The sequence below is a fragment of the Melanerpes formicivorus genome, unplaced genomic scaffold (assembly GCF_026170545.1).
Source record: "Melanerpes formicivorus ecotype bairdi unplaced genomic scaffold, bMelFor1.0.p_v2 SCAF_8, whole genome shotgun sequence".
In the NCBI taxonomy this organism is placed as follows: domain Eukaryota; kingdom Metazoa; phylum Chordata; class Aves; order Piciformes; family Picidae; genus Melanerpes; species Melanerpes formicivorus.
Window position 1 is genome coordinate 28,036,747 of NW_027142360.1, and position 66,927 is coordinate 28,103,673.

The following is a 66,927-nucleotide window of genomic DNA, read 5'->3' on the forward strand; positions in this document are numbered from 1 at the left end:
GGTGCTCAAGGCCAGGCTGGATGAGGCCCTGAGCAGCCTGGGCTGGTGGGAGGGGTCCCTGCCCATGGCAGGGGGCTGGAGCTGGCTGAGCTTTGAGGTCCTTTCCATCCCAACCTATTCTGTGACTGTCTGAAGCTTTTGCTCCTCCTAGACCTGTGCTGGAGCAGCCTTTCTGCTCTGAAAAGGTTGGTAGCAAATCCTCCTGTCTGAGTGCCAGCCAAGAACATCTCTGTACACTGCTGCATGATCCAGACCTCTTCTAGGCTCATTTCTCCTTCTATCCATTCCATTGCCCTTGGCTGAAGGGAGCTGTTTGTTAGCCAGGACTTGCTGGAGCCTTGGAGCATCCTCTGAGAAGGGAGAGGGCAGCCGGGAAGGCAGGGCAGGGATGGGTGCAGCGAGGAGCCTGGGCTGCGCTGCTCCCAGCGCACGCACTCAGCACCGGCGGCAGCCCGGAGCCCGGCGGCAGCCCGGAGCCCAGCGGCACCGCGCCCGCGGAGCTGCCCCGGCCGGGGCAGGGCTCTCAGTCGCGCTGCCGCTGTCGTGCGCCGCACCGCAGCCGGGTGCCGAGCGGCCGTGGGCAGCGCCCTAGGCAAGTGAGTCTCTGCCTTTGCTGCCAGCTCTGCTTCATGCTGATCACTGTCTGTTTCTGCCTCTTTGTACAGGGCTGCTCTCTCATCTTCCCTGGGCATCTACCTCCCTGAGAGGCTTGCTGCCTTTTCCATCACCTTTCCTTTCCTTTCCTTTCTCTCCACCTCTGGCAGTGGGCACTGGCAGCCCAGCTCAGCTGCCACCGGCCTCCTGGGCTGCCAGAGCCCCTTGCTGGCTCCTGCCCAGCTTCTGACTGATACCTCCCAGCTCTTCCCCAGGCCTAGTGCTAGCACTGAGCTCCTTCCTCTGGTTTTGCAGTGTTTGCACTGTCCCCCTGCTGCCTCCCTGCCAGTGACACTCTCAGTCCTGATCCCACTCTGTCTCTTTTCCCCCTCCTCCGAGTGCCTGTCTGCAGCAGCTCATCGTTAGCTCTGTTCTAATCATTCCCACAGGAGCAGCATCTCCTCTGTGGTTTCATGGAGCAGCACTGTAGGGAGCAGGATCACATCCTTGGCCTCCTCAGGACTGAAACAGAACTTCAGGTTTGAGCTCTTTCAACCAATACAGCAAACAAATGCCCAGGCCCAGGGGTCTCAGAGGTCCTTTCCAGCCCAAACCACTCTGTGATTCTTCACACCCTGAGCTCTTTCTCTGCCACAGATCCTCCTCATGCACGCAGGCAAGGACTTGAGGAGAGAACCAGGCTGTGTCTGATTGGGGGGAAAGGATGACAGTGGTGATTCTTTCCAGGGCTGAGGGCATGCAGCTCCCTCCCCCAGCTCCAGCTGCTTTTCCTGCTGACAAGGCAGCCTTCTGCTGCCCTTGCCCTCACTCCTGCTCTGCTCCTTCTGGACAGCAAATGCTCTGCAAACCTGAGCAGGCTGAGCAGTGCTGCCTCTTCCTCCCCTTCTATCTCTCTACCTTCTAGCTGTGGCTTCCCATCCATCTGCTACTCCACAAGGTCACTCCTGCTGCCTTAACGACCTGGCTCTCCTGAAGAGCTCCTTCTCATCCCATTTATTACACATTCATTCCCCTCTAACTGCCTCTTCCTTCACCTCCATCTTTCAAGCTACAGATCTGCTGTGTGGTGTCAGCAAATGGCTCCAATTTGTCCCTTTCTGGGACACATTCTAATCCCATTTACTAATTCAACCTTCATGGGCAGTTGCCTGCAAGTCTCACACATTTCATCTTGCTGTGCCTCCCCCTCCACAGCTTCACAGCTGCACTGGGCTGGAAGGGAGCCTCCAAGGTCCCCTTGCCCAACCCCTGCAGGCAGCAGGGACAGCTCCAGCCAGAGCAGGCTGCCCAGGGACACAGCCAGGCTGATCCTGAATGTCCCCAGGGATGGAGCCTCAGCCACCTCCCTGGGCAGCCTGTGCCAGTGTCTCCCCAGCCTCCCTGTGCAGAGCTTCCTCCTGATGTCCAACCTCACTCTGCCCTGCTCCACTTCCCAACCACTGCCCCTGGGCCTATCCCCACAGCCCCTTCTGAGCAGTCCCTCCCCAGCTGCCTGCAGCTCCCCTGCAGATATTGAAGTGCAGCTCTGAGCTCTCCCTGGAGCCTTCTCCTCTCCATGCTGAACAGCCCCAGCTCTCAGCCTGTCCCCACAGCAGAGGTTCTCCATCCCTCTGATCATCCTGGTGGCCTCCTCTGGACCCTCTCCATCAGGTCCCTGTCCCTCTTGTGTTGGGGTCTCACTGCAGGTGAGGTCTCCCCAGAGCAGAGCAGAGGGGCAGGCTCCCCTCTCTCCATCCCTGGCAATGGGCACTGGCAGCCCAGAAGGCCAAGGGCAGCCCCAGGCTGCCAGTGCCCATTGCTGGCTCCTGTCCAGCTTCTCCCCCCCCCAGCACCCCCAAGTCCTTCTCTGCAGGGTTGGAGCTGGATGAGCCTTGAGGTCCCTTCCAACCCAGCCCATTCTGTGGCTCTATGGAGCTGAGCTTTCTGAGTCCTCTGCTCTTCCAGCAGGGACCAGAGGAGCATTTCTGTTTGCCTCAGCCTCTCCAACCCTGCCTCACTTCCACCTTCACTCTGAGAGCTCAGAGGGATCCTCTGTCTCTCCCTTTCCCTGTCTGCCCTTTCCCCTTGCTCAGTTCCTTTCAGCACTGCGTGTGACAGCCAAGCACAACAAAACAAAGCAGGGTGTTAGCAGCCTGTCCTCTCCCTTCCACAGGAGCTTTGATGCCAGGGTAATTACAACTTGATTTCTTTTTAGGACATGTAGTTGGGGAGAAAAATCTACGACGTGTTCTGATGTGTGGGAGTGGGGAGCAGGAGCCAGAGCTGCCTGCCCACAATTTACATGCTCCAGGACACTGTCCCCATTCATTTTCTCCTGTAATTAGGTGATAAATTTCAAGAGGGAAGGTTGCTTGGCATAAATCTCCCCAGGATCCAGCACCAGGGGCTGTGGTAGAATGTCTGCCACAGAAGGAATGAGGCTTGAGGATTTATTTATACTGATTGCCTTCCATTTGTCTCCCAGCATTTCCCTAACACAGCCCAGCCCCACACTTGCTGAGATGGAATAAATTTCTTCCCTCTCCTTACTCCTTGCATGATCTAAATTAGCAGGTGATCCATGGCTGCCCTGCTGCAGGTGCCTGCCTGCTGGAGAGGCTACAGAGGAGGCCACAGAGATGATCAGAGGGCTGCAGAACCTCCCCTGTGGGGACAGGATGGGGGAGTTGGGTTGGAGCTGGATGAGCTTTGAGGTCCCTCCCAACCCATTCTACAAACCTGTGAACACAGAGACCTGCAGGGGCGTGCAGGGGCATGCAGGGGCATGCAGGGGCATGCAGGGGCGTGCAGGGGCATGCAGGGGCGTGCAGGGGCGTGCAGGGACATGCAGGGGTGTGCAGGGGCATGCAGGGGCATGCAGGGGCGTGCAGGGACATGCAGGGGCGTGCAGGGGCATGCAGGGGCATGCAGGGGCGTGCAGGGATATGCAGGGGTGTGCAGGGGTGTGCAGGGACATGCAGGGGTGTGCAGGGACATGCAGGGGTGTGCAGAGGCATGCAGGGGCATGCAGGGATATGCAAGGGCATGCAGGGACATGCAGGGGCATGCAGGGGTGTGCAGGGGTGTGCAGGGATATGCAACGGCATGCAGGGGTGTGCAGGGATATGCAGGGGCATGCAGGGGCATGCAGGGACATGCAAGGGATGTGCAGGGACGTGCAGGGGCGTACAGGGGCATGCAGGGATATTCAGGGGCATGCAAGGGACGTGCAGGGGTGTGCAGGGACATGCAGGGATATTCAGGGGCATGCAGGGGTGTGCAGGGACATGCAGGGATATGCAGGGGCATGCAGGGACGTGCAGGGGTGTGCAGGGGCATGCAGGGGTGTGCAGGGATATGCAGGGACATGCAAGGGACGTGCAGGGGTGTGCAGGGACGTGCAGGGGCGTACAGGGGCATGCAGGGATATGCAGGGGCATGCAGGGGTGTGCAGGGACATGCAAGGGATGTGCAGGGGTGTGCAGGTGCATGCAGGGGCATGCAGGGGCGTGCAGGGGCATGCAGGGGTGTGCAGGGGCATGCAGGGGCATGCAAGGGTGTGCAGGGGTGTGCAGGGGCATGCAGGGGCATGCAGGGACGTGCAGGGATGTGCAGGGGCATGCAGAGACGTGCAGGGATATGCAGGGGCATGCAGGGGCATGCAGGGACACGCAGGGACGTGCAGGGGCGTGCAGGGGGCTGAAGCCTGGGTTTGGGGGATGTGCTTTGCTGCTTGACTGTTTTCTTTTCAAGCAGAGTGAAGCTGCAGTGAGCCAGCCCTGCCTTTAGTGCCTTGGGGTGCTGGGGGGGCACCCTGGGGAGGAAGCACCTGCAGAGTTTGCAGCTGGAATGCAAGAGCCATGGTTATGCCACTCTGCACGGGGAGGCTGGCAGCTAGGAGCTGGCCTTCAGGTCCTGTTGGCACAGTTTAATGAATGGGTAGCAATCAGAGCACTGAGAATGAGGAGGGAGGCAGCAGTGCAGTGTTAATGAGGCCATGCTCTGGGCAGGGAGGCTGCAGGGTTGATGTTGTTTCTGTTTAGCTTGGAAGTGCAGCTGGTGGAGCAAGGAAGAGGTGGTGCCACAGGGCTGAGGGGCACCAGGGGCTTGGCAGCACAGATGACTGAGGTCTAATGAAGACCAGGAGCCTTCTGGCCGTGGACACAGAGCACAGCCTGGAGGGCAACTGGCACCGATGCTGTTGCCAGGCAACCCCCTGCCCTTCCCAGGGCTGCCTGAGCACGGGGAGAGCAGAGGTGGGGCCGGGCGGCCGCGGGCGCCCCTGGCCCTGCAGAGCAGGGTGCCCAGGAGAGCCACCCCTGCCGATGGTCCTCCTGCGCTGCAGATCCTCGTTCCTGGCTGCAGGAAGCCTGCACGGAGAGCAAGGGGAAAGGCACAGCCCTTCCCTGCTGCCTTGGAACCAAGGCAGCTGTAGCATTCCAGGGAATGCTGCTGCTGCCCCCAGGGACTGCTGCTGGCGGCTGGGCAGTCGGGGCAGTGCCAGGCACCTGGAAGGGATGAAGTCCTGCTCTGTCTCTGTCAGCTCCAGCAGGAGCAGGAAAGGATTCTGCTTCACCACCAGCTGTTCTGCATGCAGCCAGAGCCCCTGAGCAGCCTGGGCTGCTGGGAGCTGTCCCTGCCCCTGGCAGGGGGTTGGGGCTGGTCCCTTCCAGCCCAACTCGTGCTCTGATGGTCTCATTCTAGGGTGGCTTGCTGATAGGCAGAGGTCTCTCTCACCACATGAAGACATTGGAGTTGCTGGCTGTGATCCCCAGAGCTTCTGCACCCCACAGGGGCCCTAGAGCAGGAGGGGAAATGGTTTGCAGAAGCTGCTGCTCTGCACAGCTTTGTGCTCCAGCTGTGTCTGTAAGTGTCAGGAATCTCTGCCAGGGGCTGAGCCCTGCCTGGAGCCACCACTCAGGCAGGCAGGGACTGATTGCATCTGCCCACTGCTAACCAGCAGCACTTACCCTGCTCCATGTGCTGAAAAGCAAAGACCCCAAAGGTGACCTTTGCCATGCAGCTGGTGCCATGGAGCCTGCATTGCCCAGCAGCTCTGAGGGCCTGGACAATTCAGCTGGAAACCCACAGGAGGAGAGCTGGGCAGTTAATGAGGGGCTGGCTCAGCACCTCTGGGGCAGGAGGCTCAGAGAATAGAATAGAATAGAATAGAATAGAATAGAATAGAATAGAATAGAATAGACCAGACCAGACCAGACCAGACCAGACCAGGTTGGAGGAGACCTTTGAGATCACCAAGTCCAACCTATTACCCAGCACCATCTGATCAACTAAACCATGGCACCAAGTGCTTCAGCCAGGCTCTTCCTAACCACCTCCAGGGATGGGGACTCCACCACCTCCCTGGGCAGCACATCCCCATGGCCAATCTCTCTCTGTGAAGAACTTCTTCCCAACCTCCAGCCTGGACCTCCCCTGGCTTGGCCCCACAGGTAAAACCTGGTCCATGGATTCCACAGTGGACTTCAGCTGAATTCACTTTCTGCTGACATCTGCTTGGAGCCAAGCAGGGAGGAGCTGGCAGATGATGGCAGCTTTTCAATTCCATGAGGGAGGACCAAGAGGGTTCAAAGTGAAGGAAGGTTAGGGAAGAGCATCCATCTATCCCTAACATGTTTGGACAGGGAGAGCTGGAGCATGAAGAATGTGTGGGCTCCTCAGAGTGATGAGTGGCTGCCATGGCAGGGAGGGGGAAAGGAGCAAAGGAAAGCTTCAGAAGCTTTTTGTGGCCATGCAGCTCAATCTCTGGCAGCCTGGACTCAGCAGGCTTCACTTGCTGAGAGAAGCTGCAAGGGGATGGAAGAGCAAACCAAAAAGGAGCTTAAAGAAGACCAAAACACTCCCAACCCAACAGTGAGAGAGAGCCCTGCCTGGGCCAGGCTCATGGCAAGGAGCCAAAGGCACCTTTGCTCTTCCAGTCAGCTCTGGGTCTGATGGCTCTTAAAGCTGCTGAAGAAAGTCTGTGGGCTCAGGGGGGGTCCCTGCTGTGCTCCTCTTGAGCACCTCCAAACCCAGCTGCTCAAAGAGCACCAAACCCAGCAGTGCATTAAAGCACCACCTGGTCCTTGCACAGACCTGAGTGCAGGAGCCCTGAGGATTTACCTTTCCCCCCTCAGGAGCTGGATTTGATCTGGGATTCAATTCACCTCCCTGGAGGTGCTCAAGGACCATGTGGCCTTTTCCCACCTGGGGCCAGGGCTCAGAGGCCATGGAGGGGTTGGGTGGCTGCTTGGGCAGCCATGCCCAGGTTCACCCCACCCACACATGGTTCCTGTTCTCCAGCTCTGGCATTTTTCCTGGCCTGTCCCTACCCCTTTCCCTTCCTACCCTCCTGCACCCACCTGATTTCCTGATGATCTCAGGTTCCTACCTCACGCTGATCCTGCCTCCTGCTGCCCTGGGAGGTCAGAGTGCTCCTCAGAGCACTTCCCTCATCCATGACTAGCACCACAGCAGCCCTGGAGTCCTAAGCAGAGTCCCTGCTTCTACCTTTCTGTTCCCTCACTATTAATAGAGAGCTCCCAGCTGCTCTTTCATTTCTCTCCTGTCAGGGCAGCTCTAAGTACATTGATTAAAGCAGTGTGCAGCTCTCAAACTACTATCAATTATCCTAATGAAGGTCAGAGGGAGTGGAACAGCACTCTGGGTGGAGAACAATGGAGGCAGGGCAAACCTCTCTGAATTTCAGGGGGTCCCTGTGGCAGCTGCTGCAGCCCCCAGGATGAATCACCTCCAGGTAGGCTCCCAGGGGCTTGGTTTGATCTTTTTTTCCCCCCATCCTAAGAACAAAAAGCACTGATGGGGGTTGGGAGTTGGACAAGGTGACCTCTGCCAGTGCCCATTGCCAGAGATGGAGAGAGGGGATCCTGCCCCCCTGCTCTGCTCACCTGCAGTGCTGTGTCCAGCTGTGGGACCCCAGCACAAGGGGGACAGGGACCTGATGGAGAGGGTCCAGAGGAGGCCACGAAGCTGGGGAGCAAGGAGTCCCAAACCCACTGCAGTGGGAGTCAGCCAGGCAAAGAGAGGAAGGGACCAGGCAAGGAGGCAGCCAGCAACAGGGCAGGAGGGGTTGGGAGCTAAGCTGTCAGCCTCTCCCATCTGCACCCAAAGCAGCCTGCTCCAGCTGGAGCTGTCCCTGCTGGGTGCTGGGCAGGAGCTTGGAGGGTCCCTTCCAGGCCAGTGCAATCTGTGACTCTGACTTTTAACTGGGGAGGCAGAAATGAGGCTCTGCTTCCCACCTTTGGTGGTGCTTGAGGACAGCTCACTGCAGGCTTTCTACCTTCCCTGCAGCTCCACAGGGGACAGGATGAGAGAGGCTTGACCCAATCCATCCATTCAGGGAATGGTTTGGGTGGGAAGAGACCTTAAAGATCACCCAGTGCCAGCCCTGCTCTCCAGCAGGGGAGCCCCGACCTGCACTGCTGCATGGTGCTGCTGCTCCCCAGGGGCAGGGCTCTACACTCCATGCTGAACAAGAGGTTTTCAGCTGCCTTTAGGACCTCCACTCCTGGACCCCAGGGGAAAGAGCAGCCCAGCACGATGGTCAGGGCTGAGTGCTGCAGGTGCCAGCCCAGGAAGCACAATCCCAGCTCTGCCCTGCTGGCAGAGCCCTCCTGCTTGGGCAGAGGGATTGCTTACACGTGAGGAGAGATCTCATTGCCTAGGTGGAATCTCTCAGTGCAGGGAGGAAAAAGCCATCAGGTTTGGGAATAAATGATTTGAAAGCTCCAGGGGTGGGTTGGCTAATCCCAGCTGCTGTGCCAGGCAGGGGAAGACCACAGAGGGAAAGCAAAGCTGAATTGCTGGGCTGAGATACAGACAGCTGAAGGGCAGGGCAGGGATGGGAAATAACAACAGCAGCAACAGAGCCACAGAAGGGCTGGGCTGGGCTCATCCAGTCCAAGCATCAACCCAGCACCACCCTGGCCACCAAACCATGGCCCCAGGTTTATGGAACCCCTCCAGGGCTGGGGACTCCACCACCCCCCTGGGCAGCCTCTGCCAGCCCCTGACCACTCCTGCACCAAAGACATTTTTCCTCCTCTCCAACCTAAGCCTCCCCTGGCACAATTTCAGACCTCACCTCCAACCCTGCCTCCAGTTCTGGTGTCCCCAGCAGGAGAAGAAATTCTTGGCAGTGAGGGAGCTGAGCCTCTGGCACAGGCTGCCCAGGGAGGCTGTGGCTGCCTCCTGCCTGGGGGTGTTGAGGGCCAGGCTGGATGAGGCCCTGAGTGTAGCTGAGAGGTGTCGCTGGGCATGGAGGGGAGGTTGGAGGAGGTGGCCTCTGAGGTCCCCTCCAGCCTGAGCCATCCTGGGACTCTGATTTTCTTCTTCTTGTATTTCTTAAGACAAACCTTTTACCCCAGCTCTGGAAGTTCATCACAGTGAGGCAGTTTTGGTTGTGTTCTGTTGTGGTTTTCACCTTCCCAGGGGAGTTCTGCACATATCAAACAGCCACAGACAAATAAAGCTGGGGAAGCTCTCCTGATAAAACTCATTTGTATGCAGCAGGGTGAGAGAGAGCCTGCTTGGAGGCCTCGTCTGGGCCGAGGTGATTCAGAGACTTTGTTCTTCCCTCTTGCCAAAGGGATCAATTCCAGCCAGGCTGCAGTGTGCACAGAGAGGAGGTGGAGCAGCTCGGGGCTCAGCCTGCACCTTGCTGAGACAAGAGAGAAGCAAGAATGGGGAAAACACAAAGAAATTTAGCTCCTGCCAACAGTTCCACACCAAATGAACACAGCAAAGCAGCCCCCAAGACATCAGCCTTGCCAAGGAGGACCCTGCCAAGCCCGGGGGGAAGTGTGCTGTTAGTTCATGGGTTTAAGGCAAAGCTTTCACATCACCTCTGGAAGTTCACAGAGGTCAGGCAGTGACAGTAAGGGGTTGCAAAGAGCTTTGGGATGGGAAGGGGGCAGTGGGATGGGAAGGGGGCAGTGGGATGGGAAGGGGCCAGTGGGTAAAAGAAGCTGCAAAGGAATGGGTTAGTGGCCATGGAGGTGCTGGGTTGATGCTTGGCCTGGGTGATCCTGGAGAGCTTGCCCAACCCCAGCAGCTCTGTGAGTCTGTGCCTGCATCTCTCCATAGATACCCAACAGGAGCTGAACTGATTTCCAGGCTCCAGTGATTGCATTGATTGGCTCTGCCTTGATTAGAAAGTGAGATCAGAAGCCCAGCTCCATGCAGACAACTGAACCTGTGAGAGTTAATCTCCCCTGGATCCCATCAGGAGCACAGCATTACCATTTTAAATCACCCAGGCAGACCTAGACCCAGAGAGGCTCAGTCCAGAGGGCTAATTGAACCCCCCCAGCCCCAGCTGCTCTTTATCTTCTGCAGGATGGTTCCACCAGGCTGTAATTACTGCAGCAGCTCCAGACCCTCAGATGTTATCATTTTAATAGACTGTGCTTAATGAAGCCGTGCTCAGAGCTGTGCCAGGTAGATAGCTGCCAGGCCCTGGGACCCTCTGCATGTGCTGCACTGAACCTTCACTCCAAAGGGTTAACCCTTCAAGAGCACAGGCTGCACCTCAGTGGCCTAACAGCCAAGGCTCTGTGAGAGCTGGCAGGATTTTGGCACAGGGCTGCAGGATCAAGGAATGGTTTGGGTTGGAAGGGACACTCAGAACTCAGCCCTCAAGGGCAGGGACCTCTCCTTGCTGCCTCCAGCTGCAGCCACTGGAGCTGTTTGAACCAGGCCACGTTCCCAAGGGAGCTGTTGAGGAAGAGGTATCAACAGTGGGCAAAACATCTGGGTTTGGGTCCTTTTAGATACTGTGTGCAGCTTTGGGCCCTCTCCAAGGACATTGAGGAGCTGGAGCAGGGCCAGAGAAGGACAACCAAGCTGGGGAAGGGTCTGGAGAGCAGGGCTGGGGAGGAGCAGCTGAGGGCCCTGGGGGTGTTCAGCCTGGAGCAGAGGAGGCTGAGGGAGACCTCCTTGCTCTCTGCAGCTCCCTGAGAGGAGTCTGCAGCCAGGGGGGGTTGGGCTCTGCTCCCCAGACTCAGGTGATAGGAGAGGAAATGGCCTGGAAATGTGCCAGGGGAGGCTTAGGTTGGAGAGGAGGAAGAAATTCTTTGGTGCCAGAGTGGCCAGGGACTGGCAGAGGCTGCCCAGGGAGGTGGTGGAGTCCCCATCCCTGGAGGGGTTCAGGGAGTGTGTGGCCATGGCACCTGGGGCCATGGGTTGGTGGCCATGGTGGGGCTGGGTTGGTGTTGGACTGGGTGATCTCAGAGGGCTTCTCCAACCCAAACACTTCCATGGGTCCCTGCCACATCTCTCACCTGCTGTATGCCACTCAGGAGCTGGCACTGACACCTGGTACCTTTCTCATGCCCGGTGAACTGGCAGCTGGCACATCCAGGAGTGGAAACCTTGAGCTGCAGTGCAGGATGCTTGCACCACATCCTGCAGGGATCAGGAGAGGTGTTCTCAGGGACCAGGACTTCAGCCTGCAGAGATTGCTCTTTGCCTCTTGGTTTGAGGACAGCTGCAGTGGTGCCTGCACATGCTGCTCCAGGATGGCCAACTGCCTTCCAGGGCCAGCTGCTGGGATGAATATTTGCTGGTTAGAAGCCTGGTTCCTTGCAGTTCTCCTATCCCTGTGCTCCTTACTCTGGCCAAAGCACAGGACACAGCAGCTGTGGCTTTCAGGAGTGCTTCTGATCTCTCTCTTTGGGCTAAAGCTGCCAACCAGAGGCAGTGTTAATTAAACAGCAAGTGGGGGGGGGGGGGGAAGCTGTGAAGTGATGCTGTGTTCTGCCTGCTGGGTGTGAAGTCATCAGGAGACTCTCCTCTTATCTTTCTCCTTTCTGGATCTTCTTGTCACTTCTAAGCTTGAAATGGCTTCTCTAGGAGTCCATAACTAAGCCATTTATCAGTCAAAGCACAAGGGTCTGACAAACAACCTCCAACCCACCGTGGGCCTAGGTGCTCAGGAGAGGGTTTGCAGGGACATGCCCACAGAGCTGCCCTCTCCTGGGTGAAATATGCCCAGAGCAGGTGGCCCAGGTTGCCAGGGTGCAGAAGCAAATCACCTTTGCAGCAGTGCTCAGCTCTGCCTGGCTTGGCCTTCAGCTCAGCCACAGGGCAATGGGAGCTCAGTGCTTGCACCCTGGGCCTCTGAACCCCTTCCTCACCTGGCTGAGCTCTGATACCCACCCAAACCTTCAGCCCTAGCCCTTCCCATATCAGTAATCCACAGGTTCAGCAAGCCTGAAGAAGCCTCTTGTGGGTTTCAATTAGTGCCTGGTGCAGAGCTCTGGTTTGTAATATAAATAATTGGTTTAACCATTAAACTGATGTGACAGAAATAATTGTCAGGCAATTAAATGCAGTCATGATTGCAGCTCCTGGGAAATGCACACTAATAAACCTGAGTTCTGCTGTGCTGGAGAAGGAAAATATCCACTCAGAGAGCCAGAGAACTGTTTGGGTGGGAAAAGCTCTCGGAGACCATCCCGTCCAACCTTCAACCCAACCCCACCATGGACCCAGGTTCCTTGAGCACCTCCAGGGCTGGGGACTCCACCACCTCCCTGGGCAGCCTCTGCCAGGCCCTGACCACTCTTGCAGCAAAGACATTTTTCCTCCTCTCCAACTTAAGCCTCCCCTGGCACAATTTCAGGCCAGTTCCTCTCCTTCTGTCTCCTGAGGCTAGGGAGAAGAGCTCAACCCCCAGCTCACCGCAGCCTCCCTGCAGGTATTCCTCAGCACCATTCCCACATCCTGTTGCTCTGTGGAAAAAGCCAAAACTCTTCTCTAGCACCTGCTGGATTTGCATCTTCTGCCCTGCAGCCCCTGGGGAGGTTTTCACCTCTGCAGACTGAGTTTCCCTTGGTCTGGAGAGCAAGGTGTCCGAGTGTTTAGTTACAGTACATTCTACACTGCACTTGGTTACTTCTCTCCCTCCAGGCAAAAGCAACCAACCACACACCAAGCCCCCAGCCAGCCCCAAATCATGAGCTGTACAAATTGTCTTACTCTGTTTGGGTGGAAAAAAAGACAAAAAGGCAAAAGCAAGGAGCCAGCTGCAGCCAGTGCAGCACTCAGGGGAAAACAAACCAAGAAACATCCTCAGAGAGGGTTTAGCTCAAGCCAGGCAACGTAAGGCCTCTACAGTCAGCCTGATGAACAGCTCTGCCATTTCCCTCTGCTTCTTTCACCAATTTACAGAGGCTCAGGAGATTAAATCCTGGGCTCTTAATCAGGAGCACTGGTGTGGGGGGGTCTGGGGGGTAACTCCTCAGTCAGGATGTACTCCAGGCTCTGGTCATTTGTTTCTGTTCAGCAAACACAGGGCTGAGTTGGAAAGGGGCAGAGAAACAAAAGTCACTGCCATGCAGGCTGACAAAACAGAACTGCAGAGCAGGGTAGGAGGGTCTGGAGAGTGGGAATGCCAGCTTTGCTCCCCTGGGACTGGTGGCAAAGGGAAGAGGCAGGAACTGCTGAGGAGATGGGAGCCACGAGGAGCAGGGTGAGGGCTGGTGTAGAAGAGGGTTACAAGAATCAGATCCACAGGTTGTGTTCTGAGTAGAGCTAGAAATGGTCCAGCCCAAACAGACACCATGCTGGCAAAACCTGACTGCATGGCTTCATCTGGCTTGAAAGGCCCTGGTTGCACCACAGCATGGAACCACAGCAGGGCAGGGGCTGGAAGGGGCCTCTGGAGATCATCCACTCCAACCCCCCTGCCAGAGCAGCTCAGCTCTGCCAGACCCCAGGGCAGGTCACACAGGAACACAGCCAGGGGGGTGTCCTGTAAAGAATTTCAGCCTCATCCCCAGTCTCAGGCTCCTCTTTTCCAGCCCCAATCCATTGTCCTTCATCCTGTCACTCCCAGCCTTTGCCAAAAGTCCCTCCCAGCTCTCCTGTAGCCCCCTCCAGGTACTGGGAGGCTGCTCTGAGGTCTCCCTGGAGCCTTCAATATCCATTTATTGAAAACTAAATCAATCAATCAATTCCTTAAGCAGTGCTTTGGCCTCATGTGCCAGCTGCTATGATTTATGATGTTGCCTGTGCTGGCAGTGCCACGGGAGTCAGGACAGCAGCGATCTGCCTGTGTGTTTCATGCCTCATTTGCTACAGAAGGTCTGGGCTGCTGCTCAGCATGCAGAGAAGTTTGGAGCTGCACTTGTGCAGCTCTTTACTTTCCCTGCTAGTCTGAAATACTTCACAAGGCACAGCCACAGCATCACAGAATGGGAGGGGTTGGAAGGGACCTAGAGTCCAACAGCCCTGCCAGAGCAGGGGCACCTAGAGCCAGGTGCCCAGTGACAGGACAAGGAACAAGCGGCACAAGGTGGAACACAGAAGGTTCCAGCTCACCATGAGGAGAAACTTCTTCAGTGTGAGGGTGCTGAGCCCTGGAGCAGGCTGCCCAGAGAGGTTGTGGAGTCTCCTGCTCTGCAGAGCTTCCAAACCCACCGGATGTGTTCCTGTGTGACCTGCCCTGGCAGGGAGCTTGGACTGGGTGGTCTCTAGAGGTGCCCCCCAAGCTCTACCATTCTGTGACTCTGTGAAAAAGAAAAGGACAAAGGAAACAAGGAGAGGATAGGGAAGGGAGGGAGGAAGAGGAAAAAATGAAAGAACGGAGGGGAAAAGGGAAAAAAGGAGGGAGAGAGAAGCGCAAGGAGCAGGCTGCGCGCATCTGCCTGGGGCTGGGAGGCGCACTGCAGAGCGCGGCTGGTAGCTGAGGGTTAAGAGATGATTCCAGGTGAGGGAAGCCAATGAGATTCCAGCCGGTTGGTGTCTGACATCATCCAGCACGGAGCCCCCAGCCCGGGCGGCAGCTCCCAGCCGGTGATGGATGCTGGGGACGGTCGCGGCTCGTCGCCGGGAGTGGATTCCCCGCTGCCTGCCCGCACCGCGCCGAGCGCCGCTTCCCTCTGCCCGGTAAGAGCCTGCTCCGGGCTCGCCTGCTCCGGCGCGGCAGGGCAGGAGCCCACCCTGCGCTGCAGAGCTCTCGCCCGCTCCAGGGGCTTGCAGTCTGCGAGGAGCGGCGGAGGCTGGCACGCAGGAGATGATGTCGGAGAGCAGGAACAGGTCTGTGGCTGCGAACTCTACTTGAGCGCACGGAAATCCATCCCCTGCATGCTGCTGCCGCTGCGCTCCGGCCGCGCTGAGGAGTGACGGGCTCGGACCCTGCACAAAGCCAGCAGCTCACACCCCTGCCTCACCTTTCTTTTCCCTCTACCCTGTGGCTTCCCTTTCTTTAACCTCTGTTTTTCCTCTCTTCCCCCTTTTTCCTTTCTTTTCTTTTCCCTGTGTTTTTCCTTTTCTTTTTTATTATTTAACCTGTGATTTTTCTTCCTTTGCCCTGATTTTCCTTCCTTTTACCCTGATTTTCCTTCCTTTGCCCTGATTGTCCTTCCTTTTACCCTGATTTTCCTTCCTTTGCCCTGATTTTCCTTCCTTTTACCCTGATTTTCCTTCCTTTTACCCTGATTTTCCTTCCTTTGCCCTGATTTTCCTTCCTTTTACCCTGATTTGTCTTCCTTTTACCCTGATTTTCCTTCCTTTTCCCCTTTGCCTGTCATTCCTTTCTTTTCCCTGTGTCTTTCCTTCCTTTGCCCTGTGTTTTCCTTCCTTTGCCCTGTGCTTTTCCTCTCACCTCTGGGCTTTGCTGCTGAAGAGGCAAATGGGGAGCTGTAAGCATTCTGGGCTTGCATTACCAACTTTAGAACAATACTTCTGGAATCTTTTGCAGCTGCAGATCACAAACCTGGGAAGATGAATCCCAGGCTCCCAAGAGTTTCCAGCTCTGGGGGTAGTTACAGTTACTTTGTTCTGCCAGTGTCTAATTTGCAGCAGTAAGAGACTGAGCCAAAGATGAGAAGGGATCCAAGGGCAATGTGCTGGGAGCAAACCTCCCTGCACAGCTCGGTTGGGTTTGTTTCTCCTCTTCACACTCCGTAGCTCATGCTAAAAGCTGCCTCAGTCTGTAGCTCGGAGTGCACACGGAGAAGGGGTTTGGCTTTCACATCATTAGCAGCTTTAGGTTTGCAGAGGAGGAGGAGGAGGAGGAGGGAGAGGGATCCTGCCTGTGCAGCTCCCAGGGTTTGCAGCAGAGCCAGTGGATTGGAAGCCTCGGAACTGGTGTGGATTTCAGAGATTAAAGTGAGAGTGGCAGTGACAAACCAGCTGCAATAAAGGATTTAATTGACTGGAGGAGCTGAGGGGCTCCTGTCTGCAGCAGCCAATACCACTTTAACGACTGTACCTAATGGCAAACAGTAACTAGCAGGCTCCAGTTAATTCAGAAGCTTGAGGACATTGGGTTTACAGTGATGGGAGGTCACTCCCAGCCGAGGTCCCTGGAGAACTCTGTTTATTTCAGATGATTACACAGCACAAGGCTGAGATGCTGCCCTGTGCAGGGAGCTTGGTGCAGCTGAGGCTTATTGGCCTTCAGCCCAGCTGTGGCCAGGTCTGCTCTGATAAGGAGCAGCAGAAGCACAGTTGAGACGTGAGGGTTTCAGCTCTGTTACACCTTGTGCCTCTTGCTGCTTCAGCCTTGTCTCTGTAGCCCCTGGCATTTACCATTCCTCACTCAGCTCTGGGTTGCGATACTCCCAAAGGATCCCAGGCTTCTATTAAACCATGGCATTGTTTTGGGTTGGAAAGACCTCTGAGATCACCCAGCCCAGCCACAGACCTAGCACCACCGTGGCCACTGAGCCAGGAGGGTGGGCTCAGACCACCACACTGTGCAGGTGAAAGCTTCCTTGTGCTGTGCTGCCTTTTTGCTGGCAAGAGGCAGATGTTCAGCTCAGAAGGAGCTGCCCATGGCCTGGAAGGGAGAGGAGTGGTTGGCATCTTAGTGCTTTACCCTTCCTGCAGGACCAAACTTAACTCAAATGTAGCTTGTGCCAGCCTTGCCCTCTTGCCTTTTTCTCTTCTCCTCTCTAAATGAAACAGGGGAAGCATTTCAGTGTCTCCCTTGGGCTGAATGCCTGCACACTGCACAGGTCCCTGTCACCACTTCTGTCCCAGGCTCCTGTCTGACCTCACACTGTTTCTGTTCCCACACTCAGCCAAAGCTCACCTGTGAGCAAACTCTGCTGTTTCTGCTCCAACAGAGGGGGTGGCTCTGCACAGGGTTAATGCTGCTGTGCCACACACTCACCTTCTCCTGGTCCCAGGCATTCCAAGGCTGTTCCCAGTATGAGTCCTTTAAGTATTGCTTTATTAGATGGTAATCACAGACCCAGGCAAGCCAAGGAAGCCTAATGAGGTGAGAATCCAAACAGACAACCACCACATCCTGCTAGGAAATGAAGCTTTCCAGGGTAAGCTTTCAAAGGGAAGAGAAATCCTTTCTGCAGGGCCAGTTCCCAGGGCAAATGGGGGTGGGGGTTGTGCTTATTTTCAATCAGAAACGAAGTTTCTCTTCCAAGCTTGAAGGAAACCACATTCCCAGGATCAATAACACACAAAAACAGCGTTGCAGCCTTTGTCCTCAGAGCACTGAGCAGCACCTGGCCCGTGCCAGCAGAGGGGCTGCAGACTGACCATTGGCCTCCCCTCCTCGTGTCCTGCCCTGTCCCAGCAGCAGGGAGCCCGCAGGGGGCAGGGGGCCCGCAGGGGGCACGGGCAGGGAGCCCGCAGGGGGCAGGGAGCCCGCAGGGGGCACGGGCAGGGGGCCCGCAGGGGGCAGGGAGCCCGCAGGGGGCACGGGCAGGGGGCCCGCAGGGGGCAGGGAGCCCGCAGGGGGCACGGGCAGGGGGCCCGCAGGGGGCAGGGGGCCGGCAGGGGGCCCACAGGGGGCAAGGAGCCCGCAGGGGGCACGGGCAGGGGGCCCGCAGGGGGCAGGGGGCCCGCAGGGGGCACGGGCAGCTCGTTTGGTTTGCCTGAGCTCTGTGAATGAGCCAAGGCTCAGGCTGCACAGCAGGGTACCAGGTAATAACCTTCCCCAGGAAGGTCTGAGTCATTCCTCCCCCAGCAGCCACTCACTGCTGCTGTCAGGTGAGTGGAGTGACACACGGGGACAGCTCACATCTGCACAGGCATCCATGTAAACTCAATGCAAGTGATACTGCTGAAGGAGGATGAAGCTCTCAGCTAAGCAGAACTACAACCGTGGCGTGGATTGCTGGAGGAGCATCCATAACACCAGGAGTCTGAAGAGAGCCAGAGGCAATTCTTCCTCTGGAGCTGGCAGAGGAAATTCATCCCTAGGAAATGCAAGCTAAAGTGCAGCTGCAAGAACTCTGCTCCTGCATCCAGTTTAGAGGAGGAGCAGGAGGCAAAGCAGCTCCTCCATGCTCCATCCCAAGGCCAAGAGTCAGTCAGGTCTCTGCTTTGTCTCCAGCAGATTGCAAGGAGACTCCTCTAGGAGCTTGGAAACCATCAAACCAGATCCAAAACCTTGTGCTGCAGCCCCCTCCCACGGGTGTCACTGAGGCTCTTTATCACAGAGTGGTTTGGACCTCCAGAGCTCACTCAGTCCAAGCCCCTGCAGCCAGCAGGGACATCCTCCACCGGATCAGGTTTGCCAGAGCCCCCTCCAGCCTCACCTGGAATATCTCCAGGCATGGAGCCTCAACCACCTCCCTGGGCAGCCTGTTGCAGTGTTCCAGCAGCCTCCTGGTGCAGAACTTGTTCCTCACATCCAATCTCAGTCTGCTCTGCTCTCATCTCAAACCATTGCCCCTGGTCCTGTCCCTGCAGCCCTTTGGGAGCAGTCTCACAGCCTCACAGTTTCACCAAGGTTGGAAGAGACCTCGAGAGTCATCGAGTCCAACCTGGCACCACAGACCTCATGACTGAACCATGGCTCCAAGTGCCACATCCAATCCCCTCCTGAACACCTCCAGGGATGGGGACTCCACCACCTCCCTGGGCAGCACATCCCAATGATGCATGACTCTCTCAGTGAAGAGCTTTCTCCTCACCTCAAGCCTAAACCTCCCCTGGTGCAGCTTGAGACTGTGTCCTCTTGTTCTGGTCCTGGGTGCCTGGGAGAAGAGACCAACCCCCACCTGGCTCCAGCCTCCCTTCAGGGAGTTGTAGAGGGCAATGAGGTCTCCCCTGAGCCTCCTCTTCTCCAGGCTAAGCAACCCCAGCTCCCTCAGCCTCTCCTCACAGGGCTGTGCTCAAGGCCTCTCCCCAGCCTTGTTGCCCTTCTCTGGACACCTTCAAGTCTCTCAATGTCCTTCTTAAACTGAGGGGCTCAGAACTGGGCACAGGACTCAAGATGTGGCCTGAGCAGTGCACAGTCAGAGGAAGGAGGAGAGCCCCAGGAGCAACCAGGCAGTGTCTGAATGATCCCCAGGAGCAGGCTGCAGCTCTTGTGGGCTTGTGTCTCCTCATTAATTAACTTCTAAAGTGATTTATACCAACACTGCTTCTTATCTCCCCCTGTGCTTGTCAAATGAAGGCATTTTTCTCCCTGCAGGACTAACAGCTTGGAGATGAGGAAGAAATTCTCTGCTGCAGGAGTGGTCAGGGGCTGGCAGAGGCTGCCCAGGGGGGTGGTGGAGTCCCCATGCCTGGAGAGGTTCCAGAAGCCTGTGGCCATGGCAGCTGGGGCCACGGTGGGGTTGGGTTGCTGGTTGGACTGGGTGATCTCAGAGAGCTTTTCCAACCTTCATGACCCTCTGGCTCTGTTCTGTGATTAAGAAGCTCTGGCTTGCACCAACTCATTAGAATCCAGGACCACTGCTGTTTGCTGCCTCTCCTTCCAGCTTCCCCCAGCAGAGCACAGGGGCAGCACTGCACTCTTTGCAGCACAGCTGCCTGAGGGCTGGGGCTCTCTGAGCACTTCCAGCTCTCTGCTTTCACCAAAACTTTCAGCAGGGAAACGTTTCAGACCCAGCAGGGGAACTGTTTCTGCCTGGTGTCTGACACAGACCTTCAGGTTGCTTCTAAATTAGAAGTAGACAAGAGAATGAGCAGCCCCAGGATCTCAGAGGGCTTGTTAGCTCCCTGCCTGTGCCAGGGAGAGCAGCTATCAGCTCCCTGCACCTGGCACTCAATTCCCCCCTGGGCCTCCCAATCCATCAGGAGTCTGAGCTCCAGGAGAGTTCCACTGCAGGAAATGGTCTGAAGGGACTCTGGAGGGAGGAGCTGGAGGCTCACAGAGGGCTGGGACAGGGTCCCTGAACCATGGCCATGAGCAATGCTCTCCTGCCCACCACAGGGGCAAGAGGAGGTACCTGACCAGGTCCCACCTGCTCCATGTCTCCAGATGCATCCAGGGACTAACAGCCTGAGTGCCTGCACCAGGCTCACACTGCCCTTCAGGACACGTGGGGCTGTCCAGGGAGACCCCAGAGCAGCCTTCCAGGACCTGGAGGGGCTGCAGGAGAGCTGGGGAGGGACTCTGGACAAGGGCTGGGAGTGACAGGATGGGAGGCAATGGCTTTGAGCAGGAAGAAGGGAGACTGAGACTGGAGATGAGGAAGAGATTGTTGAGTGAGAGTGGAGAGACTCTGGCACAGGCTGCCCAGGGAGGGCAGGGATGAGGCTGGATGAGGCCTTGGGCTGGTGGGAGGTGTCCTGCCCACGGCAGGGGGTTGGAGCTGAATGAGCTTTAAGGTCCCTCACACTTGGCCCTATTGAACACCACGAGGTCGGTTTGGGCTCACCTCTCAAGCCTGTCCAAGTCCTTCTGGGTGGTTGCCTTCCCTCAGCTTGCAGCCTGGCTGCTGCTGGCCAGGCTGGTGGAGCAGAGCCATGGCCATCACCAGGGGCAGGGCAGTGTGTGACTGCTGCCCTCAGCAGCCAGCCAGCCCAGCCTGCATCCAGGTCATCCTCTTCCCCTCAGATGAAAGCCCCTGCTACCAGCCAAGGTTATTTGCTGTCAGGAGAGTGGAGGTATTCCAGAGCCAGGGATTCTTCAAAGGAAGCTGAGCAGAGTTTTCCTGAGCAATTAAGATGATGGACTCCTGTGTTTGCACTGTGCCTAGCAATTAACACAGCAGGAGCTCAGCCTTGCAGGGGACATGGGCTGTGACAGCAGGGTAAATATTTAACCAGGTTAATTAAGTGTGAAAGGAAGGAGTCAAGAGTAAACTCCTGGTGGGAGGAGGCTGCAGCAGGGCTGGCTGCAGCAGGGCTGGGCTGAACGTGCACCAGAGGGCTATGAGGCTGCCAGAAGTGGAAGTGGCAAAGGCTGCTGGGGTGGGTGCTGGAGGTTCACCTCCCCCAGGGGCAGCGGTGTCCCTCCTGTAGCTGCTCACCAGCGACAGCCTGGCAGCAGCTCATCCCAGCGCTCCTAGCTCTGGAATCTTGCACAGCAGGGCAGAGGGTTGGCAAAATGTGACATCAAAAACGGGGCAGCCAGGGGGCCCCCAGCACAAGAAGGACCTGGAGCTGCTGGAGAGGCTCCAGAGGAGGCCACAGAGATGAGCAGAGGCTGCAGAACCTCCCCTGTGGGGACAGGCTGGGAGAGTTGGGGCTGTGCAGCCTGGAGAAGAGAAGGCTCCAGGGAGACCTCAGAGCAGCCTTGCAGGACCTGAAGGGCTCCAGGAGAGCTGGGGAGGGACTGTGGACAAGGGCTGGGAGTGCCAGGATGAGAGACAATGGCTTTGAGCTGGGAGAGGGGAGACTGAGACTGGAGGTGGGGAAGAAGTTCTTGGCAGTGAGGGTTGGGGAGACTCTGGCACAGGCTGCCCAGGGAGGCTGGGGCTGCCTCCTCCCTGGAGGTGTTCAGGGCCAGGCTGGATGAGGCCCTGAGCAGCCTGGGCTGGTGGGAGGGGTCCCTGCCATGGCAGGGGGCTGGAGCTGGCTGAGCTCTGAGACTTTCTCTGCCAGGCAGCTTTCACCAAGCTTCCCAGAGAGTTTCTAAGGGCCAGAGAGATCTTTATTGCTCCCCTTGAAATATTGTTTCACAGTGTGATGAAAGCTGTGTTTGGGGTTAGATTTGGCTTGGGGGCTCCTCTCTGAGCTCCAAAGTAAACTGGGGGGGTGGGGGGATTAGAAGACAAAGAGAAAGGAGATGGAGTTGGAAGGTGGAACATTCAGAGCAGAGCTAGAAGTGAGCCCCTGCCAGGTGCCTGTGAGGAGCTGCTGACACATCCCAGCCCCCTGGGACCCTGGGCTGGGGATCTCTGAAGCTGTGGTGGATTCACACTGTGTGAGAGGAGGGAAGAGGCTGTGGGCATGATGAATTGCACTCCCTTATCAGCAGATATTGGCCTTGACACTATCAGGCAAGAAATTCTCCAGCTAAGGAGAGGAGCAAAATGGTGAAGCATTGACCTGCAGGGCTGCATCTGGGGGGGCAGAAGATGCAGTCTGTGTCCTGAGGAGGAGGTGAGGCACAAAGGGCTCCTGGAGAGCACTAGCAGAGAGCAGGCAGCATCCCTGACTGCAGCAGCCAAATCAGCCCTGCAGGTGTTCAGGGCCAGGCTGGAGGAGGCCTTGAGCAGCCTGGGCTGGTGGGAGGGGTCCCTGCCCTGACCACTCTGGCAGCAAAGACATTTCTCCTCCTCTCCTCCCCTGGCACACTCCAGGCCATTGCCTCTCCTATCACCTGAGACTGGGGAGCAGAGCCCAACCCCCAGCTCCCTGCAGCCTCCTCTCAGGGAGCTGCAGAGAGCAATGAGGTCTCCCTCAGCCTCCTCTTCCTCACACTGAACACCCCCAGGGCCCTCAGCTGCTCCTCCCCAGCCCTGCTCTCCAGACCCTTCCCCAGCTCTGTTGCCCTTCTCTGGCCCTGCTCCAGCCCTCGGTGTCCTTCCTGCAGTGAGAGCCCCAAACGTGAGCCCATCCCTGTGGCTGCACTGTGTACCAAACTCCTCCTCCTCCAACCAGCTCACTCTGCAGAGGTATTTTTCCCCTCTAGGAATCAATGATCTCCCTTCCTGTCCCCCAAAGCAGAGTCATTCCAGCTGTGTCACTTGAGGAGCAGCCCCACAGGAGGCAGCCAGCATTGACCCCCAGCTGTGGCACCACAGAGCTTCAGCAGCAGCTCAGCTGCCCACAGCAGCCCACACTGCTGCCCCACTTGGGGGAGGTTTGGTCTCCTTTAGCCCCTGATATGTTTGGGTTCCACAACTCAGGCAATGGAAGGAAATAGTCACTGCTGAGGCACAGCTGCAGCCTGGTGCCTGGAAGGGCAGCTGGAATACCAACACATAAGGAGCTCTGGAGCCTTACAGATGGCTTCTGTCTGAGCCATGGCTTTGTCTTCAGTGCTGAGCTCTGTGGATGTGTGGCTGAGAGTCATGGAATCACAGCATGGCAGGGGAAGGAAGGGACCTCCTGAGACCACCCAGTCCAAGCCCCTGCCAGAGCAGGGCACAGAACACATCCAGGAGGGTCTGCAAAGTCTCCAGAGGAGACTCCACAACCTCTCTGGGCAGCCTGCTCCAGGGCTCTGCCACCCTCACACCAAGGAAGTTTCTCCTCACCTTGAGGTGGAGGCTGGGTTCCAGTTTGTGTCCTTTGCCCTTGTCCTGTCCCTGGGCACCACTGGAGAGAGTCTGCCCTTGCTCCTTGGCACATGGAGTTCCTGGAGAGCTCTTGGAGAGAGGCTGACAACTCCAGCAGCAGCTGCTCTGGCAGACAGGAAGCTGACTGTCTGCCAGCCTGGGGATAATGGCTAAGGATCAACAGCTGACACCTGATGGCTGATGGCTAACAGCTGATGGCTGACACCAGCCATCTACTGTGGCCCCAAGCCAGCCTCATGAAGTTCTACAAGGCCCAGTGCAAGATCCTCCAGCTGGGTCAGGGCAACCCCAGGCAGGAGGGGCTGAGAGGAGAAGGCCCTGGGGGTGCCAGGTGGTGACAAAGTGCCCAGGAGCCAGCAGTGGTCCCTGCCCAGCCCCAGCTGAGTGCTGAGCTGCAGCCAGAGCAGGGGGAGCACAGCACAGGGAGGGGATTCTGCCCCTCTGCTCTGCTCAGAGCCCACCTGCAGCCCTGGGCTGCTTTGCTCCATAGCAAATGTTACATTTCCATTAAAATTACCTTTTTTAAGCCTTCCTTAGCTATTTGTCACAGGAAAACTGACCAAGCCCAAGGGTGCCTGAAGTGCATGGGGAGAGCAGGCAGAGCCTGTTCTTCTGAACCACGTTCTGCTCTTCATTACCCCTGGACACTAATGGAGCTCTAATTTGTTGCTACACCAAAGTTTTCCACTTCATTAAATCCCTGTGCCAATAATGAGAGGCCTTATTGATTTCCTGTCTCTCTGGGCATTCCAGAGTGCTTCAGGGCTTGTCTGCCCCGGGCTGTTTTTCTCCCAGTGAGAGGCTGCTGCTCATGCCTCCCGGGAGGGGCTGGGATGTGCTCTCACCTTCTCTGCCACGGCACAGCTGGGGCTGGAGATGTGGCACACCTCGGGCAGGAGGTGGTGTGGGGATGTGGGCTCACCTGGGCAGTGTCAAGAAGGAGCTTTGCTTCCCAGAGTGCCAGGCACAGATGCTGAATGCTACCTGCACCCTCCTGGCATTGCAGCTGGTCAGCTCCTTCCCGCTGCTCTCAGCTGCTGCCCATCCCCACAGGCACCCTGCCCAGGCTGCTGAGACCTGAGCAGCCTCTTCTCCCTTCCTGTCTTTCAGCTCCTGGCTTGGGCCAGCAGCGCTGCCAGCTTCTGCTAGGAGCATTCTCACCTCTTCCCTGTGAGCTGCTGGGAGATGGCTTTGCACTGAAGTTGTCCTCCTCTGCACCTGGTGGCACCAAGGAGATGTTGTGAGTGGCTTTGTTGACGTCACAGACCTCCTGTGTAAGGTTAGGTGACAGAAGGGCACAGCCTCCAGCCTGAGACCTTCAGCTGAGACACCTGGCAAAGGAAAACCACTGGAAGGGCCATGGAGCACTGAAGGAGCTGCCCGGGGGGGCTGGGGAGTGCCTGCAGAGGTTTGCACAGGGTGCACTGCTCTGAAGGGTCCCCCAAAGGTCACTCAGGCCACCCCCAGCAGTCAGCAGGGACCAAGCCACAAGTGGCCTTCCAAAGTGTTGAGCACAGCCCCAGCCTGAGCAGCCCCTGACCTGCCTGAGCTCCACAGCATCCCTGCCAGCAGCACTTCCCTGCCAGAGCTGTGGCTTAGCAAACCAAAGGGGGTGGAGAGTCAGCTGGACACAAGGGATAACAGAAACAGAGTGGCTCAGGGTGGAAGGGAGCTCAGAGCTCATCCCCTCCAGCCTCCCCTCCATGCCCAGGGACAGCTCTCAGCTACACTCGGCTGCTCAGGGCCTCATCCAGCCTGGCCCTCAACACCCCCAGGCAGGAGGCAGCCACAGCCTCCCTGGGCAGCCTGGGCCAGAGCCTCCCCAGCCTCCTGCTGAACAACTTCTGCCTCAGCTCCACTCTGACCCTGCTCTGCCTCAGCTCCAAACCCTTGGAGCATCTCTGTGGCCTCCTCTGGACTCTCTCCACAGCTCTGTGTCCTTCCCCTGCTGGGGACCCCAGAGCTGGAGGCAGGGTTGGAGGTGAGGTCTGAGCAGAGCCCAGGGGCAGGATCCCCTCTGCTGCCCTGCTGCCCACCCTGCTCTGGCTGCAGCCCAGCACACAGCTGCCTGAGGGCTGCAGGAGGCACTGCTGGCTCCTGGGGAGCTGCTCAGCACCCAGCACCCCCAAGGCTCTTTCTCCAGGGCTGCTCCCAGCCCACTCTGCACCCAGCCTGGACTGGTGCCTGGGGTTGTCCCAGCCCAGCTGCAGGCCCTTGCATTGTGACTTGTTGAACCTCCTGCAGCTGGCCCTGGCCACTTCTGCAGCCTGTCCAGATCCTTCTGGATGGATCCCTGCCCTCAAGTGAGTGCAGCAGCACACAACTAGAAGTTGCCTGAGATCTGTTCCTGCAGCACAGGTTGCAATCACCATGGCAACTGGGGAGGTGTCTGCCTGCCTGTGGCACCAGCTAGCACATGCAGCTCTCATTTGCCTTCCCCATCCCTCTGTCCATTTGTCCTGCCCCACCTGAGGAGCAGCCTTCTGCAGGGTGCTGTGACAGCAGGGGACACAAAAGCAGATGGCACACTGGGAACAGCTCTGCCTCTGAACAGCAGAACCCTGCTGAAAAGCCACAGAGCTGTGAAATGCACTCAGGTCATGACACAGAAGCATTGGAGCCCTTTGGCTGGCCTGGAAGACTGCAAATGGTTCCCTCTGAGCACTGCACCCTGCCTGCTGTCCCACGGGAGGAGGTGAGGCTGGCAAAGCTCTGCCCAGACCAACCCCAGCCTGGGCACAGCTGCTTGCCCACACTGCCAGCAGGCTGCCCCTGGCCCTGGCTGGGCTGCCCAGGCTGAAGGTCTCCCAGCAGGGCACAGAAATGGGACTCAGCTGCAGGAGAAAGGAGCTCAGACACCAAACAGAGCAGAGATGGCTCAGCACAGGACGGAGTTTGCTGCTGTCTGAAGCATCGATCCTTCCACGGGGGGGGTTGACCAGCAGAAGCAGCAGGACCAGAGCCAAGGCTGCTGGCACTGCTGTGAAGAGAGCAGGATGAGGAATGATGTTGGTAGGAGCTTTGCTCTGCCCCAGCACTGCCCTGAGTAACATCAGTCACAGAATGGGAGCTCCCCGGCAGCATGTTTCCCTCCTGCCCTGCCAGCCAAAGCTGGGTGCTCAGTGCTGGCTGGGCTCTTTGTCTGTCCATCAGCAGTGCCAGCTCCATCCCCTGCCTCCCCAGCTGATCCAAGTGCAGCTCACTGTGTAAGGAACAACTCCTGCTGGATCCAAGGCTGTTTTAGCAGGAGTCTCACCCCGGTGCCTGTGAGCGCAGGGTCTGCTCCTGGGCTCTCTCCCATCATGAAATCAAGAGCTGAGGTGTGGGGCAGGTGCTGGGTGGGAGCAGAATGGGCCAGCAGGTGAAGTCATTGAGATGGTTGCTCTCTTCTTTAATGCCTGCACACTGCCAGCCCCACAGAGGCCCAAAGGAGAGGTTCCTGTGCTTCAGCACAAATACCAAGGGACCAACAAGCGCTGGGGGCTGCTCGTGGATGGCTCTGGTGGGAAGGGACCTCAGACCTCATCTGCTCCAGCATTTTTAGCCCAGGAAGGGCCTAGGTCCACACTTTTCTGCTGTGCTGTCTCTGTGGAGCAGAACTCCAGGGCTATGTCCTTGTCCTTTGCTTCCCTGTCTCCATGGCTTTCAAACCCCATCTTACTCCACTGCCTGCTTGATGAACTGCCCAGCAGCCAGGCAGCCACAGATGGATGAGCTGCAGCTTGGCTGTCCAAGTCAATAGGGCTTCACATCTCTTAGTCATCTCTGCCCCTGGATGGGAGCTGACTCCTCCAGAGCAGAGGAAATCCATCTCCTGGGGCTCAGGACACCACAGGCACAGCAGGGCTGGGGGCTGCCCTTTGTGTCACTCTGAGGCTGTCAGACGGAGGGAAGGGTTTGAAGCTGGAGGAGGGCAGATTGAGACTGCAGATCAGGAGGAAACTCTTTCCAGTGAGGGTGGTGAACCCTGGCAGAGGTGTGAGTGCCTCCCCCCGGTGCCACTGCTGCTTGCCTCTGGCAGGAGACACAGCCTGAAGCAGCTGGAGAAGATGAGATGCCTGCGGAAGCGCTCAGCAGTGCCCTTCCTGGGGCTCCTCATCCTCTGCCTGCTCCTCATCAACCTCTACATTGAAGATGGCCACGTGCTGGTGAGTTCCCCAGGTGGGAGGAGTGACCATGGGGCACAAAACAGGATCCAGCCCTTGTTAATCACAGGATGGTTTGGGTTGGAGAAGCTCTCCAGGATCACCCAGTCCAACCAGCAGCCCAGCACCACCATGGCCATGTCCTGAAGCACCACATCCACAGGCTCCAGGAACACCTCCAGGGCTGGGGACTCCACCACCTCCCTGGGCAGCCTCTGCCAGTCCCTGACCGCTCTGGCAGCAAGGAAATGTTTCCTCATCTCCAACCTACCCTCCCCTGGCACAACTGGGGCAGGTTTAGGTTCTGCACAGTGAGGGTGGTGAGACACTGGCACAGGCTGCCCAGGGAGGTGGCTGAGGCTCCATCCCTGCAGACATTCAGGATGAGCCTGGATCTCCTGGGCAGCCTGCTCCAGCTGGAGCTGTCCCTGCTGCCTGCAGGGGGTTGGACAGGGTGCCCTTGGAGGGTCCCTGCCAGGCCAATGCAATCTGTGAAGCTGTGGCAATGATTCAGTGCTTGCCACCTGTCTTAGACAATATGGACACAAGCTCTTCTGCCTTTCTTCCTTCTTCCTCTCTTCCTCCTTTCTTTCCCTGCTCCCACAGCCTGAAGTTTGTGGTGGATTCTCTGTAGCCAGCAGTGCCTAACACTGAGCTACTACAAGCCCTGGGTGACATCTCCATCCTCTCCCAAGGGCTGACTGTGAGGTGCTGCCTGTCTGTGTCTGCTCTCTGGCTGGCACTCACAAACGTCTCTGTGTCTCTCTCCCCCTCTCCTGCCCCTGTCCTGCTCTCTCCCAGCAGGAAGGGGACAAGCAGCTCCTGAGCGAGACAGCCACGCACCAGCTGAGCCCCGAGCGCCCCCCGCGCCCCCCGCAGCCTGCCTCCAACTTCTCAGCAGCCAGGAACATTTCCTATCTCTACCTGGCTGGCACACCTCTGCCAAAGAAAAGTAAGTAACTGCCCTCTGAATGTGCTGGAACCAGGGCACTGCACAAGGATGACCTGCACAGTGTCCCTGGGGGGCTCCAGGAGGGGCTGAGGAGCAGTGAGGGGCTCAGGGTTCCGGGGACAGCTCTCTCTTGGCGTAGGCTGCTCCTGGGCAGCTGCTGCTCCGGCCCCAGGAGTGGCTGCCCCTGAGCCTGCTCACCTCCTGACCGAATCAGGAGAAGGTGGCTGGAAAAGACCTTTAAGATCATCACACCCAACCATAACCCAGCTGCCATGGCCACTGAACTACATCCTGAAGCACCACATCTGCAGCTTCTGGAACCCCTCCAGGCATGGGCACTCCACCACCTCCCTGGGCAGCCTGTGCCAGCCCCTGACCGCTCTTGCAGCAAAGGAATGTTTCCTCACCTCCAGCCTAGAGCTCCCCTGGCCCAGTTTCAGGTGGGTGCTGCTGTGGAGGGGTCTGCAGAGGAGCAGCTTTCTCTCAGCCACCTGCACTTCTGGTGGTTGTGACCTGAGGCAGGGCTCAGGACTTCATCTGCCATCAGATCTGGCTATGCCTGGGCTCCAGACAGCTCTCCTCTGGCTTCCAAAGCAATCACTTCACACAGCTCACCGAGGCTCAGAAGCCCAAGCGCTCAGGGTGGAGCAAAACCACCTGTGAGTTGTTGAACTTGATAGAAAGCTCTAAAGCAAAGGTTGCTCCGATGAGGTGTGAGGAACTGGAGGCTCTGCAGGCAGCAGAAGCTGCTCCTGGGGCTTGTGCTTCACTCTGCAACCACACCAGGAGCAGAATTAGGCCTCACAAGAAAGTCTGAATCACTTCAGCAGTCTGTTCCTAACCCAAATGCTCTACAGCAGCTGGGGGAGGGCCAGCTGCAGCACTCCCTGGCAGTCAGAAACTCTTCGCTTCGGGGCTGCATCAAAGGGTAGGGAAAGGGAGCTGCATTAGCACCTGGAGAAACAAAATGACTTTGACTGCTGGCAAAAAAAAGCCACAGCAGTGACCCTGAATAGCAGAGAGGAAAACTCTTTCCTTGTCACTCAGGTGAATCTCTGCCTAAAAGATGGAGCAGCAGCAAACACTTCCTGCTTCAGAGCAATTCTCCTACTTGCAAATCATTCTTCCACTCCCAAATAATCCTTAAGCCACAGCTTGCAGTAGGGAGCTCCCTGTGGAAACTCATCGAGTCCATGGTGAGGAGCAGAAGAGCAGCAACAAGCCAGGGAAAATTGGACAACTTGGGTTAAAAATGAGCAGAAAGGCAGGGGGAAAATATTCCTGCAATGTCCATGAGGCTGAGAGGTCATGGAGAGGTGCAGGGACCCCAGGGGGGGCACAGAGGGACGCCCGAGGGGGACAGGGAATCATAGAATTGTTTTGTTTGGAAGAGACCTTCAAGCTCCTTCAGTCCAACCAGTCCTGCAGAGAGCTTACAGTGCCACAGCTGGCAGCTCCCCTGTCCCTTGCACTGCTGTGCTGCACTTTGTAGTTCCTTGCTCTGAAGCTCTGCTGTGGCTCCTATCTGATCCTCTCCTTCCTTTCAGCAGACCTCCCGACCTTGGCTTCACCTCTCTGCTTTCTCTGCCGGGCACAAAGCTGCTCCTTGCTTTGGCTCTTCTCCACCACGTTCCTTGCAGCCAGCACTGCTTAGTGCAGTGATCTCCATGTGGCTGCCTGCTTGCAGTAGGCTTCTTCCCTCGTGGAAAGCCAACAGCCCCCCCCTGCTGCACGCAGCCTCCCGAGCCCCCAGAGCACAGCTCTCAGCCTTCAGCTTCCCAAGGGTTTGAGGGCCCCGAGCACACCTTGGCAGGGTGGCCACAGGGTTCCTCCCGAGCCCCCAGGGCACAGCTCTCAGCCTTCAGCTTCCCAAGGGTTTGAGGGCCCCAAGCACACCTTGGCAGGGTGGCCACAGGGTTCCTCCCGAGCCCCCAGGGCACAGCTCTCAGCCTTCAGCCACCCCCCAAGCACACCTTGGCAGGGTGGCCACAGGGCTCCTCCCGAGCCCCCAGGGCACAGCTCTCAGCTGTCAGCCTCCTAAGGGCTTGGTGTCCCTGAGCACAGCTGGGCAGGGCGGCCGCAGGGTTCCCCAGCCCCACCAGGTGGTGTCTGCCCTCTCCCCTGCAGGGTACCTGACCATTGGGCTCTCCTCTGTGAAGAGGAGAAAGGGCAACTACCTGCTGGAGACCATCAAGTCCATCTTCGAGCAGTCGAGCTACGAGGAGCTGAAGGAGCTGGCGGTGGTGGTGCAGCTGGCGGACTTCGACGCGGCCTGGTGCGCCGGCATGGCGCAGGGCATCGCGCAGCGCTTCGCGCACCACATCATCGCGGGCAGGCTGCTGGTCATCCGCGTGCCCCCGGAGCACTACCCCGCCCTGGAGGGGCTGAAGAGGAACTACAACGACCCCGCCGAGAGGGTCAAGTTCCGCTCCAAGCAGAACGTGGACTACGCCTTCCTGCTCAACTTCTGCGCCAACCTCTCCGACTACTACGTGATGCTGGAGGACGACGTCCGCTGCGCCAGGAACTTCCTGACGGCCGTCAAGAAGGTGATCGCCTCGCGGGAGGGCTCCTACTGGGTGACCCTGGAGTTCTCCAAGCTGGGCTACATCGGGAAGCTCTACCACTCGCACGACCTGCCGCGCCTGGCGCGCTTCCTGCTGATGTTCTACCAGGAGATGCCCTGCGACTGGCTGCTCATCCACTTCCGCGGGCTGCTGGCGCAGAAGGAGGTGATCCGCTTCAAGCCCTCGCTCTTCCAGCACATGGGGTACTACTCCTCCTACAAGGGGGCCGAGAACAAGCTGAAGGACGACGACTTCGAGGAGGAGTCCTTCGACCTGCCCGACAACCCCCCGGCCAGGCTGCACACCAGCATCAGCGTCTTCGAGCACTACGAGGCCAGCCGGGCGTACAGCGCCGGCGACGAGTACTTCTGGGGCAAGGCTCCCGCCGCCGGGGACTTCTATGGGGTGGTGTTCGAGAAGCCCACCAGGATCAGCAGGATCAAGGTGGTCACCGGCACCGAGGACAGGCAAAACGACATCCTGCACCACGGGGCCCTGGAAGTGGGGGAGAAGCTGGTGGGGAGTAAGAAGGGGAGGCAGTGCAGCACCTACCTGAGACTGGGGGAGTTCAGCGGCGGGAGGCTTGAAGTGAGAGAGGTGGAGCACAAAGTGCTGTTCGAGGTCAGCTGCATGAGGATACTTGTCACCAAAGGCCAGAAGGAGTGGCTGATCATTAGGAGCATCAGCATCTGGACCTCTCAGGCACCCAGCCCATAGAGCCGCCTCGGAAGGTACAGTGAGCGCTCCGGCAGCTGTACCCCACCTGGTGCCCCTCCCCCCCGGCCGGCACTCCCAGCTCTGCACTGGAGCCAGGGAGGCCCTGGGGAGCTCAGAGCCAGCAGAGCAGTTCCTTTTTTACCGGCTTGGCCAGGCAAGGGCCAGGCAATGCACAAAGCCTTCTCTGGGGAGATCTTGAATTTTATAGGAAAAGCAAAGTTCTCCAAGCTCTCCTCAGACCTTGAACTCCTTTTTTAATTCTCTCTTTCTCCACAAGGGAGGTCTGCTGGGCCAAACAGAGCAAAGCAAAGCATCCTGCACTCAGCAAAAGGTGTGGAGCTCTGGCCAGGGCGGTGTGACCAGAGCCTGGGGTGCAGCTGCACAGAGATGCAGCCAGTGCTGGGCAGTGTGTGTGTGTGTGCTCTCGGTGCTGGTGTGTTGCTTCTCGAGGCAGCTGTGGCAGGGAAACCTCTCCTGGCAGTGGCAGCTTCAGGCTGGACACGGTGCTAGAGCAGTGTGGCTGAGCACTGCACCTCCTTTCCCGAGGGGGATGTCTGTAAAATGAGAAACCTGACAACTCTGTAAAGAAATAGATCATTGCATCTCTCCTTCTGTCTCAGCAGAGAGCTTTTTGTTCGTGTTCCTGGCTCCCTTTGACTGACATGAGCACTGCTTGGACGCTGTGTGACACAGGGAGCCAGTTCACTGCCCTCCTGCAAAGGAAATGCCTCACAGGGAGCAAGCATTCTGCTCCAGGACAGATGTTGTTATCAAACCCAAGCACCCCAAGGGCAAAACTGTTCTCTTAGACAGACCTCTTAGCAGAGCTCAGCATCCACAGCCTCTGCTCCTTCACAGTATGCAGAGGAATTTGCACAGAGCTGGACCCAGCAGGCTCTGCAAGCACTGCTTTGTCTTCCATGCCTACGTGCCCAGTCCACAGAGGGTACAAATGCAAAGGGTTAAGCAGTTGGAGGGGAATGGAATCACCAGAGCCCAGCAGAGTGCATGCAGCATGGAGACCCTGAGTTCAGTGACAAGCCAAGCACAGACTCAGTCACAGAATCACTGAACCAGCCGTAGAATCGATTGGGTTGGGAAAGCCCTCTGAGGTCATCCAGCCCAACCTTCAACCCAGCCCCACCATGGCCAGCAAACCATGGCCCCAGGTGCCATGGCCCCAGGGTTCTGGAACACCTCCAGAGCTGGGTACTCCACCACCTCCCTGGGCAGCCTATTCTGGTACAGGATTCAGTGAAGCATCCTCCTCTCAGAGCAAGCCTTTGCTCCTTGGCTCCTTAAAGCACAGCTAACTCCCTGCTCTTCCCACACACAGCTTCAGCCAAACAGGTCACCAGCAGCCTGTGTTCAGCCCGAGGAGGACAATCACACCACTGAAAAATGAAACCCTGCTGATCTCAAGGGGCTGTGAAGGCTCAGGGCTTGCTTTGTACCACTGAGCTGGCCTGCATAGCAAGCAATTAGCTACTCGTGAGTCATCAGCCAGCACCACTCTTGAAGTGATTTGTCGATCTTCTCTTCTTCCTGCTTTGACCCTTAACCACTGCTACCAAAGCAAGCACAGCCTAGGCTAACCTGGGACACTCCTGACTTCCATTCAGATCTCTGGAGAGGGGAAAAAGAGCAAACAATAAACCCCCTCCTAGAATCACTGCTCACTGCCAGGCAGGGCTTAGATCAAGATCAACATCTTAGATCAAGATCAACATCTTAGATCAAAACCTGTCCTTCTGTCTCCATCTGCTGAGCAAAGTGCTGGGGACTGCCTCACCAGAGCTCTGTGCTCGGTGACACTGCTCAAGCTTTGGGCTTTCCACTGAGGAAGCCAGAGGTTAAGAGGGTGACAAAGCCCTGGGCAGTGGTGTCCCTTTGGTTCCCTTGGTGAGTGTTGGCCTGGGCTCAGGTGGGGGCTAGCAGCAATCTTTTCCTGCTAAAACACTGCAGGAAGTGTGGCCAGCAGGTCAAGAGGGGATTCTGCCCCTCTGCTCTGCTCAGACCCCACCTGCAGCACTGCCTCCAGTTCTGGAGCCCCCAGACCAATAGAGACATGGAGCTGCTGGAGAGGGTCCAGAGGAGGCCACCAGGATGATCAGAAGCTGCAGAACCTCCCCTGTGGGGACAGGCTGGAAGAGTTGGGGCTGTTCAGCCTGGAGAGGAGAAGGCTCCAGGGAGACCTCAGAGCAGCCTCCCAGTACCTGAAGGGCTCCAGGAGAGCTGGGGAAGGACTTTGGACAAGGGCTGGGAGTGACAGGATGAGGGACAATGGCTTTGAGCTGGGAGAGGACAGACTGAGACTGGAGATGAGGAAGAAATTGTTGGCAGTGAGGCTGGGGAGGCTCTGGCACAGGCTGCCCAGGGAGGCTGTGGCTGCCTCCTGCCTGGAGGTGCTCAGGGCCAGGCTGGATGAGGCCCTGAGCAGCCTGGGCTGGTGGGAGGGGTCCCTGCCCATGGCAGGGGGCTGGGGCTGGCTGAGCTTTGGGGTCCTTTCCAACCCAACCCATTCTAGGACCCCGTGGCTGCATTTCCACGGCAGCAGCCTTTGTCAAGCTGTAATGAAATCAAACTCCACCTGGGCAGACCCCAGGCTGTTTCCCAGGCACATTTCTAGATGCTTACATCGTTTATGCTACTCACCACAAATTCTCCAACGCAATTCCGGTTGTAAAAAGGCTCTTAAAATCCCACAGAGAACTTGCAAGTGCTTTGAGCAGGGTAATGTGGCTAATTAAAGCCGTTGCCAGCCCGGCGCTGGGTTGTGGAGGAGTTTCACGTTTAATGAGTCAGGCTGGGGCCAGGCTCCTCCATTCAGCTCCTTAACGAGCTGCTCTCCCTCTCACGCTGCCTATTTACTCATTACGAATTTCGGGGCCGCTTTTGCCACGTCAGGAAATCCTGCCTGGCAGCCAGGGACACCTGAGGCTGTCACCTCCTGGCCTCCAAACGCTGCTTGTGCCGCAGGAGCCCTTCCTCTGTCTGCACAGCCACTGCTCCTGGAGAGGCAGCGCAGCTGCCTGCCCGGTGTCAGCAGAGGGGATCTGCTCTCTAGAGAGCACAGAAGACGCTTCCAGGAAACAAAAGCAACAAGTTAAGTCCTATGCAAAAGCTCCACTTAACTTCTTTAAAAGCAGGTTCAAAGGTGTCCTTGTGATCAGGCAACTTCGACAGAACAGGAGGCAGAGAAAGGCTAAGAATCACCACTGTGCATGCATGGTCCTGGTGCAGTGCGCTCCCACCCCTCCTGCCAGGGGCACAGCATCACAGGGCGATGGGGGGTGGAAGGGAGCTCCGCAGATCATCGACTCCGACCCCCTGCCAGGGCAGGACAGGGTGGGGTTGAGCTCCTGCCAAGGTGGTTGGTTGCCAGAGCATCCTTAAAGGTCCCACAGGGGAGCTGGGGAGGGACTTCTGACCAGGGCTTGTGGTGACAGAGTGAGGGGGAATGGACTGAAGCTGGAAGAGGGCGGATTGAGATGGGGATGAGGAAGAAATTCTTTCCAATGAGGCTGGGGAGAGCCTGGCACAGGCTGCCCAGGGAGGCTGTGGCTGCCTCCTCCCTGGAGGTGTTCAGGGGCAGGCTGGATGAGGCCTGGAGCAGCCTGGGCTGGGGGGAGGTGTCCCTGCCCATGGCAGGGGGCCTGGGACTGCATCATCTTTGTGGTCCCTTCCAGGCCAAACGGTTCCATGAACCTCTGAACCTCAGGCTCATACTGAGATGAGAAAGGAAGGAGGTCCTGTTGCAGGTTCCTGAGGTTCAACGGTTTAGGCTCTAGGGGAAGCTGCTTTAGCACTGGATTTTGTGGGAGAGAAAGGAGTTTAAGCCCCTGAGTCAAAGACCCCGTTCCCCTTCAAGGGCTTTGGAGACTGTTTCCATCATCTCCCTCTATTCAGCTACAGCATTAAGATGAAAGACACAAACTGAAGAAGGAAACCAAGAGGGCAGAGCTTGTTTGTCAGCAGGGCTGGGAGCAGATCTTTGCCTCTTGGTAACTCAGGTAAGTATCTGGCCCTCAGACTGTCCTGACACGGAGGAAGATTTGTGCTGTGCTCTGTTAAAGCAGCAGGAAGTCGTCCAAGAGCCTCTGAGCAGAGCTTGCCAGCTGGGCAAGTCCTGGGAAGGTCTGAAGCTGAGAAGCAAGGGTGGCAAAGGCTTGAAGTCCTCTTCCTGCTCCAGTTGTGTCTGCAATGCAAAATGTGAGAGGGAAGGGAAGAGCAAAGAGAAGCAGGCTGCATCCATGGGAAAAGAAGGCTGACTCCTGCTGTGTGCCTGGAGCTGACCTCAGGCCTCATCTGAGGCTCACTTACAATTAAAAGCTTTTTTTTCTCTTTTCAAACATGTAATTTTTTCCCCAAAATTCCTTTCCTGTCCCTGTGCCATTCAGACCCTGCTGGCCCAAGGTGAGACAGTGGCCAGAAGGAAGGTGGTGTGGAGAGAGGACAAGGGATCAAACAAGAAGCTGCTTTCAAGAGCCAGATGGAGGCAGCCAGCTCCCTGCCACTGCCTGGTGTGCCAATGCCCCCTGGTGTGCCAATGCCCCCCGGTGTGCCAGGGCCCTGCCTGCCACAACATCCAAAGTGCTGAGGAGAGGAGGTTTGCACAGACACTTCCCTACCTCGCTGAAACGCCTCCGGGGAGCCTGCTCCAGTGGCTGAGGATCCTCGCAGTGAAGGACGATCCCAGGTGCAGCTTGAGGCCACTGCCTCTCCTCTCCCTTGTTCCTGAGGAGCAGAGCCCAACCCCCACCCCACTGCAGCCTCCTCTCAGGGAGCTGCAGAGAGCAAGGAGCTCTCCCTCAGCCTCCTCTGCTCCAGGCTGAACACCCCCAGCTCCCTCAGCTGCTCCTCCCCAGCCCTGCTCTCCAGACCCTTTCCCAGCTTCCTTGCCCTTCTCTGGCCCTGCTCCAGCCCTCAGTGTCCTTCTGGGAGCGAGGGCTCAAAACTGAGCCCAGGATTCCAGGTGTGACCTCACCAGGAGCACAATTGCTGCTGGGGTCCTGCTGGCCACACCACTGCTGCCCCAGGCCAGGCTGCTGGTGGCCTTCTTGCCCCCCTGGGCACCCCTTGGCTCACCTTCAGCTGATGTTGACCCTCTTGCCCCCCTGGGCACCCCTTGGCTCACCTTCAGCTGATGTTGACCCTCTTGCCCACCTGGGCACCCCTTGGCTCACCTTCAGCTGCTGTTGAGCAACTCCCCAGGGCAGCTTTCCAGCTGCAGTCACAGGGACACAGCTCACAGCTGGCTCTAGAATGTTTATGCTAAAGCTGCTGAAAGCAACACATTTATTTCCTCACTTGAAACAAAGTAAAACCAAACCCAAAGCAAAGCAAAACTGTCAGGTAGGAGACCAGAACAATATTCCCAGGAGTTTGTGGTGCAGGTAACTGCATGAATTAGCCTCAGTGTGCAGGACAAGCACCACCTCCCTGGGCAGCCTGTGCCAAGCCCCAGCCTGAGCTTTGATCCAAACCTTTCAGTGCAGCACTTCACCATTTTTGCACATGTGGAACCTAGAAGCTTCTCCAGGTTGCAAATCACTGCAAGATGAAGCCAGCTGTGAACCAGCAGGGAGGTCTCAAACCATCCCCCTGCTCCTCCATCCTTTCCAGACAAGAGCCAAGGCCACTTTGTGAGGCAGCAGCTCGAGCCCCTGCCCTGGTACCCACACTGGGGGACCTGAGTCACCGCTGCCTTTGCAGGGCTAAGCGAAGGCCAAACAAAGGTGGTTTCATCTGGGGGGTCCACATGTGGGGAGGTCAGAGGGCTGATGGAGGGCTGGAAGGCATCACTGAGGAGCAGTCAGGCTGGAGGCTGTGCCTCCGTTCACAGAGGTCTCTTCAGAGGGAAGAAAGGGAAGTGAAGGAGCACTTGGAGCTGTTGTGGAGAGGCAGCAGAGCGTTCTGAGCAGAGACAGCTGGAAATGAACGAGACAAAAGCTCAGGGACCTGCTCTGGGTGAGCCACGAGCACAGAAAGGGCACCCCTGGGTGGTGAGCACCACGGCAAGAGGAGCCACGCTTCAGGAGGGAGGCCTGGGACTCCTTCCCTGCAGGGCTTTGTCACAATCCTCTGGCCAGCAGACCCCAGAAGTAATCCAAGTCTGCATGACTGAAGTCCTCATCCAGCCTGGCCTTCAACACCTCCAGGGAATGGCATCCACAACCCCCCTGGGCAGCCTGTGCCAGGCTCTTCCCACCCTCACTGGAAACAATTTCTTCCCCATCTCCACTCTCAGTCTCCCCTCTCCCAGCTCAAAGCCATTCCCCTCCTCCTGTCACTCCCAGCCCTTGTCACAAGTCCCTCCCCAGCTCTCCTGGAGCCCTTCAGGGCCTGGCTGCTTCCTTGCCCCTCATCTGATCACTGCAAAGCACTGCAGGAGCATGCAAGCACGGTGAGAAGTGGCTTACCCTGGCAGCAGCAGCGTGCTGGGCTCCACCTCAGGGGCGAGGGCACTTGGCTGCCATGAGCGCGGCGGTGAGGAACAGGACGAGTGCTGCGAAGAACAGGGTGAGCACCAGGTAGCACCAGTGTGGGTTCTGCATGCAGCTCACTGCAAAGGGACAAGGCAGAGAGCTCTCACCACAGGCAGCAGCAGCTCAGCCTTCGTCTCAGCCCTGGGAGCATGCCAGGGCAGCGTGCCCAGGCTGCAGCAGCAGTGTGCCACCCTGTGACCCTGTGGAGGACATCCCTGGTGTGCTGCAAGGGCAGCTGAGAGCTCTGGGCAGCTTCTTCAGCTGAATGTGTCTGAGGAGTATGAAACCAAACCCCAGATTCCTGTGGCTGTGAAGCTGTGTGCCCAGCACTGCAGCCATGCAGTGAAGCAGAACAAGCTCCAGGCTGCTGCTGTACTCAGCTTCAGAACTCTATTCATAGGCTCACAGACTCGTGGAGGGGGTTTGGGTTGGAAGGGACCCTCAAGATCATCCAGCTCCAACCCCCTCCCATGGGCAGGGGCAGCTCCCACCAGCCCAGGCTGCTCAGGGCTTTATCCAGCCTGGCCTAGAATGACTTTGGTTGGCAAAGCCCTTCCAGGTCACCCACTCCAACCATTCCCTAGGTCTGCCATGGGGCTAAGCCATGGCCCTCAGCACCACAGCTCTGCCTCTCTGGAACACCTCCAGGGCTGGGCAGTCTGCCACCTCCCTGGGAGTCTCTCCCAGTGAGGGATGTGAAGGGACAGAACTCATCCTCAGCTTTTCTCCCTGTGGAAGTCCTGGATTTTGATACTCCTTGAACAAAGCTCTGCAAACCTGGACCTCTGCCCAGGAGAGAAGAAAAGAGAGGAGTGGGGTGCCAGAGGCAGGCAGCAAGCATGGTGACACATCACACGGTGACACTGCTCTGCTGGCAGCACTGCTGCTGCTGCAGCCACTGCAGGCTGGCTGCCAGGCAGTCGAGGGACATTGCACTGGCATCACCAAGCTGGGTTTGTGTCTGCAGCAGCAGGGCTGAGAGCTGCCCTGGGCCCTCTCTCTTGCCTCCCCAGCAGCCGCTTCATGCAGAGCCATCGGCTGCAGCTTTCAGTTTCCTTTCCCTTGTGGCAAGGCCAACTGTCCCCCCCCGCCCTCAGGGCAGCTTGCTGCTAACCTGGCTGCTTCTAGAGGCTGAGCAGGGGCAGTGGCAGGCAGGAGTGGCTGGGCAGGGGCACAGGAAGCTGCCCATGGCTGCCCTGTACCTGCAGCTTGGGAAGGGAAATGCTCTCCTCCCTCAGGCAGCGAGGGAAGCTTCTGAAGGGCTTTGAGCTGGCCTAGATCACCGCCACATCTCTTTGGGCAGCCATCCCCAGGCAGCTCCTCCTCTGTGTGCAGGATGGTGACTGATGGTGCACAGAGGGCAGTGGGAAGGGTGCTGCAGTACCTGCGTGCCCGGCCTCGGGCGTGCCCTCAGCTCCGTCAGACTGGCACTGCAGGGCCACCTCGGCGTACCTGACAGAGTCACCTGCTGAGACACAAAGTGCTGCACTTGCAGACCCTGCCCCAGGCCAGCCCCTGCCACCCACACTGATGCCCTGCAGCATCAGAAACTGGGGAGCATCCCTCCCAGTTCCGGTGCCCCCAGCACAAGCACATGGAGCTGTTGGAGCAGGTTCAGAGGAGGCCACAACGATGGTCAAAGGGCTGCAGAACCTCCCCCCAAGGGCACAGGCTGAGGGAGCTGGGGCTGTGCAGGCTGAGGGGGCTGGGGCTGTGCAGGCTGAGGGAGCTGGGGCTGTGCAGGCTGAGGGAGCTGGGGCTGTGCAGGCTGAGGGAGCTGGGGCTGTGCAGGCTGAGGGAGCTGGGGCTGTGCAGGCTGAGGGAGCTGGGGCTCTGCAGGCTGAGGGAGCTGGGGCTCTGCAGGCTGAGGGGGCTGGGGCTCTGCAGGCTGAGGGAGCTGGGGCTCTGCAGGCTGAGGGAGCTGGGGCTCTGCAGGCTGAGGGAGCTGGGGCTCTGCAGGCTGAGGGAGCTGGGGCTCTGCAGGCTGAGGGGGCCGGGGCTCTGCAGGCTGAGGGGGCCGGGGCTCTGCAGGCTGAGGGGGCCGGGGCTCTGCAGGCTGAGGGGGCCGGGGCTCTGCAGGCTGAGGGGGCCGGGGCTCTGCAGGCTGAGGGGGCCGGGGCTGTGCAGGCTGAGGGGGCCGGGGCTGTGCAGGCTGAGGGGGCTGGGGCTGTGCAGGCTGAGGGGGCTGGGGCTGTGCAGGCTGGAGAAGGCTCCAGGAAGACCTCAGAACAGCCTTCCAGCCGTGTCCCTTACCATCACACCTCTGCCTTTCATGCAGAGCTGGCACCACCACTAACACTGCAGCAGCCCAGGCACCCTCTGCTCCCAGCCTGGAGAAGCCAAGGGCATGGAGCAGACCTTCCTCCCCCTGTGAACGTTCACACTGGGGTAGCCAGGTCTGGGAGCCACAGGGGACAACTCATCGTGGGCCTGTGAGTCCAGCAGCCCATTGACAGATGAGAACTTGGCAAGGAAACAGATCTGTGATCTGCAGAGGTGGGTGCCAAGGGTCTGGCAACGCTGCCAACGCCTTCAGCCCCTGAGGGAAGCTTTGTTCTGAGGGGGAGGGCAAGCTGTGGCTGGGCAGGGGCAGCCAGGCACAGGCAGAGCCATGTCTTACCTGGATCTGGAGCTGGGGAGGTGAAAGTCACTCTTCTCTTGGAGAAGACCTCTGCATAGACCACCTGCCCTGCCATCTCGCCCAGCTGCTCCCAGCCCTGCAGCCAACACGGACTGGCTGTGGGAGGAGGGCCTTGGCCTGAACCCTGCCTGGGCTCCCCCCGCCCCCACCCCGCCCGGGCTCCCCAGAGCCCTGCAGCCGCCCGCAGCGGAAGCAGAGCCGAGGCTGCTGGGGGTGCAAATGGACATCCTCCCCTCTGCACCCTTAGCCCCTTCCGCTCTCAGCTGCTCTGAGAGCAGCACTTTGAGTCCTGACCTTCAGCCCACGCAGAGCCTGCCTGTGGCACCCAGGCTGGCCACACGCCACGGGTGGGCACCTCCCCCTCAAACCAGCCAGACACCAAGGGGCACTTGAACATCAGACACAGACTGTGGGGAGCAGATCCCCTGCTTGTGCTCAGCAGATCCCCTGCACCACTGGGAAGAGATGAAGACCCTTGCATTGTAGTTGGCCCTCACAGAGCGGAGGGACAGGGGCCCTGGGCTCAAGTCTGGCAGCTCTGCCAGTTCAGCATCCTAGAGACATGGCACAGGTCCCCAGGTAGCCTGCCCAGAGGTCCAGCAGCACCTGGAGCCCTCAGACTGCTGGTGAATGGACACCCAGCCCCACAGCTCCAAACCTCAGCTGCAGCCACACACTGGAGCCCCCAGGGGAGCACTCACTCACAAGAGGTCACAACTCCTTCCCACAAGGTGTCTCTTCTGGAGGGGGTGATGGGGACAACCCCCTCCGTCTGTGCCAGCCCTCCGGTGCCCATCCCTGGAGGTGTTCAAGAACTCTCCCTGGGGCCATGGTTTAGTGGCCATGGTGGTGTTGGGTTGATGTTGGACTGGGTGAGCTTGGAGGCCTTTTCCAACCCAAACAATTCCACAATTCCATGATTTTGACCCTCCCTGGGCACTCCCTGGCTCATCTTCAGCTGCTGTCACCCAGCACCCCCGGGGCTTTCTCTGCTGGGCAGTTTCCAGCCACTCTGCAGCATCCATGGGGTTGTTGTCACCCAGCTGCAGGACCTGGCACTTGCCCTTGTTGGATCTCATCCCATTTTCCTCAGTCCACAGATCCAGCCTGGCCAGGTGCCCCTGCAGAGCCTTCCTGCTCTCCAGCAGACTGACACTGCCACCCAGCTTGCTGTCATCTGTCCCAGGCTTGGCCAGGATGGGGTTAATGTTGTAAGAGTCTTTAGTTATCTCTTCAGAAGCTGGGAGGGGGCACAGCCATACCCTTCCCTAAGGCAGGGCTGCAAGGCAGGGCTGGCAGGAAGGCAGCACTGAAGGCAGCATGGCCCAGCCTGGCCAGGCCATCCCACTGGGTGCTGGGTTTTGCAGGCACTGCCTGACCTGCCTGGCTGCTTGTTCCCCGTGACTGTTGTTATCTCTTGGTGCTCTTCTGAACTCTTCGTATCTCAGCCCTCTGGCACTGGACACAACACCCCAGATATGGGCTGGACAGGGCAGAATAGAGGAGGAGGAGATCCTCCTGTGACCTGCTGGCCACACTCTTAGTGCACCCCAGGAGACTTTCTTGGCCACAGTCTGCTGTCCCATGGCCAGCCTGCTGTGCCCCAGCTCTCCCAGGCCCTTCTGCATGGTGAAGCTCACCCCTCACCCTCTGCAAGAGCTGTGTCCTTCAGGAGCACCAGGAAGGATGTGCACCAGTGCACCTAGAACTGGTTCAGAGCTTTCACTAATTCCTAGAATGGTTTGGGTTGGAAGGACCTCGGAGATCATCCAGCTCCACTCACCACTCGAAATGCACACGCTGGCCTTCTCTGGCAGAGCACAGACACCAGTGCCCTACTGGGAGGCAGCTAACGTCAGCCTGAGCAGGTCCTGCCTGACCTCAGCCACAAAAAGGAGTCTGTGGGCCAGCATCAGTCAGAAGGTCACAGCTGTCTCTCTCACCATGCTCATGGCCCTGTGACTCCTCAGCACTTTGCCAGAGCTCTGCTGACACAACAGAATTCCAGGCTGGGATGCCAGAGGGGAATCTCCTGCTGCACAAACGCTCAGCTGCCTCGGGGGAGATAAACCAAAGTGTGCCCTCACCCACTCGGAAAGGGAACACCTCCCCGCGGTAGCCCAAACAGACACTCACCGAGCCGGGCTGCAGGCTCCTTAGTTAAGCAGGTGCCAGCTGAAGAGGAGAGGACCCAGCTGCCGGGCTGCCCGGGGCGTGCTCCCAGGGTGACTCCATCCACAGTCTGTCCCGGGCGGTCAATTCTCCTTTAGTCGGAGGGCTGAGTCCTCCCAGCAACACAAAAGAGCTCCTGGGCCCTGCGGCACCGGCTCAGGTCGGGTTATCCTGAGCACATTCATTGGGTCAATACCTGGGATCAGGGGAGCTGTACCATAACAATTCTTCATTTTTCTCTCCTCTGACCTCAGCTGCTTTTGCTTCGCTCAGGAGAGGCAGCCTGCATGCTTTGGCTGGCCCTCTGCCCCTTTCTCTTGTCCCTTTCGTACAGGGGGGGTAAGGGGAGAGGCAGGGAGGGAGCTTGCCCTGGTCCTTGGCCAGGGGGTCCTTGTGCTGTTTATTAATTGCAACTACCTGAAGGGAGGTTGTAGCCAGGTGGGGGTTGGTCTCTTCTCCCAGGCACCCAGCACCAGAACAAGAGGACACAGTCTCAGGCTGCACCAGGGGAAGTTTAGGCTCGAGGCGAGGAGAAAGTTCTTCACACAAAGAGATGTTGGCCGTTGGAATGTGCTGCCCAGGGAGGTGGTGGAGTCGCCGTCCCTGGAGGTGTTCAAGAGGGGATTGGACGTGGCACTTGGTGCCATGGTTTAGTCATGAGGTCTGTGGTGCCAGGTTGGACTTGGTGATCTTTGAGGTCTCTTCCAGCCTTGGTGATTCTGTGATCTGTGAATACTGTAGCTCCTGGGTATTTTGTACACATCCCTTGCATTCCACCGCCGAGTGTAGATTTTGCTTGTAAACACAGCTTCAGTTGCTTCTAACTGAGCTGGTCTGGCAAAGTTAATGCTGGGGGCGGAAACTTCAACCCACCACAGGACCGGGCCGGGGCTGTCCGGGAAACTCTCCCTGCCGATAACTCCTCCCGGTGTGCGCCGCCGTCGGGAGCTCCGGAGCGCCCTGCCGCGGAGCGGCCGAACGGCGGCGCTGGAAAGCATCGCTGCACAGCCGGGAGGGATCACCCCGGGTAAAGCTTCAGCCCTCCAGCTCTCAACCCCTCCCATTCTTCCATCGCCTTTAGCTCTTCAGCCTCCCGACCACTTTTAGCCTCACATCCCCTTTCAGCCCCCGACCTCCTTTAGGCTTTCCTGCCCGCTTTGGTCTCCTATACCCTATGGACACCCTGGCCCTCTTTGCCGTCCCATCCCCTTTCAGACTCACTCTCAGCTACCACCTCCTGCCCTCTTTCACCCTTCCACCACTGCTCCAGACTCCCACTGCCTTTCAGCCTCCCAGCCACCTTCCACCCCCAACCCACTTTCATCCTTCCAGCAACCCTTAGGCCTCCCACACACCATTGGCCTCAACCCCCTCTTCCAGCCTTCTATCATCTTTCAGCCTCCTTCCATCATCTTTCCAGGCCTCCCACTAGCTGTCTCAGGGATGGACACCAGCATTCAGAGCTGGCAGCTTCCCTGCTGGAGCAGAGCTGGGCATTTTTGACTGAATGTTGGCTGGCATGAAAGCAAACAGCACATTGTGAAGGACAGGGGTTGGATCATGGAATGCACTGGTTGGAAGGGACCCTCAAAGGTCCTCTTGTCCAGCCCCCTGCAGGCAGCAGGGACAGCTCCAGCTAGAGCAGGCTGCACAGGGACACATCCAGGCTGACCCTGAATGTCTGCAGGGATGGGCAGTCTCGGCCAGTGTCTCACCACCCTCACTATGCAGAGCTCCCTCCTGATGTCCAACCTAACTCTGCCCTGCTCCAGCTCCAAACCATTGCCCCTGGTCCTATCCCCACAGCCCCTTCCGAACAGTCCCTCCCCAGCTGCCTGCCAGGCGATGTTTACTCGGGGTTCCAGGTCACAAGAAGCCTCCATGCGCCAAGTGCTTCCCGGTCTGCAGCAGCCCAGCACCATCTACTGGTGCGGGAGACAGCTCCTGGTGATCCAGCGCCGGCTTGGAGTCGCGCCGGCAGAAGAGAGGTTAAAAACCTTCTCGGAGCCTTCTTCTCCCCTGCCTGGAGCCGATACCCAAGCCTGGAGCCGAGCAGGTGTCGCTGGTGTGCTGCCCTGCACACAGCTGTCCCCTCACACCCGGGCAGGGCTGTCCGGAGCCCTACCGAAATAAACCTGGAAATTGACTGAATCTCAGCAGGGGAATCTCGGGTGTGCTCCCAGCAGGGCAGAGCAGAGGGGCAGAAGGACCTCCCTCCACCTGCTGGCCACACTCTTCCTGATGCACCGCAGGAGACCCTTCGCCGGCTTGGCCACGAGGGCACTTCGCGGCCCCTGGGGACCTTCAGGGGTTTTCCTCAGCCTTAAATGTTTTTCCCTGCGCCGGTGCTGCCGCAGCCGATGCGGATGCTCCGGCCCGGGATTCATCGGCTCCACCAGCTAAGCAGCGACCTGCGGCGGCCGCTCCCGCTGCTGGTCTCGGAAAACCTTCGCAGCCTTGAGGGCCCCACCGGCACCGCCTCCCCCCCCCGGCACCGCCTCCCCCCGCCTGGCACCGCCTCCCCCCACCCCGGCACCGCCTCCCTTCCCCCCGGCTCCGCTTCCCCCCCCCCCGGCACCGCCTCCCTTCCCCCCGGCTCCGCTTCCCCCCCCCCGGCACCGCCTCCCCCCTCCCCTCCCGGCATCTCCTCCCCCCCCGGCTCCGCTTCCCCGGCAGCGGCAGAGGAGCTCGGAGCTCGCGCGGGGCCGGGGCGGGGCCGGGGCGGGGCTTGTGCAGGGCAGAGCCGCGCCCAGGTACGCCCCCGAGGGCGGGGCCGGGCAGAACCTCCCACGGTCCCTCCCCGCGCTGCCGAGGAAACCAATCCCCGCCTCCGGCGTGCTGCCTGCCACCAATGGCGGGCGTCCTCCCTCTCGCTGCCCCGCCCCCTTGCCGTAAAGCGCCTGCAGCCAGGTTGCGGCCGAGCGGAGCCGGTGAGACTCTGACCTTCCCCTGTTGTCCCGAGCCCGGCCGGGGAGGGGGTGCGGGGCCGGAGAAGGCATCACCGAGCGCACAGGCAGGTCCCCGCGTAGGTGAAGCAAGAGGAGACGACGGCCCCAGGCCCCGTCCTGAGCCGCGCCGAGGTTGCCGGTGGCCGGGAGTGGCGCCCGGGGAGGCCGCGCGGGGCTCCGGCTGCTGGCTCCGGCTGCTGGCTCAGGTCGTCCCTGCAGCGCTGTGCGTGCGAGCGCTGAGGCCCCTGCGCACCGGCCTGGGCGCTAAAGGCTCGGAAAAGGGTTTGTTAAAGGGAAGAGGGCGGAAGGGCGAGGCTGCCGGCGTTGCTGGCTGCGTGCCGCTGCCTGTCGGTGCGCACGGGGCTGCGCAAGGACTGGGGGGGGTGTTCCTTCATGCAGTTGCAAAACACAAACAGTAATCGCTGCGTTTCCTTGGCAGGGCACAGCTGGCAGGCTCTAGCCAGAGAAGGGGCTGCGTGCCCCTAGACATCAGCCAAGGACAGAGACAAAAAGAAGCCAAGCTCAGCACAGATAAAGCAGCATGAGAGCAGCTGAAAGGCTCCGGAGGGTTCTGGTGCTGTGTTGGAGATGAGGCGAGATGGGGGGCGGGAGAATGAACGCAGCCAGAAGCAGGAGAGGCAGAGAGTAGAAGCAGAAGAGAGCAGGAGTTGGAGCAGGCAGGCTGAGAGAGGTCCAAGCCCGGCGAGCAGCCGTGCAGGGTGAGGCAGCGAGTTCCTGACCCACCCCCCCAAGGCTCATGGCTACCTTATTCCTCAGGTCAGCACAAACAAGAGGAGAACACAGAGCTCCCAGAATGGCAAATTCTCTGAGAGCTGAAGTGCTGAATCTGTACAAAAATGTAAGTGTGCTGCAGGCTCCCTGATGCAGCCAGCCCCCGGCCCCCCCCCGGGTCCTGCACCCCCAGCGCCCCCGTTCACAATCTCTGTTCTCTTTCCTTCAAGCTGCTGTACCTTGGCAGGGAGTACCCCAAAGGAGCTGACTACTTCAGGAGCCGCTTGAAAGCAGCCTTCCTTAAAAACAAAGACGAGAGAGACCCCGAGAAAATCAAGCAGCTGATCGCCCGAGGAGAGTTTGTGATCAAGGAGCTGGAGGCTTTGTACTTCCTGAGGAAATACCGAGCGCTGAAGCAGCGCTACTACAGCGACGACGGCCGCTGACCGACAGCCGCTGACCGACGGCCGCTGACCGACGGACGGACGAGCCGCCCCTAGCCGCCGCCAGGCGCCGCCGGCGAGCCCCGGAACACAGCCAGGGAGCACCAATAAAAGCAGCTCCAAACTCTCGGCAGCCCAGTGGCAGTGCTTCCAAAGCAGGACCTTGCTTCCCCCCGAGGAGCTGCCTGAAGGCCCTGGGGGCTGTACCGCACAGGCAAGAGGCTTTTCTCGGCCTCCTGGGGGTGCCTCCCGCTGTGCAGGAGGCAGAGTCAGGGTGGCCTCCTGTGTGGGACAAGGAGTGAGGGAAGGGCTGGATTTGAGCAGCAGTGGCTCGAGCACTTCAGCCTCTGGAGAGACTTCCTGCTGGTTTCTGGTGTTGGGTACCTGCAGAGGCAGGGACACAGAACTTGAGCTCTTCCCTGCAAGAGAATCAGAACCATGGAGTGGTTGGAAAAGACCTCTAAGATCACACAGCCCAACCACTCAGGGCTGGGGCTAAGCCATGGCCCCCAGCACCACAGCTCTGCCTCTCTGAAGCACTCCAGGCACCTCCCTGGGCAGCCTGGGCCAGGCTCTGAGAACCCTCTCAGGGAAGAAGCTTCTCTTAATCTCCAACCTGAGCCTCCCCCCGTGCAACTTGAGGCCATTTCCTCCTGTCCCTTGTTCCTGGGGAGCAGAGCCTGAGCCCCACCTGGCTGCAGCCTCCTCTCAGGGAGCTGCAGAGAGCAAGGAGGTCTCCCTCACCCTCCTCTGCTCCAGGCTGAACACCCCCAGCTCCCTCAGCTGCTCCTCCCCAGCCCTGCTCTCCAGACCCTTCCCCAGCTCTGTTGCCCTTCTCTGGCCCTGCTCCAGCCCTCAGTGTCCTCCTGGGAGTGAGGGCCCAGGGCTCAAGGTGTGGCTTCACTGGTGCTGAGCCCAGGGGCACCTTCCCTGCTCTGCTCCTGGTCACCCCACTGCTGATCCAGGCCGGGGTGCTGGTGGCTGCTGGGGTGCTGGTGGCTGCCCAGCAGCTGCAGCTCCCAGGGGCTGCCCTGAGGTGGGTGTGGGGCAGAAGGCAGCTGGGGCAGCAGGTCACCATAACTGTCTTTATTACATTACAATAAATAGGAGCAGTACAGTTTGACAAGAAAAGGACAAACTCCAGCTCACCTCACAGCACCTACTCCTAGAAACATTAAAAACTGCAACACAAACAGAGGTCCTTTTTTGGCTTGGGTTTTTTGTCTTTTTTATGAACTGAATGTCTGAGTGTCACCAACACTGCTGGCTCCCAGCCAGCCCAGGGGCAGCCCTGGGGCCCCCTGCAGCTGGGCCCCAGCAGAGGAAGCACAGTGTACAAAATGTGCACAGCTGAGACCATACAAAAATAGTTAAAATACATTCCAGGTAGAGAGGGGGCAGGAGGAAGTCATCCAGGGAGAGGCTGGCACCGAGGAGGGAAAAAGCAGAAGGGTTCCCACCAGGGAGAGCAAAGACAGTGGAGTGAAGAGGGGAGAAAGGCTTTTCCCAGCTGAGGAGCTTCATGTAAACTGGAGAGGACTGACTGGGACAGAGCCTGATGGCCCTGGGGGGCAGCCAGGGGGGCAGAGGAGCAGGGGCTGTGGCCCAGGGTTGCCCCCCAAAAATCTGGGGGGTTAAGTTAGCAAGAAGTTCAGGGCCACCTCTGGGCACACTGCTGGGCAAGGTGCCCACCTGCCTTACAGCTCTGGGAGGTGCTGGCACAGGGGGTGGCTGAGGGGGGTCTCTGCAAGCATTTCCAACAAGGAGAGACAGGAAAACCCTCCCTGGAGGTGCTCAAGGCCAGGCTGGATGAGACCTGGAGCAGCCTGGGCCGGTGAAAGATGTCTCTGGTCACGGCAGGGGGTTGGAGCAGAAGATCTGAGGCCCCTCCCAACCCAGTCCCCTCTGTGGGATGGACTTGTGCAGGCTGCAGCCCACCCTGCCCCCTGCAGCAGGTAAGGATCTCTGTTCCTCTGCCAGAGGCAGAGCTCCTGCAGGTGGATTCTGAGCTGCCTCAGATGGGTGGCTGCAGCCAGAGCAGCTGCTTTAGAGCTGGACACCCACAGGGGAGGACCAGAGGCCCTGCAGCTACTTCCCCAAGCAGGCTGGAGCTAGCCCCAGCCATTTTAGACCTTCTCCTACCAGCTGGTAGTGAAAGAAGGCAGAAGGTCTAACCCCCTGATGGCTAACTACAGACTGGAAGAGGTTCAGACCCTCTGCTGCCACTCTTCAGCCAATCATCAGAGCTTCAGATGTTCTCCTACCAGGTTGGAGAGCTCTAAACCTTCTCCTACTAGTGTGGGGTGCAGTGAACACCAGAACTTTAGAAGAGGCCCAGTTCCACAGGCAGTGACTCAGCCACCCCCAACCTTCACCCTGGGATCACAGCCACCCCTGCCAGGTGCTCCAGCGAGACTCAGGAGTGCCCAAAGCCTGCAAGTCACCAGCCTGGCTCCAACAGGGTTTAACCCTGCAGGCTGTGAAACCTTCTGTGGCCCCAGGAATCTGCTCCTCACAATGAAATGTGAGGCTCTCCTCCTGCTGCCTTGCCAGAGCAACTCCTGCCTTGTCCTGCACACCCAAGCTGGAAACAGGGTCTGGGGGCTGCAGGAGGGGGAGCAGTGGGGGAGGGATTCTTTGTCTCAGCCCCACTGGGACTGGAGAACAGGCAGCAGCCCCCCTGCCACCTTTGCAGCTCCCCCCCAGAGACTCACTGTAGATCCACAGAAGCCTTTGCTCATGCAGCTGCACCTCTGACACCCCAGCAAAGCCCCAGGTGCCCTGTCCTTCAGGAACCTCCCAGGGTCCTGACCTGTCCTGCTCCAGTGCCTCCTGGGGGCTGGGGGACATGAGAGACTGATCCAGTTTCACTCTGCAGCTGAGTCAGGGCTAGGAAGTGAACCTTTAGGAGCTGTGAAGGGAACCTGCAGGCACCCAGGCCCTAAGGAACCAACCAGGCAGGCAGTGAGCCACAGGAGCTGGCAGCACTGCAGGCCCTGGCTCCTCCTTCACTGCAGGCTCAGCCTGGGGCAGGACCCAAGCCATGGAAACTTCTCCCCAGCCTGTGCATGGGTTCCAGGTACAGGGGGAGAGCTCAGTGACAGAGGCAGCATGGAAGTGCTGGCCTGGCCTCAGGGCCAGGGACACTGCAATGCCACTCACCAACCACCTCAGCTGTGCAGCCAGAGCAGCACTGCACAGGCATCACCCCCAGCACTGACTGGAAGCCTCCCTCTCTGCTGCCCACCCCTGCAGGCCCCACAGCAGCAGTGGACTCCCAAAGCACCTGCAGGAAGCAGCCAAGCTCTCCTCACTCTGCTCTCAGACCCCTCTCCTCCTCTGCACAGGGCAGGGCTGTGGAAGGAGTCCCTGGGGGGAAGCAGCCTGGCAGTGGTTTGGCTTTGCTGTGTCATTCAGGAGTCCCTCTGACCCAATTCTGCTCACCTCCTGATCCACCTGTGAGCTAGCTGAGACTTAATTAGCAACTGGAATCAGCTTCCCTTAAGGCTGCTCCTGGAGACAGGGAGGGAGAAGTCCTGCAGCTGCTGAAGGAAGCTGCTGGGGGGTTTGGGGGTGAGGGGAGCTAGGGAGGTACCTTGGCTCTGCAGCCTCAGCAGGTCAGGGAAGTCTTCAGGCAGTGCATGGAGAGGAGCAGCTCAACCCCCCCAGGGCTGGGGCTGCTCCCTCTGCAGACTGCTGGGGGGGGGGGTAGATTTTTATTGGTTTTTTTTCCTTTTTACTAGAAAAAATAGAGCCTTTGGGGAGCAGGCAGGAGAGGCTGCAGCAGCACTGCCCGGGGGAGAAGCTCTCTTTACATTCATTCAAGTGGATCTGAAATGCTACAAGACTAGGAGCAAAAAAAGCTACAGGAAGACTCTCAGGGCTTCTGGTCTCTATTGCAGGCAGCCCAGGGCCAGGGGGGGCTGGGGGGGCAGAGGCTCCTTCTGCCCAGCCAGAGGTCACCCCCAGGACGAGCCCAGAGCCCGGGGAGCACCGGCCCAGGGCTTGCTGCTGCACACAGAGCAGGCTCACAGCCAGCCAGGAAACCACCAGGGAGTTAGAAACTGCATGCACCAAAGAGCCCCAGGAGAGGCCCCAGGCCCGGGGCGCCCCCCACAGGCAGCGCAGGTGAGGGCCAAGGGGGCAGGGAACACTGGCACTTGAGGGGGGAGCAGGGCCCCCCGGGGCACGAGCACTGGGGGCAAGCAGGGAGCAGCAGGAGGCAGAGAGGAGAGAAGGCTAAACCAGGTGCTAATAATTTAGTGTAATGTACAAAAGGGCCCCGGGAGCAGGGCAGTATTTACATCACTGCACACTTGGCCTTCGGCTTCTTCTTCTTCTTCTTCCCATCCTTGCTCAGCTTCTCCTTGTGCTTCCGGATCTCCCGCACCAGCGTGTAGAAGGCGTCGTCCACCCCCTGCGGGACAGACAGAGGGACGCTGCACCCTGCTGCAGGGACAGACGGACACTGCACCCAGGGCTGCCCTGCTGCAGGGACAGACGGACACTGCACCCGCTGCAGGGACAGACGGACACTGCACCCAGGGCTGCCCTGCTGCAGGGACAGACGGACACTGCACCCAGGGCTGCCCTGCTGCAGGGACAGACGGACACTGCACCCGCTGCAGGGACAGACGGACACTGCACCCGCTGCAGGGACAGACGGACACTGCACCCGCTGCAGGGACAGACGGACACTGCACCAGCGTGTAGAAGGTGTCGTCCACCCCCTGCGGGACAGACGGACGCTGCACCCACTGCAGCCAGGGCTGCCCTGCTGCCAGGACAGACAGACGCTGCACCCACTGCAGCCAGGGCTGCCCTGCTGCCAGGACAGACAGACGCTGCACCCACTGCAGCCAGGGCTGCCCTGCTGCAGGGACAGACAGACACTACAGGGACAGACAGACACTGCACCCCGCTGCGGGGACAGACGGACGCTGCAGGGACAGACAGAGGGACACTGCACCCACGGCTGCCCTGCTGCAGGGACAGACAGACGCTGCACCCTGCTGCGGGGACAGACAGACGCTGCACCAGCGTGTGCCAGCTGGGGCCCCCGGGAGCCCCTGGGGCGCTGAGGGGCAGGCAGCCCCCGGGGCACTGAGGGGCGGGGGGCCGTGGGCTCAGGGTCAGGGGGCTGTGGGCTCGGGGGCAGGCACCCCCAGGGGCTCAGCAGCAGGCTGCCGTGGGCTTGGGGGCAGGCAGCCCCCGGGGCACTGAGGGGCAGGCAGCCCCCGGGGCACTGAGGGGCGGGGGGCCGTGGGCTCAGGGGCAGGCAGCCCCCAGGGGCTCAGCGGCAGGCGGCCGGGGCACTCAGGGGCGGGCAGGCAGCCCCCGGGGGCACTCAGGGGCGGGCAGGCAGCCCCCGGGGGCACTGAGGGGCGGGCAGGCAGCCCCCGGGGGCACTCAGGGGCAGGGGGCCGTGGGCTCGGCGGCGGCGCCGCGGGGCTGTACCTGCCGTGTCTTTGCTGAGGTCTCGATGAAGGGGATGCCGTAGCTCCTGGCTAAGTCCTGAGCCTGTTTTGTGTCTACTGTTCTGGAAGGCAAGTCACATTTGTTGCCTACGAGCACCATGGGCACGTCCTCAGAGTCCTTCACCCTCTTGATCTGCTCCCTGCAAAGAGACAGGCTGGGTGTCAGAGCCCGAGCAGCAGCCCTGCAGCCAGGCAGCCCAAGTGCATGGCTCCCCCTGTCCAGAGGCTGCACAGCCCCCAGCAGCAGCCCCCCCCCAGCTGCAGCTCTGCTCAGCACTCCAGTGCTCAGCTCCCTTGCTAAGCACCATGGCTGCTGCCCAGGCTTGGGCTGGGGGGGTTGAGGACCACTGGCCTGGCTCTCTACAAGGAGTGTCCAGAACTGGTTTGGTCAGGCACTGGCACAGGCTGCCCAGGGAGGGGGGGGGAGTGCCCACCCCTGGAGCTCCAGGAGGGGGAGGCCAGGGCCCAGGGGGGCTGGCTGGACTGGGTGGTCTTGGGGGGCTTTTCCAGCCCCCACAACTCTGTGGCTCTACAGCCCTGGCACTGCACACACCTGTAATGGTGAATGTCTTCAAAGGACTTGGTGTTGTTGATGGCAAAGACACAGAGGAAGCCTTCTCCTGTCCTCATGTACTGGTCCCTCATGGCACTGTACTCCTCCTGGCCTGCTGTGTCCAGGATGTCCAGCAGGCAGGTCTCCCCATCGATGACCACCTGCTTCCTGTAGGAGTCCTGGGGACAGAGAGCACACAGGGAGCACCCAGGGCCAGCAGCCAGCCAGGGTGGTCCCCACCAGCTGCACTGCAGAGCTGGGCAAGGGGCAGGGAGAGGGGGGCCCGGGGGGGCCAGGCTGCAGAGCCAGGCTGTGGCTGTCAGTGAGGACAGCACAGCTGCACAGAGAGGAGCAAGGCAGTGCCCTGCACAGGGCAGGAGCATCTCCCCCTGTCTCTGCTCACAGGAGACAGACCCCACAGCACCTCCTCTCTCTCTGCCAACAGAACAGGAACCAAACCTCCTCAGCTTTGCCAGCTGTGACTGGCAGCTCACTCAGATTCACCTCTGGGGGCTGCTGCTGGCTTTGCTGCTGTTGGCTGGTTGTGGCAGTGAGCTCTGGCTGCCACTCTCAGGCTGTGCTCAAGGGCACTGTGCCACACACACCACACCGAGGGCACAGGAGCAAGGCAGCTGCCCAGCCCTGGGGCACTGAGGAGGACCTGGAGCCCAGCAGGCTGCGTGCTGGGCAGAGGCAGGCTGGGCTGGGTGCCTCAGCAGCAGCTTCCAAGGATGGCTGCTAGGAAGGGACCAAAAGTGATCTCCTTGGAGCTCAAGGATCTGCCAAGAGGGGAGACTGAGAGTGGAGAGGAGGAAGAAATTCTGCAGTGAGGCTGAGGAGGCTCTGGCCCAGGCTGCCCAGGGAGGCTGTGGCTGCCCCTGCCTGGGGGTGCTCCAGGCCAGGCTGGCTGAGGCCCTGAGCAGCCTGGGCTGGGGGCAGGCTGGAAGTGGGCTCAGAACTGGCCATCTGTAAGGTCCCATCCTGGGGGGCCCAGGAGAGCCCTGCTGTGGCTCAGACACTGCAGCAAACCATTTTGGTGCTGCCAAGGCAAAGCTCTCAGGTCACTGCCTCACATCTGTGCCACACAGCCAGGAGTGGCCACAGCTGCTGCTGGGCTCCTGGGAGCACAGAGCTGTAGTGGGAACATCACCAGCATGGCATCAGCACTGCCAGGAGCACCTGAGTGGCTGGAATGAGCCCACAGCAGTGAGCTCCAGGCCAGGGGGCAGTGCCAGGGGGCAGTGCCAGGGCCCCCCTGGGTGAGCAGCACTCACAGCAAGAGGCACACGCAAAGCCCTGGCACTGCCTGAGCTGCAGGGGGGGCACAGCCCTGCTGCCCCAGGGGACTCCAGGGCAGTGGGAAGGGGACCTGAGAGCCCTTCCCTGCTTTCCACTCCTCTGAAGGCACCACACAGCCACTGCCCTGCACTTGTTGCCCTCCCAGAGGCTCTTTGCTGGTGCACAGCAGCAGCTCAGACTGAGCAGGCTCTAACCTCCCCTTTACCTCCAGCCTGGCTGGCACTCAGCAGCAGCAGGCCAGCCAGTACTGACCTCCCAGAGCAAGGTTTAGCTGCAGGGTGATTTCAGGGGCAGGCTCTGCTTATCTGGGAGGGATTTCTTTCCCAGAAGTGCCAGCTCAGGGTTCAGGTGAGGAGGAGGTGACACCAGGAACACCACACCATGTGGAGCTGCAAGGTGCTTCCAAGCAGAGCAGGGCTCAGCCTGACTGCTGCAGGGGAAGGCACCAAAGCCCAGGGAGAGCCTCCTGGGTGCAGCTGACTGCAGCTGCCCAGCAGCTGCTCCCTGTCACAGAGTGCCTCAGGCTGGAAGGGAGCTCAGAGCTCAGCTCCTCCAACCTCCCTCCATGCCCAGGGACACCTCTCAGCTACACTCAGCTGCTCAGGGCCTCATCCAGCCTGGCCCTCAACACCCCCAGGCAGGAGGCAGCCACAGCCTCCCTGGGCAGCCTGGGCCAGAGGCTCAGCAGCCTCCTGCTGAACAACTTCTGCCTCAGCTCCACTCTGACCCTGCTCTGCCTCAGCTCCAAACCCTTCCCCCTGGGCCTGGCTCCAGACCCCCTCAGCCAAAGTCTCTCTGCAGCCTTCCTGCAGGATCCCTTCAGGTGCTGGCAGCAGCTCTGAGGTGCCCCTGGAGCCTTCTCCTCTGCAGGCTGCACAGCCCCAGCTCCCTCAGCCTGTGCTCAGGGCAGAGCTGCTCCAGCCCTGGGAGCATCTCTGTGGCCTCCTCTGGGCTCTCCCCAGCAGCTCTGTGTCCTTCTCCTGCTGGTACCCCAGAGCTGGACACCACCCTGGGGTGGGGGCTGCCTGAGTTTCCTCTCCCAGTGGCAAAGGTTTGGTGCTTGGCAGGGAGTGAAGAAACCCCAATAAAAAAGCCCAAGCAGCCCCCTGGGCTGGGCAGCCTCAGCCTCCTCTCCTGCTGCTGCAGGGAAGCACAGCCCTGGCTCCAGCAGCCCCTCACCTGCATGGGCTTCTGCCCAGGCCAGGACACCTAAGCCCAGCTCCAGGCCCAGCCCAGCTCCTGTCAGAGCTGATTTCTCCTCCCTGCAAGGTGGCTGCAGCCTGTGAGCACACAGAGGGTGATGCCCCCCACAAAGGGGCAGCCTCCCTCCTCATGGTCTCAGCACCTCCAAGGCACAGAGGGAGGAGGGGGAGGAGGGGCAGAGGGTCAGCACTGCTCCATGGAACAAGGGGCAGCTGCTGTGCCCCCAAAGTGTACCACAACACTGTTCACACAGCCCTGGCTCTGCCAGCTTGAGCACAGAACTCCTCCCCAGTGCTTGCTGTACCACCCAGACACAGCCCCAGGCTCAGGGGCCCTGAATGAGTGTGACAGAGCCCAGCAGCCTCCAAAGCCCCCCTGGCAGGCAGAAGGCAGCCCCCACCTGGCTGTCTCCCCTCAAGGAGCTGTGCCCTGGCTGTGCAGGGTGCTGGGGGCTGCTGGCTGAGCAGCTGAGCAGCTGCTTTCCCAGAGCAAGCCAAGCACTGCTCTCCAGAAGCCTGCTCACACAGCCTGCTCCAGGCAGAGAATCACAGAAGGGTTTGGCTTGGAAGGGACCTGGGAGATCATCACCATGCATGAGGTGATGTGGGCAGGCAAGAGAGAGAGGAGGCACAGACAAAGTGACAGTGACAGGAGCAATAAATGGCAAACAGCACTCGTGGTGCAGCAGGCAAAGGTCAGAGCAGCTTCACCCCAGGAGCAAAGCCAAGGTGAAGCCAGCACACCTCTCCTGGGGCACAGGAACTCAGCCTGCCCCTAGAGCATGCCAGCTCCCTGCCATCCCAGGCACTGGCTCCTCTTGCTGATGCCCACCTGACCATGAGCCCACTGAAGGGCTAGGTCTGACCCCAGGTGATGCCTTCCAGGCAGCTGGGAAGTGCCTCCCTGTGCCACGGGAGCCCCAGGCTGCAGGGCTTCAGTGCTGCCACCAGCAAGCCCTGGGCAAAGCCTGGTGCCACCTCTCCTTGGTACAGCCTGAGGTGACCCAGCCCAGGGGCCCACAGCAGGGCTCAGGCACCAGCAGGCTGCCTCTGCCACTCCCAAGGCAGAGCTCCTCTGCTCAGCAAACCCCTGAACACACATCACAAGGTTTAAGGCTCAGAGCCTCAGGCTGGGAGCAGTGGTGACCTCCATCTGCAAGACTCCACTGCAGCAGCCACAGCATTTGTGCTGCCTTGAAACCAGAGCCAGGCTCCACAGCCTTGCTTCCCTCAGCAGGACACCCCAGGACGCTTCTCCCCAGCTGACACAGGGCCCAAAGAGGCACTGAGAAAGTCTCAGAACTGCAACTTTTCCTTCTTGCTAGCAAAAAGCCACCTTTAAGAGGTGGCCTGCAAGGCCTTGAAGGGTCTGGCCCAGCAAATCCTTGCTCTCCAAGACCCTGAAGACACCCTGGCCAACAAAGCAGGGCAGCGACCATGAAGATGACCCAGCTCAACCCCCTGCAGAGCAGGACACCCAGAGCCAGGCAGGAATCACACAGCTGTCACCCAGCAGGAAGCCTGGGCACAGGAAGCCTGGGCAGAGGAAGCCTGGGCAGAGGAGGCACTGTGCAGCCCTGGGGCACTCACTGGCAGCAGCTCCCTCAGCGAGGAGCTGCGCTGCTCAGCCACCCGCAGCACTCAGCTCGGGCTTCCCCACCGCCCCCTGCAGCACCTGCCCGCAGGCAAACCACAGCAGCCCTCCCGGGAGGCGGAGGGCGGTTGCTTACCTCGATGGTGGGGTCATACTCATCCACAAAGTGGTTCTGGATGAGCTGTATCGTCAGGGCGCTCTTGCCTACGCCTCCAGCTCCAACCACCACCAGTTTGTACTCTGTCATTTTTCAGCAGGCCTGAGGACAAAGAAGCCAACGTTAGGCGGAAAGCCCCGGCCCGGGAGGCCGCCGTTCCCGGCGGGATCGCCTCCCCCCCCGGCGCCTAGCAGCAGCTGCCCCGCCGGCGCCGCAGGGCAGAGCTGCTCCTGCAGCATCCTCAGGTGGGCGCCGCGCCGGGAGGCTCCCGGCAGAGCCCCGCGGCCGTGCCCGGCCCGACCCAGGCCGGCACACGCTCGGTCCTCCGCCGCCCGCCCCCGGCTGCTCCCGAGGCCGGGAGCCCCGCAGCGCCGGCCCCCGCCAGCGGCTCCGACCGCACAGCCTCGGAGCCAGCCTCACCTGCCGGCCCCGCCGCCGCTGCGGGAGCCCTCGCCCGGAGCCTCCCCCGGGCCCCGCTCTGCCCCCGGCTCGGCTCGGCACAGCTCGGCTCGGCACAGCTCGGCTCAGCCAAACTTTCGGCCGCGGCGCTGCGGCCCCGGGGCTGAGCGGTGCTGGGGGGGGGGGGAAGGGGGCGCAGGGCAGGCGCGGGCGGGGCGCGCCCCGGCGCGCGGAGGGCGTTGGCCACCTGTCCCACCCGCCCCCCGCCCGCGCCGCGGGGAGAGCGCGAGCGGCGCCCGGCAGCCCGCGCGCGGCCCGGCCAGCAGCGGCGTGCCGCGGGGGGCAAGGGGGAAGGGGCCGCGGGGGGCAAGGGGGAAGGGGCTGCCCGATGGGGAAGGGGCTGCCCGATTCCGCCCAGCCGCGCCGAGCCTGAGCCCAGCCCAGCCCAGCCCAGCCCAGCCGCGCCGCTCCTCCCGGCCCCGCCGCCGAGCGAAAAGGGAAGGAAAGAGGGAGGGAAGAACAGCGAGCGCAGCGGGGCGGCTCCTGCGCCCCGGCGGGGTGAGGGGGGATGAGGGAGCAGCGAGTACCTGCCCCGGCGCTGCAGCGGGCCGCGGGAGCACGCCGGTGCCTCCCTTGCCCGCCCCGCCTCGGCGGCCGCTCCGCGTCCCTGCCCGTCCCGGTCTGAAATGGCGGGGCCGGGGAGGGCGGGGCCGGCGCTGCCGAGCCAGCCGAGCGCCGAGCGCATCGAGCGGGGGCCGGGCGGGACGGGACGGGCGATGCGCTCGGCGCTCCCCGCTGCGGCAGCCGCCCGCGGGCACCGGGCAGCGGGCACCGGGCAGCCCCCGGCGGGCAGCGGGCGGCCCGGGGGCGGCTTTTGTGCCGCAGCCCGGTGGAAAGCCTGCCCGGGGAGCGTGCGCTCGGCCGTTGCTCGCCATTTAGCCTCATCGCCGACGGGGACCGAGGGCGGGAGGCGGAGGGAGAGAGAGGCTGAGCGGCCGCCGGGCACCCCGGGTGGGGGCGGGGGCGGTGGCGACCGGGCCTGCAGCGGGGCCCGGCCGCACAGCAGCGGCGGTGTAGCCCTTACCGGTGGCGGCAGCGCCGCGGTGCTGCCCGCTGCAGCCGGCCGCTCGCAGCCCGGGACACGGCGGCTGTGCCGCACCGCCGCTGCCGGACGGGAAGAGGCTTAGCGATTGCATAACGAAACCGCTCCGGGGTCAGCTGCCCCGACCGAGCTGCCTCGGGAGCCGGCAGCAGCACCGAGCGCCTGCCTGTGCAGCCCGCAGCAGGGAGCGGCCAGGCTCTGCCCGGTGGTGCCCAGGGGCAGTGGACACGGACTGGAACCCAGGAGGCTCCCAGAGAACATGAGGGAGGCAGAGTCCTGCAGCAGGCTGCCCAGGGAGGCTGTGGAGCCTTCTCTGGAGCATTCCAAACCCACCTGGCTGTGTCCCTGTGGGACTGACCCTGCTCTGGCAGGGGGCTTGGGCTGGATGGTCTCCAGAGGTGCCTTCCACCCCCTGCCATGCTGTGAAAGGCTGTCAGCTGGTGACGAGGTCAATGTCCTCTGTTACAGCCCAAGCAGTTAGAGCCTTCTGAAGCACATTGCCAGGTGTCAGACAAGGGCAGCAAACCTCACTCCTAGCTAAGCCTCCTCTGAGGGCAGCCCCAGTGGTGTCAGCTGCTTTGCACAAGGGATTCATCTGGCCAGATTTGCTCCCCTGCAGGCACCAACCCTCTGGGGCTGTGCTTGCACAGTGTGCTCCTGAGATTCATTCTCACTCAGACGCCAAAGCCCTTTGGTGCTCTTCAGCACCACTCCCTGTGGTGAGACTCCGTGGAAAGCAAGCTCAGCTCTGAGCTGTGGGGTGCAAAGTGCTGTCTGCTCAGGCAGGGCTCACAAAGCAGCTGATGAGTTTTCCTCCAGTGCCTGAAGAGGCTTTTTGGTGACAAAAGTCCTGTGGCTTGCTCCAGGAGCTGCTGTAAGGATGCCCACGTAGAGTGGGAGGCATGGAGTGGATGATCTGCCAAGGTCCCTTCCAACCCCAACCTCCTGTGGTTCTGCCATGAGCTGTGGAGAGAATGGAAGTGGGGAACTCGTTATGACCTCTGCTTCTCCTGCACCCCAGGGATCTGGGTGCTGTCACCTGGTCATTCTGGTGTGAAATGTTAGCTGCCCTGGTGCCTGAGGACCTGGCTGCTTCCTGACCCAGCCAGGGCTCTCTTTTATGGAGCTTGGCAGGACCTGTGCAGCTCCCCAGGATGATCAGAAGCACCTGGGAAAACATTAAAGAGAAGGCAATGTTTTCCCTCCAAGGCAGCTGCTCTTGCTGCAGGCTTCTTACTTCAGGAACTCCCCCCCCAGGATGCTGTCAGCACGTCCCTTTTTCCACCCCAACAGCCTCCTGCCTGTCCAGCCTGGAGCCATCGGCTCAGCAGCTCAGGACAGCCAGGAGGAACCTTCTCAAAGGAGTAAGAACCATCCCAGTACCAGCGGTGCTTCCCATCCTTCTGTCTCCCCTGGGGCACTGGAGGCAGAAGCCCAGGGAGCTCCCCCAAGCTGTGCTTGGGGCTCAGCTGCTCCAGGGGTAGGAACCAGCCCGGGAGACTCAGCCGCTGGAGATGCTGCCGGGCCAGCCGGGGCTGCAAGGCCCTGGGCTCGGTGGCCAACACACTCCCCAGCAGAGCTCAGCCTGAGGGACCTGGCAGGGCAGGAGGGCGGCCTGGGGACACCAAGCATCTGTCCCTCAGGCCCTCTGCAGGGCACTTGGCTGGCTGCTGTTGACAGCAGCCCTGTGCTGCTCAGCTCTTGAAATAGGCTGAGGAAACACCCAGTCAGCACCTCTGCATCCTGCTCCTGCAGAGGAAACCTGGCCCACGAGGCACAGTGTGCTGTGCTTGCCAAAGGGGCAGGATGCCTCAGCTCAGGCCCAGCTGCTGCTTGCTTGGCTTGGAGAGCTTGCTCCATCAGGCTGGGGCCAGCTCTCACATGCAGCAGCTCTGCTCTGGGGTGAAATGACACAGAATAGAACAGACCAGGTTGGAAGAGACCTTCGAGATCATCATGTCCAACCCATCAACCAATCCAACCCACCTAAACAACTAACCCATGGCACCAAGCACCCCATCAAGTCTCCTCCTGACCACCTCCAGGGATGGTGACTCCACCACCTCCCCAGGCAGTCCATTCCAATGGCCAATCACTCTCTCTGTGTAGAGCTTCTTCCTAACCTCCAGCCTAAACCTCTCCTGGTGCAGCCTGAGACATCATGTTGGATGTCAATCCTGGTCTCACTCATGGGGCTGCTTCCTATACTTCAAGCCAGCCTGGCTTCTCCACAGCCAGCTTCCAGCTCCACATGAGATGCATCAGCTCCCTGCATCCCTCAGAACTAAAGAATATCCCAGTCTGCCACAGCAAAGATGCAGTGAATGTGAAGTCTCTTTGACATAAAACAGCAGCTACAAGGATCCCTAACTGTAGTGGGCTGAAGTTTCCCCCCCCCAGCATTAGCTTTGCCACACCAGCTCAGTTAGAAGCTAAGGAAGCTAACCACACTGACGCCATGTCTTGTGCCCAGGTAAACCTCCTCACTCTCCTCACTGCATGGAGTCACAGAATGGGTTGGTTGGAAGGGACCTTACAGTGCCATGGGCAGGGACACCTCCCACCAGCCCAGGTTGCTCATCCAACCTTCCTTCATACACAGGGGATGGCACTTACTGACTTGTGAAGGGTTCCTCTCAAGGGTTGGACCAGATGGTCCTTGGGGTCCCTTCCCACCTGGCACTCTGGGATTATCTGACCACCAGAGATGACAGAGAAGGAAAAGAGTGAGTGGGAGAAGGGGACAAGGGAGAGGAGGCCAGGGGGAAAAACCATTTCAGGTGTGTCCATCTCTGTCCTCAGCACCTCTGGCTACTGCTGTGGGATCCCTGCCAGCAGCTGATACCTGGAGAAGCTCTGGCATGGACCTGCTGGTGCTCAGGCTGTTCTCCTCCACCTCCTTCCCTGACCAGTGCCATGGATGCTTTTCTCTGCTTTGAGCTCTTCAGCTGCAGCTGCCAGCAGCCACCTCTCCACCACAGGCTGCCCCCAGCTTTGCTGGCAGGGCTCAGGCCTTGCTGCTGGGGGAGGCTGCTCTGAATTCAGTTCTTGTGGCTGCAGTGCCCACGTGGACTCTTGTTCTGCCCTCAAAGAGCCTTCTTTGTGGCTTGCCTCGGTCCCCTCCCAAAGTGGGAAAGCAGCTTGTGAGAGCCTGCAGTGACTCCTGACAGTCCCTGCTGCAGCTGCCCTGCTCCCACCCTGCCCACACTCTGCAGCTGCCTGCTGAAGCCTGGGGGGGCTTTAGGGACAGAAGAGGAGGTCTGGGCATTGCCAACAATTCTGTGACCTCTCCTACACCTCCCACAGCCAGCAGCTCCCTCCAGCCCTGCCAAGCATGCTGTCCCCTGGCTTCCCTGCCTCTCGGGCACGGGGCAGTGCCTTCACCAGGCACACTTCCCAGAGCTCGCTGTGGTAGCACAGGTAAAGCACAGCCCTCAGCAGCGCTCTGCTGGGCAGAGGTTCACAGGGTCCTGACAGCTCATCCAGCTCCAGCCCCCTGCCACAGGCAGGGCTGGGCCAGGTTGCTCAAGGCCTCATCCATCCTGGCCTTGAAACATCAACAGCTTCAACCTGGGGCCAGTGTGGTGGGGGAAGAAATGAGGAACACTGGCAGGAGCACAGCTCCAGGCAGCTGCTCCAAAGCTCCTGAGAAGGGCTACCACACATCCAGCTTTGCTCCTCTTCTCCAAGAGTCCCATCTGGTGCAGCCTGAGGACATTTCCTCTTGTCCTGTCCCCTGTTACTGGGGAGCAGAGCCCAAGCCCCACCTGGCTGCAGCCTCCTCTCAGGGAGCTGCAGAGAGCAAGGAGCTCTCCCTCAGCCTCCTCTGCTCCAGGCTGAACACCCCCAGGGCCCTCAGCTGCTCCTCCCCAGCCCTGTCCTCCAGACCCTTCCCCAGCTCTGTTGTCCTTCCCTGGACCTGCTGGCCCAGCACCCTGCCAGGCTTGCTTTGAGCTGCTTTGATGGCAGAAGCAGCTCTGGGTTGGTTTTCTGCTGGTCTCTCTTTTATCAGCTGGAGTCAGGATGCGTTTTCAGGAGCATTTGTCTCCAGCCCCAGCTTTCCCAGCCAGGCTCTGCAAGACTCAGGAGGCAGAAGAGAGAGAACAGACATTTCACCCCCAAAAAACAAGGACTCATCTGAGGCTTGGCTTAGGGAGCCCCAACTTAATGCCTGCTGAGGTGCTCAAGCTGCTCTCCATGGCTTTGCAGCCTGCCTTCCAGCACACCTGAGGGCTGCAGTGCTGGCAGCCAGAGCTCTCAGCTCAGGAGGATATTTTTAGCAATATTACTGAAGAGGGAGCAGCCCACAGGAGGTTGTTTTCCAGTCCAGAAAGGTAAAGAGAGAGTTGTCAGCAGCAGGGGCTGGCTCCCACCCTGACACCCATCCTTGTTTGCCTTCCTTCCCTTGAAGAGCGACACAATCCCCACCCAGGCTGCCTCCAGCCCGACAGAAAAGTGAAGGCATTTTGGATTTATCCTTTAAAGCTGCCCTCAGGAGGCCTTTTTCACACTCAGCAGTAAATAATCCCCCCCAGCTCCTGCTCTGCCAAGGCTGAAACGAAGGCACTGCTGTCACTTCAGTGCTTGGGTTTCCCAAGCAGGGCAGAAGAGGCTCCACCTAAACAGGAGGAGGAACTTCTCTCTCTGAAGGGTGGCAGAGCCCTGGAGCAGGCTGCCCAGAGGGGTGGTGGAGGCCTTCGACCCCCCCTGGCTGTGTCCCTGGGTGCCCCTGCTCTGGCAGGGGGCTTGGCCTGGCTGATCTGCAGAGGTCCCCTCCAAGCTCTGTGCCCTTCAGCTCAGGCAAGTCCCTGCAAGTGCAGGAGTGGCAGCAGGAGCACAGCACCCAGCACCTGCTGAAGGTGTGGGTAGTAAAGCCTCCTGCATCAGCTGCCTCCAGTGCATGATTACCTCAGCCCTACAGAGGCAGCACAGTAATTACTTACAGTAATTAATGGATCAGAAGAAGGCCCAGGGGGGTCACCAGCCGGCCCCACGCTCCACACCACGCTTGGGGCAGCAGGGGGAGGCTGGCCAAGCCCACTGGGACAAACACTGCCATGGAATCCTGGGCTCTCAGAGCTTTGTTCAGCCTCAGGATTGCAGAGGGCTGAGTCAGCCCTGCCAGGATCTGGATTAGTGGCTGCAGGGAGAACAGGACCTAGCTGAGAAGGTGTGGAGCAGGCAGAGCAAACACGAAGGTCCATTTCTGGTCTGCAGCTGACACCCTCTTGTTTGCTCCTGCTGCACAATCGTCCTTCTGTGCTCTGCAGGCCCTTCCAAACACAGCTCTGCCTCAAGGCAAGGCCAGGGGCTGGCATCCTCTTGACACCAGCAGTAACCCAGCTTTGGTGTAGAGGGACTTGATGCCACCTGGGCTCACCCCAGGCCAGGGAACTCTTCAGGACACTGCCTGGGACAGATCTGGAATCACAGCATGGGAGGGCTTGGAAGGGACCTCTGAAGATCAGAGTCCAACCCCCTGCCAGAGCAGGGCAGGAACACAGGAACATGTCCAGATGGGTCTCAGAAGGCTGCAGAGCAGGAGGCTCCACAGCCTCCCTGGGCAGCCTGCTCCAGGCTCCAGCAGCCTCACACCAAAGGAGTTTCTCCTCCTGCTGAGGTGGAACCTGCTGGGTTCCAGTGTGTGTCCATTGTTCCTTGTCCTGTCACTTGCCACTTGCTCACACCCCAGACCAGGAAACTCTGCAGGTCACTGCCTGGGTCACACCTAAGGCACCTCCAGCCCCAGAGCCACCCGTGTGGGACATTCACTCCCAGAGAGCGGCTGCCAGCGGCTCCATGGCCAGGTGGAGTCCCTCAGGGCTCAGCACTGGGACCAGTCCCGTTTGACATCTCTGTTGGTGCCATGGGCAGTGCCACTGAGGCTCCCTCAGCACCAAGCTGTGTGGTGCTGCTGACTGCTGGAGGCAAGGATCCATCCAGGGGGACCTGGGCAGGCTGCAGAGCTGGGCCCAGGACAACCTCATGAGGTTCAACAAGGCCAAGGGCAAGGTCCTGCAGCAGGGCCAGGGAGGGGATTCTGCCCCTCTGCTCCACTCTGCGAGAGCACAGCTGGAGCTCTGTGTCCAGCTCTGGAGCCTCTGTGCCAGGAAGGATCTGGAGGTGCTGGAAGGTGTCCAGAGCAGGGCCAGGAGGATGAGCAGAGGGCTGGAGCTGCTCTGCTGTGAGGACAGACCGAGGAGAGCAGGCAGAGCAGGAGGGGGACAAGCGGGCAGGGGTTGGGCTCCGGCTGGATGCGCACAGCAGAGCTGCGGGGCAGCAGCTGGGCACCGGCAGCCTGCTGGGGAGCTCAATGGAGGCATCGCCTTCAGCCCTGCTCACACCACCTAGGTGCGGGACGTCCCCGCGCAGCGATGCCAGGAGCCGGGGAGCTGCTGCCGGGGAGCTTCCAGCCCCGGCCGGGGCGTGCTGCACCCCCCCCGGCTGTCGTCTCGGAGCACCTCCCAAGCACCGAAAATAGAAGCGAGAGCAGCCCTCTGCCTGCCCTGGCAGCCGGGAGGAGGAACCCCTGGACTCCCTCGCACGTCTGTTTGCACAGCCGTGGGTGGGATCCAGCTGTCCGTGCAGGGCTGCAGGGGAGGGATTGGATTCTCCTCAGCGAGCTGCCGAGCGCCGAGCAGGAGGAGGGAGGGATGGCTGCAGAGGCAGTCTGCACCCTGCAGCTCACGGGCTGGCTTCCCGAGGCTGCCCAGCGGGCAAGGCTGGGGCCCATGCCGGGCTCTGCAGTGGGTCCTGCCTGCTAATGAGCTGCGGGGGTCTCCCCCAGCACCGACAACTTCTGTCTCTGGGCGAAGGACGCCGCTGGTGTGCTTCTAAAGAACCCCCCAGCAGCCCACTCCTGAGGCACAGACCACAGCTGCTGACCTGGGGGGGGTCTCTCTCTAAGAGAACCTTCCTCAGGCCACCCCCTGCTCAGCCAGAGGCTGAGTGCCACGGAGGAGTTTCCATCAGGAGCTGTGAGCATGACTGAAGCAGGGCCATCAGCTCACACACCCAGACATACAGGGAGGACACACCTGGTGCTGAACCATGGCCCTCAGCACCACATCTCTGCCTCTGAAACACCTCCAGGCACGGGCATTCAGCCACCTCCCTGGGCAGCCTGGGCCAGGCTCTGACAACCCCTTCAGGGAAGAGCTTTCTCCTCTTTTCCAACCTAAACCTCCCCTGGGGCAACTTGAGGCCATTTCTTCTTATCACTTACTGCTAGGAAGAAGAAACCAACCCCCACCTGGCTCCAGCCTCCTCTCAGGAAGCTGTAGAGAACCATGAGGTCTCCCCCAGCCTCCTCCACACTAACCACCCCTCAGCTGCTTCTCCCCAGCCCTGTTGCCCTTTCCAAAACACATCTCAGTTTTATCTCAAGCACCCAGAGGTCCTTCACTCCCCAGAGGTTTAAATGGTGCACACAAGCTGCAGCTCAGGTCCAGTCCAAGCCTCATTCTGCTGCTAGATTGATTTCTCTCTCCTGGTGAATTACATCTGCTGAGAAGACCACAAAGCCCACAAGGACCTGAGGCCATTTGGCTGAAGGCTGCAGAGGTCACTGGAGAGAGGAAGCAGTGGAGAAGCAGGGCAGATGTGCTGACAGCCACAAGGCCTGGGTGACAACCTTGGGACACTGCCACCTGGACTCCTTCCCAGGGCACAAGACTCCATGAAGGAGCAACGTGAAGCTCAGCTGGTGAGGCTGGAGACGCGAGAGTCACTCAGAACACAGCTCTGGGTGCCCTGGGTTAACAATTAATGAGGCAGAGGAGAGGAGGAAGGCTGCCCTGGCAGCCTCACCCAGGGCTTGGTGCAGAGGGTGAATGTTCCCCTGGGGTGTTCCTCACACAGCCAACCTTGCTCAGACCTGTGGAGCAAGTGACCACCACAGGCACCTTGCTCAGCAGCTCCCCTGGCTTCACCTGCCCTGGGGGACCTGCTCCTGCCTCTCCTCGAGGCTGCCAGGAAGATGGCAATGGAACTCCACAGCCCAAAGTCCAGGTGCTGCACTCTCTGCCCAGCACCCCCAGAGCCACCTCTGACAGACACAGCTGCAGCTGCTCCAAGGAGCCTGCAAAGGGAGTGGAGCTTGAGCAGGGCAGCTTGGGACCGGAGATTAGAAAGAAAGATATGAGGGTGGGACTCTGGCACAGGCTGCCCGGGGAGGCTGTGGCTGCCCCATCCCTGGAGGTGTCCCAGGCCAGGCTGGATGAGGCCTTGAGCAACCTGGGCTGGTGGGAGGTGACCTCCTCCAGCCTGGCTCCCTCCAGGGAAGGGGCATCCCTGGGCAGCCTGTGCCAGAGTCTCCCCACCCTCAC

General features: G+C 59.7%; 3 protein-coding genes across 8 annotated transcripts; 2 read left to right on the plus strand and 1 right to left on the minus strand.

Annotated features, from left to right (window-relative positions):
• Positions 1-24,128: 24,128 nt before the first annotated feature.
• Positions 24,129-32,001, plus strand: MGAT4C (MGAT4 family member C). Of its 2 annotated transcripts, none has more exons than XM_068141736.1 (4): positions 24,129-24,252; positions 27,034-27,160; positions 27,959-28,109; positions 30,237-32,001. In XM_068141736.1, the coding sequence occupies exons 1-4, from the start codon at positions 24,248-24,250 to the stop codon at positions 31,391-31,393; spliced, it is 1,440 nt and encodes a 479-aa protein (XP_067997837.1). In that variant the 5' UTR covers positions 24,129-24,247; the 3' UTR covers positions 31,394-32,001. The 2 variants fall into 2 exon arrangements, with proteins under 2 accessions (XP_067997837.1, XP_067997838.1); XM_068141737.1 differs by having other exon boundaries at positions 27,962-28,109.
• Positions 32,002-45,559: 13,558 nt separating this feature from the next.
• ETFRF1 (electron transfer flavoprotein regulatory factor 1) lies at positions 45,560-46,944 on the plus strand. 4 transcript variants are annotated; one of them, XM_068142864.1, is made up of 3 exons: positions 45,560-45,624; positions 46,420-46,501; positions 46,605-46,944. In XM_068142864.1, exons 2-3 carry the CDS (start codon positions 46,457-46,459, stop codon positions 46,818-46,820), a joined length of 261 nt encoding a protein of 86 aa, XP_067998965.1. In that variant the 5' UTR covers positions 45,560-45,624; positions 46,420-46,456; the 3' UTR covers positions 46,821-46,944. The 4 variants fall into 4 exon arrangements, with proteins under 4 accessions (XP_067998965.1, XP_067998963.1, XP_067998964.1 ...); XM_068142862.1 differs by having other exon boundaries at positions 45,603-45,707; XM_068142863.1 differs by having other exon boundaries at positions 45,606-45,719.
• Positions 46,945-47,888: 944 nt separating this feature from the next.
• Positions 47,889-58,597, minus strand: KRAS (KRAS proto-oncogene, GTPase). 2 transcript variants are annotated; one of them, XM_068142861.1, is made up of 5 exons: positions 58,583-58,597; positions 57,079-57,201; positions 52,848-53,026; positions 52,275-52,434; positions 47,889-51,234 (listed from the first exon to the last, which is right to left on the minus strand). In XM_068142861.1, exons 2-5 carry the CDS (start codon positions 57,187-57,189, stop codon positions 51,118-51,120), a joined length of 567 nt encoding a protein of 188 aa, XP_067998962.1. In that variant the 5' UTR covers positions 57,190-57,201; positions 58,583-58,597; the 3' UTR covers positions 47,889-51,117. The 2 variants fall into 2 exon arrangements, with proteins under 2 accessions (XP_067998962.1, XP_067998961.1); XM_068142860.1 differs by lacking the exon at positions 58,583-58,597 and adding an exon at positions 58,086-58,190.
• Positions 58,598-66,927: the final 8,330 nt, after the last annotated feature.

What these genes read in the sequence shown, in the direction of transcription:
- MGAT4C (XM_068141736.1), top strand. An exon ending in TTGAAGATGGCCACGTGCTG is followed by an intron (nt 27,161 to 27,958) that starts GTGAGTTCCCCA and finishes GCTCTCTCCCAG; the next exon opens with CAGGAAGGGGACAAGCAGCT. An exon ending in CACACCTCTGCCAAAGAAAA is followed by an intron (nt 28,110 to 30,236) that starts GTAAGTAACTGC and finishes TCTCCCCTGCAG; the next exon opens with GGTACCTGACCATTGGGCTC.
- ETFRF1 (XM_068142864.1), top strand. Translation starts at nt 46,457, where the DNA reads ATGGCAAATTCTCTGAGAGCTGAAGTGCTGAATCTGTACAAAAAT. An exon ending in TGCTGAATCTGTACAAAAAT is followed by an intron (nt 46,502 to 46,604) that starts GTAAGTGTGCTG and finishes CTTTCCTTCAAG; the next exon opens with CTGCTGTACCTTGGCAGGGA.
- KRAS (XM_068142861.1), bottom strand. Translation starts at nt 57,189, where the DNA reads ATGACAGAGTACAAACTGGTGGTGGTTGGAGCTGGAGGCGTAGGCAAG. An exon ending in AGTATGACCCCACCATCGAG is followed by an intron (nt 53,027 to 57,078) that starts GTAAGCAACCGC and finishes CTCTGTCCCCAG; the next exon opens with GACTCCTACAGGAAGCAGGT. An exon ending in CCTCAGCAAAGACACGGCAG is followed by an intron (nt 51,235 to 52,274) that starts GTACAGCCCCGC and finishes TCTGTCCCGCAG; the next exon opens with GGGGTGGACGACGCCTTCTA.